The following is a 72089-nucleotide window of genomic DNA, read 5'->3' on the forward strand; positions in this document are numbered from 1 at the left end:
AGGTGTATCCAGAGCGGAAACCACTCAATTATAAGTAGAGGAGTCCTCCGGAAGCTCAAGAAACAGTCCCTTGGGTGTGCGTATCATATTACAATTCCATTTTCAAAATAGGTATCTCCCTATTAAATTTGCAGGGGTGGTATCACAGAGCAGGAAGAAATGTTTTTCAGGCAAGGGCCAAACATTTGCCAATAAAATCTGGGAGACAGGGAAAACCTGTGAATTATTTGAAATACCTACTGTCTGTGTGGTATGTTTAATTCATGGGAGAGTTGCAGCAAAGGTGGCAGGGTTTAATGGAGAAAGAGCAACAAACATACCTACCGGGAATTGATGAGGCTGACCACCTGGATTAATAGTTAATTCACCTCGCATATTTAAGGATAAGGCAGGAGATTGGGTGCTTTTTCCTTCCTTGGAGCATCCTCACAGATCTGAATTAAAGGATTTTTCTTTGTCTTGTTTTTACTTTGCAAGGTGAGACAATCTTTTCTCCAGTGTGCCTTCTATTTACAATATCTGTAAGTGTCCTTGTCAGAAGGTGATCAGTTGGGAAGTGGGCCACCTAAGCTATTTGATCTGCTGGGCATACATTTATTTTAGGTCCTATTTCATTTTTATTTCTAAAGGCCTTTCAAATTGTTCTCCCAGGTGATATAGTTCAAATAAAAGAGCTATTTTCCATTCTAATTTCTGGTTTTGAATTAGGTCTCCAATTTCAGATTTAATTTCATTGACAAAATGAAATTAAATGGCTGCTGTTACATTGGTGCTTTCTCTAACTTTTGGATGTTGTTGGAAGTGTTTTCTTGTCTAGCCTGTAAGTTTTGTAACTTTGCATGTTTCCTCTGTTTTTCATGGTTAAATTACACTAGAAATGTTTTAGATATGATTTTTAGGAGACTTAACTTTTCTAGACATTTTTTTTAACCTTCAAGTTTATTGTAGAAAGAGGTGTCCTGTAGATCCATTTCCAAGTCAGTCTAACTGACTTTGCCAGCCGGGATTTAGCATCTGAGGTCTGTCCAACATGTGTACAAGTTGATATAAGTCAGGTAACCTGGGTGATACGCACCCAAAATAATTCTGAGTTCTTCTATGAATAGTTGCGGGTCTTGACCGTGTTTAGGGAATTCCTTCATTCATCTCAGGTTCAAGGTTTAAAGTCTACAGTTGCCTGAATAGCTGGTTCATGGGAAGGGTAGGTGTTTGGGGCAACTGGCATTTCGAAGTCCTAGGAGAGTTATTGACCAAAATGTAGGGGTCTGGACAAGGGGAAGAGTTGACAGGGTGAGAAAGGAGAGAGATCAAGAGGATGAGGGGAAAGAGGGAGGATTGGATATAAGGAAGCAACCGAGGCCAAGATGGAGGAGGGTTACCAGGGAACTGAGTCGTGTCTTTTTGCCTAAGTTAGTCAAATTGCTCATTAGCTTTGGCCAAACACTCTTTTAGTGAAGCAATTTTTGAATCAGAATTTCATTTGGGGGCTCTGCACACCAATCAAAAAGTGCTGCCCACTGAGCCTAAGAAATAGTATTCCCTTTCTTTTCTAAGGTATCTCCCAAATGAATAATTTTGTTACAGTCGAATATTCTCCAGAGTAGCCACTGAAAGCCCGAATCACCCTGGGTGAAGTTACGCCATTTAGAGACGGGCACTAGAATTAGGACTGTAATGAGAGCACATATAGGAAGCAGGAGACTTTCCTGGAGAAGGGGAAGATTTAGACTTAGAAAACTCCATCAAGCTGGCAATGGTCAGTGGAAATGTGATGTTTATGCCATTGAGGTCTCGGGGCCCCAATCTGATGGTTGAACTCTTCCAAATGCACACCCAACAACTTGTCTGCCAGCAGGCTAAAAAACAGAAAGAACATTCTCTCTGGTTCAAAGCCCAAGCACTCAGGAAAAAAAATTGAGATGGAAGGAGAACCTCATCCAGTTTTGTTACTCTCAGTAAAGTTTGTCCAAGTGGCTGCTGATCCAGTGAGAACTGCAAATTCACCTATCTGGGAGGAGGGCTCAAACCTACAGGGCTCATAGCATCCTCCCCTGTGAGTCTCCTTCTTAGGACAAACACGGCAGAGAGCACAACACAACAGAAACACAGACAAGAGCAAAGAGGGTTAAAAAGGCACCGCCTGATTCCCCCAAGGACGCCATCAAATGGGAACCAATGATAAAACCCAGCTATCTGGGAAGAAGGCTGAGACGTTCACTGCAGAGGTCAGAGTTCAGACCCGTGCTGACTCACCATCTCAGCATCAACCCAACGAACCAGGAGCAGAAGGCACAAGCAGTCTCACAGGTGCCACGTTTGGTGGAGGACCTGAGCCCTTGCCACCCTCTGAACTGACTTTGGGGTCCTCTTTCCCTTTTCTTGAAGGACAACAGTGTTCCCAGATGAATAGCACTATCAGCCCAATCTCTGCCTGTAGAATCGAAGAGGCCCAGCTTTCTTCCTTCATTTTGTCCCATCTCTGGCCCCTTCAGTCCAAGCTGGCAGCATTTCTGCTAAGATAGTTCCTTGAATCCACAAGCCATACACCTAATTCTTGAGGAAGCAGTTGTCCAGCCACCTCCTTGGCCCCGTTTCCAGAGCACTATCTGGACAGGCTGGCAATGCTCTAAATCATCATGCAGCAAGGTGAAACCAGGCCGCACCTCCAACACTTTGCTTAGGAATCTCCGTAGCTAAATATACAAGTCCATCGCTTACAATGACTACTCTCCTAAAGCCGGAAGAACACAACGCAGCCAAGTCCTCCGCACTTTGTAACAAGGATCTCCTTTCCTCCAGTTTCCAATAGCATGTTCCCCATTTCCATCTGAGATCTTGCCAGAAGCGCCTTTAACAATCATATCTCTACCAACAATGTCCTAAAGGCAATCTAGGCCTTTGCTATCAGGCACCTCAAAGCTTCGTGACCAAGTTCCAAAGCCACTTTCACATTTTCATTACAGCTCTTAATATTTAATACTTAATACAGTTATTAATTACAAGAATGGTATTTGGTATTTATTATTTTTCCTGGTACCAAAATCTGTATTAGTTTGCTAGTGTTGCCATAACTAACTCTCACAGACTGAAAACCACAGAAATCTACTGTCTAACGGTTCTGGAGGCTGGAAGTCCAAGACCAAAGTGTCGGTAGGGTTGGTTGCCTCTGAGGGCTGTGAGGGACAGCCTGCGCCATGCCTCTCTCCTGGCTTCTGTTTGTTTGCTGGCAATCTCTGATGTCCCTTGGCTTGCAGAAGCAGCACCCAGATCTCTGTATGCATTTTCACATGGTGTTCTCCCTGTGTGTGTCTGTGTCCTAATTTCCCCTTTTGATAAAGACACCAGTCATATTGGGTTAGGAACCCACCCTATTCCCGGACGACTTCATTTTAATTAGCTCTGTTTGCAATGACCCTATTTCCAAGTAAGGTCACATTCTGAGGTACTATGTGTTAGGAGTTCCACATATGAATTTGGGGGACACAACTCAAACTATAACAAACTGTTTTTTCATATGTTTTGTACTTTTTTTTTTTTTTGCTGAGGAAGATTCACCCTGAGCTAACATCTGTGCCAATCTTCCTCTATTTTGTGTGGGGGTCACTGCCACAGCATGGCCGCTGACAAGTGGTATAGGTCCGTGCCTGGGAACCAAACCCCAGCCTCCGAAGCGGAGTGCATTGAACTTAACCACTAGGCCACAGGGCCAGCACCCTGTTTTGTGCTTTTTAAATATATTTCTCTTTCCTTAGAAATGAATAATTTCTTAAGTCCTTAATGGAATCTAAGTACATGAAAGAAAATGTCTACTTTAATAAGTATCATTATTTTCTAATTAAAGTTTAGTATTAAATTAATATGCAAAGAAAAACCCAGCGATCTCATAATCCTTGAGATCTGAACCAAAATTTATCTCTGTGATTCTAAGGAAGTGCTAGAAATCAATACAGCTAGCTAGAAAGATCATGTTTATAATTATAACATGGTTATATTTGAGTCTGATGAAATTCGGAATACAAGTGGGTAGACGTCAGGACAATTCAGACATGCAATACATTTCAGAGGAAATCAGCAAGAGGACAGAAGAGCAAGGTGGCAGGGAGAGCTTCATCGATTTGCCTGAAATTACTCAGGAGAACCAAAGGCAAACGCAGTTCTCATTTTTAACCCACTGCTTCTACCATATAACACTCTTTGTCTTGACTGATTCGAAATGGAATTCACCCAAAGTACAACCTCATCAGCATACAGCGAGGGAAAGTCTGTGACCTTGGTCTTCTCACCTGCTCACAGGGTGATCTTTGAAAAGTAAAGGCACCTCTGAAAAAAAGGACATTATATTATACAGACATCTGAATGGGGTCCCTCTATCATGTGAATAAAACTTACACCTGAATAGACTTTTCCTCATTCACAGAGACTGCCATTCCTAATTTGAACTGAAAGATAGGCTTCTTGAAAGTATGAATTAAAACAATCTCTTGTCCTTTATCTTCTTTCAAAGAAAATGCATAGTTTCAACACGATATTTGCATAATATTTTATAGTTAATTTACATATGCATCTATAGTTATATTTACATTTCAAAGTACTTTACCTCCCCATGAAGTTCAGCAGGATTTCTTTCTCTCCATTTGATGAGTGAAAAACTGAGATGCAGAAAAGAAATTCAATTTACCAACCTTCATAATGGCCTAATTCGGACTAGCGAGCAAAATAGCTAGCTATAGGGGTACTAGTTAATAGTAAATTAGTTGAGGGTCAATTTCAGAAAGTCAGCCAGGTTGGTTTCAGGACCATGCAGTCTTGATGATTCCACACAGCTCCTTACAGGACTTCCTGAGTTCTTAGCTGCCTCCTAGTTTTCATATACCTGTGAAGGAATAAAATCGCTTGTTGTCAAACAAAGCATATTCCACAAAGCACTCATCAACTAAATTTTCAAAAAGCAACAGCTGCCTTCTTAGGGAACGCTATTGTTACTTCTGCAATTAATGCAAGGTGGCCAGCCGGCCTCCACATGAACCACTCTATTTTACTCTACCTGGAAAGCCACTTAAATCAAGGAGAGAGAATTTCCAAGGGATTCTCCATAAACTGCGAAGAACGAGAAGAATTAAGGGCATGCATTCCACAACTTGTGCAGACATCCGGGCAGCCTGGGGAGCTGGATGGCAATCTCTAACGTAGACATTTGCAAAAATAAGAATGACGATGAGAAAAGAATAATAGACGCCATTTACTGAGGGCTTACTCTGTGCCAGGCGCTGATCTGAAGTCTTCACATAATAAACGTTTGATCCTCGCAACCGTCCTACTACATGGGGGCTAGTATTATCAGAGCCTCCTGGAGATGAGAACAGAGGGGCGAGGAGTAACTCACCTAAAAGTCATGGGGCTGCCGTGCAGTCCACACTCAGACCCAGCAGTCTTACCTAAAGCCATAGGCTAAAAGCTGCTTTGTGTGCAGATGCATTTACAGATGTCAGAGGGAAAACAAAAGTTTTGATGGTTGCAGATGCAGCTAGAATGATAGATTACTGTATGGGCGTAGAGTTCCATTTAGGAAACCTCTGGAGAAACATTGAAATGTATTTAGTGAGCTAAAAAGAAGACAAAACAATTTGGACATCTTATGTTTAAAAAATACATCTATAGATAAATGGAAATAAAGACAGCAATACACCATTAAACAAGAGTAGATTATCATTTAAAATTGTGGTGGGACATCATGTTCTTTAACCATAAAACTACAGAGAGAATATCTTGTTGGCCAAGAAAAAAACAGAAGCAACTGCAAGTGTTTGATTCTAGGTCTCAGGAAGAGAGTTGAGGATGCAAATTTGCTGTTATTATTACTACTGCTACTACTGTGCAGGTTAAGCATTTGATTAAAAGGTTTTTCCAGGAGAAATTCGTATGAAGAACCATGTCCGGGCTTCTGAAAAGCTGAATCTTTGGAAAGAACATTGTCCAGAAAGCAGTATGACCTCTGGAATAAGAGATGTGTGTGAAATGTATTTATTCCTCAGTGTTCGTGCCAGGATTGCATTCAGTGGTAGTTAAAAATAGCTGGAAAGTCGAACTAAGCCAAGTACCAATTGCAATTTAGTGTGTATTATTTATTTAAGGCATATTACGGATCTTGTTTACAATATGAATACAGTGAATACTTAACAATAGGAATGCAATTATTTTATTAAAAAAAGAAGTTTGAGGAATAGGAAGAAAAGCCAATGTGCTTTTTGTGGAAACTTGAATGTGGAAATAAGTGGTTTAATTCTCATTTTTCTCTGTAACCCATGTTCGGATTATGTCTGTTAAGCCAAATACTGCTAAATAATCATCACTCGCCTCCTTCTTATAAACTCAAACCTGTTCCATGCTGGAAGTGTTGCCTGCAGCTGCGTCTGGAATAATACTGTGACTGCTTCAAAGTCCAACTTAAAAATAATGATTACCTAAGGGAAGAGAGAAACTGTGTTCGTCGTAACTGGGAGATTGAGACTAAGGAAAGCTGACTGGCCTATAGCAGCTATTCCTTACCGACAACAAACAAAAAACCCAGAAGTGGCAGAATATCAGCTTGGTTTGAGTAAAATTTTGGAGGAAAGCTGTGAATGAGCAGAGATTTGCATCCAGGTCGGCAAAGAGGCGGATGTGGGGAACCTGAGAACTCACGTTTAGAATTCACAGGAATTGTGTGGAGAGCTCTAAGCTCACATAGTCCATGAAATTGAAGATTAGAGTTATATTTACCTAAATATTCAGGAGGCAAAGCAGCCCCAAGTGACATCTCAGCAACAGTGGGGCACCGGCCTAGGATCCTAAAGCTGAGAAACTGGACCCCAGTGCAATGCAAGGGAGGTGAAATTATTACCCTGGAACTGAGCCCAAGGGCACTCTCATCGTCACTGCCAAACAGGCGGACCTACAGCTCAGGGAGGAAAGATGAGCGTGTTGATGCTTGGGTCAGAGGACAGTGGTGACATAACCCTGAGATCAACATGAAAACGTGGGGGAGTGATGTCCAGGTCAAGGCAGGTAGAGAGAGCAACATAGTAATTCCCCGCCTTGTCCGCAGCTTCAGTTACCCGAGGTGAACCGCAGTCTGAAAATAATAAACGGAAAATTCGCTACGTCACGATGCCTAGTCATTCACTTCACTTCACTCATCACACAGGCACTGCATCATCTCACCTCACCACAAGAAGAAGCCTGAGTGCAGTACAATAAGATATTGTGAGAGAGTGAGAGAGAGACCACATTCACATAACTTTTAATACAGCGTATTGTTATAGTTCTATTTTATTATTAGTTGTTGTTAATATCTTACTATGCCCAATTTGTAAATTAAACTTTATCATGGGTATGTACATATAGGAAAAAACAGTAGATACAGGGTTCAGTACTATCTATGGTTTCAGGCACCCACTGGGGGTCCCATCCTGCACGTAGGAGGGGACTATTGTAAACGCAGAGCATCCACTGATATCCTGCCAGGGCAATGCAGAACTAGAAATAAACTTACAACTAGTCAACCAGAGGAAACCCTGGAAATCGGTGATTAACACAGCTTCTAATGCCATTCAATCCTGAAAGAGGAAAGGAGGGCCTTGACCACCCAGCTTGAGATAATGGAGAAGGGCCTTTCTCTTGCTTCGCCTGCCGGGACAGACTTCTCCAGAGCCTGGTCTCCTGCTAAGGGGTAACTATCAAGGAAGCCTGGAATCCGCTGGTCACAGACGCATGGATGCGAGCCTAGATAAGACATCTGTGGGAGGTAGTGCCAGACTGAAGAGGAGGATTTTGAGCTGTAGTTAGAATGTGTCACTGAAATGTTCCAAGGGAGGCAGGGCTCAGATGTGAGAAGCAATGGTGATTAATAGAAAAATTACATGGTCCAGAATTAGAAATTATACAAAGTCAAGAGTCATAAATCTCTGTCTCCAGGGCAGAATATCCAACAGCACTCACACAGGCATGCAGGAATGCGGATGATGGTGTGATCCGCATGGCGGGGTTCTGAACTTGCACCAACAGGAAAAGAAGAGGCCTCAAAGTGTAACATCTCCCCAGACTTTTGCAGTAGGCTGTATACCAACCCCTTCGTGACTGCAATTTGGAAGATCAGCTCCAACTGGACCAAGGTGGCAAGGAAGTGATTGACAGTGAGACACAGTGAGAGAAACCTAGCCTACGCACAAAAGGGTAAGACTTTCTGCCCCCAGTTCTTGCTAGTTTATGAAAATAGAAGATGGCTACCTTCAGGAGACATGCTACATGCTACCTTTAGGAAACAAACCTCACAGAGATCTGGAAGCTTAAAGTCAGATTCCCAGTCAAATCTTATTCAGGAGGCTGAACTCCCAACCAGGCAGGGTCCACAGTGAGGTCATTGTGAGGTTCCTCAATTCTGGTCAGAGGGATCTTCAGAATGACCCAGAGGCTTTGGAGGCATACTATCCCCGGTCCCTTCCAGGCGCATGTGTGGTCTCCCAGGCAACCGCCCCGTGACACCCGTCAGAGCCTGAGTACTTGTAAAACAGATTCAAGAAAATACAAGATGGTGCCTAAGACATCATGGAGCGGAACTGCACTCTATTTGTTTCACCTTCAACATCTCATGGACATCAAGGGGAAAATTGCATTAAAAAGAAGATTTCTATGTGGGGCCTCCAGAAACTGAGGTAAGAGAACGCAGAAGAGCCAGTTAGTGTAGATGCCCCCTCACACTCCTAGTTCCCAAAGGAAAGGATCAAAGACATGTGGGTAAACCCTGGCTCTGACAGCAGACGTAATTATGGAAGATCCAGCCTGGGAATTTTGGCTGCCCACACCCCGCCACCATCAAATCCTCATGCACTTCTGTCTGCAGCCATGACTGTCTAACAACTTCCACTGACACGAGTGTCCCATCATGGCTCAGAAGCCTCACGCAGAAGCAAAAAGATATGTCCCATAGCCAGCCTGTGCCATGAAACAGACCCTCAAGGAGAGTCTCAGAAGAGAGCACTGCCCGTCACCTAAGGCGGAAGCAGTGTTGGGGGGATGACAGGCAGCCACAGTTGGACACTGTCTACGGTCTTCCCCTCATCCATCCCCTGGAGAGACAATCTGTATTGCAGCAATTGCCTGAGATTGAAATACTTTTCTAGAAGATGTAATAAGATGGAAAAAAGTTATTTCCTAGAATTTCAGGAAATCGTATGAAAGGCAAAATAACCTAGTTATTGATCCCTGAAAAGAAAATTCAGAATTTCAGAAAATTCAGGGGAAAGGGACACTGGGAGAATAGTGAAGGAATAGACTCTAATTCCCAAGTGGTTGCTTGGGGTAAGTAAGGTCACCTACTGAGACCCAAGTTAAGGCAATCAGTGGACCATGAGCAGGCAGGCAGGGAGCACAGGGGACTGGCCATATTCAGTAGTGACCCTCCCCCATGACACCCCAACATCCGTCATAAAGTCACTCAGCACACGATGCTTGGCTGGAGTAGATTTTCTCCTTTTATAGAAAACACCCGAACAGCAACCTCTGAGCCCAGGTTATCGTGGGGGATGTTATTAAAGAGCCATGAACAGCAACAGGAGTAGAGATGGGAACCTCTACTGAAAAACAAAATCACCAAGAGTGGAAGGGTCCAGCACTTTCACAAGCCCATGACCTTGCGGGAGCGAGCCAGGCTTATCCAAATCTCCAGGGGCCAAGGAGACTTCTGAGATTCAATTTAAAAAATGAAAATAGGTTCTCCCAGTAGCTAACCCACTACCTAGCTCAGAATAAGAATCCACTTAGTATTTACTAAATGAGGGCTAACTTTTGGTTTTAAATTTTAAGTGCCTATTCTGTGCATGGGATTGCCAGGGACCACGTGCCTGTTTCTAAGCATCTTGTTCTCCCTTTGAAAAGGCATTGCCTGTGCTCAGTGACACTGAGCATACAGCGGTTAACACAGTATGTGGTAGTGCCCTGCAGAGACAGTGCAGGGCAGGAAGAAAGGGTGCTGCACCCATAGGTGCCGCCCAGGTTAAAGGGTCATGAAGACAGTGGCGTACAGGGGTTTGATGTGTGTGCTGATGTCTGTGTTGAGGAAGAAGGAAGATGTTTTTCGTTCCATACCACAAACTTTTTGTTAAATATATTTTAACATATTCTGTTAAATATATTTCAATATAAGAGTTTCTTTTGTAATCTTATATATTTATTTTTATTGGGATATAATTTACACACAATAAAATGTATGTATGACTTCAATGAGTTTTGACAATTGTATACATTCACGTAACCATCGCCCCGATCATGATACAGAACATTTCCAAAACCTCAGGGAGCTCCCTCCTGCCAAGCGCCAACCCCAAACCAAACCACCACAGCTCTGACTTCTCTCAGCACAGATTAGTTTTGTCTGTTCTTGAACTTCACATGCACTCTTTCTCGTGGGGTTTCTTTTGCTCAACACGATGTTTCTGACATTTGATCCACAAGGCCTTTATGGAATGTCTTAGTCAGTGTCTTGGAAGGAATACTCCACTTGGGAAATGTTAGGAGAGTTGAATAAAGTAGCTACAGAGCTGTGGGTAAGGAATAGGGAATGCACCAACACCCTGGGGCGAGGAATAACCAGGAGCCAGCACCCGAAGGGGAGGGGGTGGGAGTGGTCACCTGACCCAGAAGAGAGAAGATGGCCACTTCAAGTGGGGTGACCTTCAGTCAGAGATGCAGCCAGCCTGGACAACCACGCAGGAAAGAAGCCGGGAATAAATACCCCATCTCTCCCTCTCTCCTGGTGCACGCCATTGACTCAGCACTCTAAGTCAGAGAGTGGGAGAGCCTGTGGATTTCCTCCAAGGAAGCCAGTCCAATGGGACGGAAAGGTATGGGAGGGTTCTGGAGGGAAAGACAGAAGGCATTTAGCACACGGCAGTACTTTTAGGAAAAATCCACAGTATAGACAAAGACCTAGAGATACGATAGAGCACAGTATGTAGGAGGAGTGGGAAGAATATGGTCTCACTGCAGAGGGAACACAGTTAAGGAAGTTCTGGAAAATTCACTTCTTTACCTCTTCCTTCCTCCCTTCTCTTCCTTTCCTTCCTTTGTTTCTTTCTTCTTCCTCCCTCCCTTCCTCCAGGCTTCCTTCCCTCCCTGCCTTTCTTCCTTTCTTTGAAAATGACCGCACCAACGATGGACAGTGATTGTGTGTTTACTACAATATGCGAGACACTCTGTTAGGAGCTTTATATACTTGATGTCATTAATGTTCCCCAAACACCTATTTTAGAAGAATAATTATCCCCATTCTACAAGTAAAAAAGTTTTAAAAAGTTTACCTGTGAGGCTACAAAGTAAATAAGTCACAGTCCAACAGGATTAATAACCCATGGACAAAAACAGCCGTAATACCCAGGGGCTTGCAAGAAATGACAGTCAAGGAACGCACGCTAGAGCGAGCAGGGAGGGCAGCGGGACGATGCGGCGCTCCTGGTGAACTCGAAGGAGGGGAGATTCGCCTGAGCAGAGGGCAGAGGGCATTCCAGCTGTGTGAACAGCAGCAGCAGAGACAGAGGGAGAGCGGCGAGCTGCGAGTTTGGAGACTAGAGACCGTCTACTTCAAGGTGATCAACTTATGCAAGATTAATAAGTTCTAGAGATCTACGGTGCCACATAGGGCCTAGAGTTAAGAATGCTGCGTCCGACATTTAAAAACTTGTTAAGAAGGTAGATCTCTTAAATGTTCTTACAATTTAAGAAAGGGGGAGAGTAAGAGACTAAGACAAAAGTAGTGAATAGTGAAATTCTGAGTTTCATTCCACAGACAATAAGAACGCAGTGAAAATTTTGATCAAGGGATGTACAGAATCACTACGGATCTTCAGGAAAATTTGTCTTGTGTCAGTGGGCAAAACAGATGACTCACAACAAAGACGGTTGGGAAGTTATTGTGATAATCTAGGAGTGAGGTTCTGACTAGAGTGGTGGCCACAGCAATGGAAAGAGACAGTCCTGAGATGGATTGCAAGGAAAAAATCAATGGGACTTGGCTAACCGGGTAGGCAGGGTCCTAGAAGAACAATGAGTAGTGAAAAACTAACCGGAGAAAGTAAGCTGTGTGGGTGAGCACTGGGCAGAGGGGAGAGCTTAGCAGAGGGGCGGAGTCTAGGGCACAGCTAGCACCAAGGGAAGGAGAGATGCCAGTCTGGTTTGGACAAACTGCTCTGAGGCATCCAGGGAGAGCTCTTCAGCAAACCACGTGGAGGGAGCAAGAGGGAGACAGGTGGAGAACTTGTCCTCAGAGAGGCGACTGGTCCAGCACTGGGAGTGCAGGAGATGGCTAAGGGAGAGAAATACTGACAAGAGAAGAGGGCCCACGGTGAAATCTGGAGGTCCCTCTACACTCAGCTATTCAGGCACCACAGTGCAGATCCAAGGATTTAGCGGTGGTCAAATTACTGGCTGGCTGGGATTTGTTGGCCAGAGGACATTTCAGAAGTACAATAATAGTCCTTAAAACACAGACAGCATGGGCACTTTCCTTAAGTCTGAAGTTGCCATCAGCACTTTATTTCTAGAACATTCTTTCTCTGTTTAAATCAAATCATCAAGAATTGTGCTTCTGGGAAATGCTATACCAAACACTTATTAAATATGCAGCCATGCCGTTTGTTTTTGCATTTTTCTTAAGGGTAACAATTAACCTTTAAAAAGTCTGACCTTTCCGAAAAGGTAGGCCTGTTGGTGGGAGTTCTCTGAGGTGTTGGGTAAATGTTTCAGACAAGCGTTTGCTTCACAGGAAACACGGACTTTAAGCTGCAGTGGTTTCCTTACACAGTAACTCTTTGAAATGACTCATTTAGCTCATATTTTTAATTTGTAAAACGAAGCCATGAAGTGGAGTCATGGGGGTCAGCCTGTGGCATAATGAGACTACCGTCTCCCAGAGGACTGAAGCTAAACCTTCAGCCAAGCATTCACATCTTACCAACAGGCCAGGGGCACATGTGCCATGGCAGATGCTGACGTGGGATTATCCTGAAGCTTATTCTCAACCAGTGCCTCAAGTCCAGCCCTGCCCCAACGCGGATCAGCAGGAAACCAGCCCAGCAGCCTGTTAGGGACCCTCCTTTCCCACCACCAGCCTCTCCTCTGTTCCATTCACGCAATTCACCATTGAAGGGCTCTTTCTACTTGGAAATCTCACCACATTCTTCCCTGATTAAAACCCCCAGTGTTCCCATGTTTACCCAGGACGCTATGAAGGCCCTGTGATCTGGCCGCCACTCACTTCTCTAGCTGCATCTCCTTCTCTCGAACCCTGCCCCTCCCTCAGACACACGCTGTTCTTATGCCAAACCAAGGTCCCCGTGGCTTCCTAGGTACCGCCACCCATGGGCGATTTGCATTCCTCATTCCCAAGGCCCCTCCACTTCCTCATGGGCTAATGCCCACTTTTCCTTTGAACACACCTCAGATGTCGCCTCCTCTGGAGAGACTATTCTGACCCACTTCCAAGGAGTTAGGTGACTTTACACACCCATAGCCTGGTACAGAGGCAGGCTTCATAACAGGGACTCTGCTCTGTCCTCTCCATCACCTAAACTGGTCCCAGCTTCCGCAGAACCACACACAGAGGAGACCCTTAAGGAATGTTGATGCAGTCCATACAAGAATAATTGAGTGAAGAAACAGTGTCCTCCAAAGGTTATACCTGAAAAGCACACATGCACACTTGTCCTGGACATTTCTGGAAAATGAAAATACTTATGGTATCTGTAATATTCCAACAAACAAAAGTGGTACACACAAAGGATTTAACTGAAGCAAGCCAGAGGAAAGGATGATTTACAGAGATTTAGGCCGCATGAGGGAAGCAACAACGGATGCAGAAGCACCAGGCCTGCAGGGCCAAAGGGAGAGAAGACAGTCCTTGAGCCCAAGGGAATTCTAGGCAGCTGCTGTCTCTCCACCGATGGTTATCAAACTGTGGCACCCAGACCAATAGCATCTTCAGCACCTGGAAACTAGTTAGACAGGTCACTCCTCAGTCCCCATCGCAGATCTACAGAATCAGGAAGTCTGGGGTGGAGGCTGTGATCCATGTTTGAACAGTCCCCCAGAGGATTCTGATACACATCGAGGCTTGACAACCACAGCTCTAGACTCCAGAATGGCAGTTGGCAAACTGTCCAGTGGGCCAAACCTGGCCCGCTGCCTGTTTTGTTATAGCTCACGAGCTAAGAATGATTTCACATTTTCAAATGGTTACATTTAAAATGGTTCTATAAGAACCTAAGTAATATCATTAATTTTGTCTCTTGGGTCACAAAGCTTAAAATATTTACCATCTGGTCCTTTACAGAAAGAGTTTGCCAACCCTGCTCTAGAGCAACACAATTAGGGAGAAAGACTGAGAGCCAGCCTGCCCTCCACCCCCTGGCCCAGGGCCTCCATGGGCCAAACGCACGGGAAGCCAGAGAGTGAGCAAGAGTCCACAGCTGAGCTCCTGGGACACAGAGCGGGGCAGAGAGAGATGGGACCACGTGGGGAAGGTCTGGGAGGGGTGGCAATGGGAGAACAGCCAGCACACAGTACACCTACCAGTTTTAGGCTCCATAAAGACCATCATCTTCTCTTACAACAGTATGAGTCCTCTGAGAGAGGAAGGAAAGCCTGGGAGGGACAAAGTCTCATCACACTGCAGGGGCAGGAGAAGCAGAGAGGAGGGAAAGGGCCACGTATGAAAGTGGTTAAGACTACAGGCTTCGAAGCACAAGAGGCCAGAGTTTTGTTCCATCTCTCCCACTTACAAGCTGAGCAAACTTAGATAAGTTACTTAACCTTTCTGTGCCTCAAATGACTCATCTGTGAAACAGAGGAAAAGAAGAGTATCTACCTGATAGAGGGGTGTGTTGCAGACGGAGTGAAACACGGCCTTTGAAGTATTTACCATCACAGCTGTATGACCATAGTACACCTGAAAAGATGTTGCTCAGCTGGCCTTATCCAAGCTCATCTCTAGACCAGGCTACGTGCTAGGTGGTAGCAAAAGAGAGGTGGGTAAGACAGAGGCCTCACCCTCAGGGAACTCAGAGTCCAGTTGGGAAGAGAAAAGAACAGAGCACAAGGACCTCGAAGTGAGAAAATGGCCAACTTCCCCGGAGCGGATGGAGCTTCTCAGGAGAAGGGCCATTGGAACTCAGCCTCAAGGGTACCTAGTGGGGTGGGACACTCAAGAGATGCAACAGCGTGCAAAGGCACATTTGCAAGGTGTTTTCAGGAAGTCGCGAGCAGCTCTGCAAGACTACAGCTTGAGTTCCCATCCTAGGGGGCTGGGAGTGAGGCCAAGGAGACAGCAGGCACAGATTACAGGGGATCATCCATGCCATGCTAAGGAGTTCACACCTAAGAAATTGGGAGCCACTCCCAGAGGGAGTAATAAAACTACTGAGCAACACCCAATACGGAGTGTGAGGAAGGGAACAAGAGTCGGTGTTGGCACCAGCACCAATTGTACACCCAGATTACAGCACAACAGTGCCCCAACACAGTGGGGAAGGCACACGGTGGGACATCCTGAGGACACAGATGAGCACACACCTTGGTTAACTGATGAACACCTGGTGCTCAGAGAGAAGGGTGGAAGCACAGGTCTGTGGTCAGCAGTGGGGCTGCGTGGGCAGCAGAGGGATGCTGCCAGCCATCAGTAAATCTCTCCCAAGATGTATGTTGGCCAAAACTCCCCTCCTCTCACCAGCCCAGCCATGCAAGAGAACAGATGAAGAGGATTCATTACCTCAGAGGGCCAGCGAAGATAATATTCCCTTATCAGATAATGAGAGTGCTCTTCAGGAGCTGGGCCTAAACGCGAATCTATTACAAACACCCATCCCAGACGTGAGGTTCCAGAAATGCAGCATCATCACAAACTCCCTGTGTTTTTACAAAAAAAAAACCCGATACTCCATACATTCTAGACACAATTAGAAACGCAAAGGTAACAAAGTCATAGAGGGAGAAGGAAGGAAAAACAATATTGGTTCTAGAAAGATGGTTAACATGAGGAAATATTAATATTGATTTCCCCTTTAACAGCAGCAAGGGTAATCAAGCTGGATTGGGGACTCAATTAACACCCTGAATTTCAACCCAAGCACCAGACGCAAAGCTGGCCGTCCTGAACATGTTAAAATTCTGTTCGAATCAATTTAAAATAATTTCCCCTCTTCTTGTGATGTATTTATTAACAGACTCAATGAAAGAATTATTCGATCCCCACCCGTGAGTGAGTGGGCTGCAAGTCCCATGCCCCAGGTCCACTAACGGAAGAACCGGAGTGTGGAGGGGGCCCGGCAAGCGAGGCAGAGATGAGGAAGCATGTGCCTGGATGCCCAATCCCTGAACACGTTCCGAGATGCACCTGGGGCCATGTCGAGCCAGCATATGTTGGTTCCCATGATGGCAAAGTAGTGTCTGCTCGGGCATCGGGCAGCTCAGCGCAGTCCATGATGAGCAAGAAGACGTCCAGAAAACAAGAGATAAGTCTCACACTTTGTGACAGCCAGTGTGTCACCACATTCACGCTGGAAAGAAATTATGAAAGAAGGAGGGTGGATACAAGGATATGAAAGGAAGAGCAAACATCAGCGATCTTCTTTCCCCAACCCCAACCCAACTCAAAACAATTGCCAAGTCCTGTGAATTCTCCTCTTAAGTAGCTACTTGGTCATCTCTGCCGCCTGACTCTCCTGCCACTTTCCTAGTCCAGGCCTCCATGCCATCTCCCCTGGATCATCTGGAAAGCCTCCTTATCCATCAGCCTGGGACAAGTCCTTTGCCACCCTCATCCTTCCTCTCTTGGAGGATTGTCACCGAATGGTGTGTCTAAAGCAAAATTACAGTCATAGCTCTTGCTTAGCATTCTCCGAGGGGCCCCACCACCGGCTGTGTAATCCTAAATGGAAACACAGCCTCTAGCCTCTTCTGCTGCCGTCCTAGTCTGCCCCCAGCCTGCCTGCCGGGGCCTCGTGTAATCCTGGTGGACTTTATTTCCCACAGCACACAGCCGGGGCTTCTCATCTCTCCACACCTGGGCCTTCAGGGCCCTCCTCCGGCTCACGCACCTGGCAAAGTCCTGTCCGTCAGCATCAGGGAAGCCCGGCTGCTGTAACAAACAACCCAACCCTCAGGGCCACAGCATGTGCGCCCCTTCACCATACAATGCAGGTTAGCTGGGGGTCATTCAGGGATAAGGGGCTTGACATCCCAGGGCCCCAAGCACTCTGCTGCATCTTCTGCAGCCAGCTGGCAGGTAAAGGAAGAGACACCTGGTGGACTGGAGGGAGGGTTTATGGGCCATTCTGAGGGGAGAGTGGAGGCTGAGTACATCATTCCTGCCCACATTCCATTAGCTGGGAGATGGAGCGTATCTGTGTGCCTCATGAGAAAAAGTAACTATTGAGAACAATTAGCCCGTGTCTGTGGCCACATCTTCTTAGGGCTGGGCACCACGCAATCTCCTTCTGAGCCTTTGCTGCTCGCCCGCCCCCTCCTGGCTGCACTCAGGGATCTTTCTCCTCTCTTACAGCCACCAGACAGTAGGAGCACGGAAGCAGTCATGATCTTTACCTCCCTTCGCCCACACCCCTACCACCAAAAGGAGCCATAGTGTGTGTCGGGAAAAGGCTTATTTGTCTCTAAAATACTGGAACAAAGTGAGAGGAAACAGGACAGGGTTACGCATATGAGGATGGGGGAAGGAGAGGAAGAAGCGAATTTTTTCAAGTAGCCCCCGCCAGCACGACTGGGTGCTTGATAAATAGGCATCCAAATGAGTGAAAGAATAGAAGGAACACACAAGCAAAGTGAAGGAAAAAGAGCATTTGCATCATTGAAGAATCATCTGCATCAAGAATAACATTTTATCCAGTTCATTGGCGTGCCAGGCACTGAGCTCAGCTCCTTGTTTTTTGTTATTTTTTCTAGTGCTCAGCCATAACCCCGTGAGGTGGGCACTGTCATTATTGCTGAGAGGGAGCTGAGATTCAGAGATGGTGCCCCAGATCACTCCCTCAGACACGCCTGCGATTAGGACCTGAACACAAGCCCCCCACACCTGAGGGCGGACAGGACGACAGAGGATGCGAGTTAGAAAGAGGCTATTTCTCTAAAACAGGGTGCACTTCAGGGCAGGCAGCCGGGGTTCAATCAGAACGTCCCAAAGCCTGGCGGCAGAGCAGACAGGTTCCGCTGAGTTCTCTGTGATTCCGGAAGAAGGCCCCTCTCCGGGTACCCGTGACCAGGCCCCAGTCTCTCACTGGAACCAAGCAGGACTGTGGGAAACAGATCTATGGCAGCACTTGTCTCCTTCCCGTAAAGAGCAAACCTCCTCTGCAACTCTGCCCAAATCCCGCAGGCTGGGCCCCGTCCCTGAGCAATGCTCGTGCATCCCCGGAAAGTGCATGAAAAATGTTAGTATTCAGAGTTGTGTGTTTCATGTTTAAATTAGAAACACTTACATATTAATTCGTATTCTCACCATTTTTGTTATTACTTTTGAGCACTCAAATTATTTGTGCCCTGCTTTTATGAGGGCCCTAATCTTAAGCTCCGAGGGCCTAAAATTGTCATTCAGACTAAATTAATAGCAGTTTTATTGGCTCATTATTTTTGACATCTGGTTGGAAGTGCAAAGCAGTAACTATTAAGTAATAATCGCAGTAGGCTCTGATTAGACACTAATAACATTAGCAATAAACTTTAAACGTGGTTGCCATGAAGCCTGATCCAAGGAAGAGGACACTGGGCCACTCCACACCGAGGGAAGCTGGGCGAAGGGGGAACACACCTCCTGACGCCTGCCCCACCGGACCACCGCATATCTGTAACCGAGTTCAACAAAAACAGGATCTGATTCCGTAACAGGAAAGAAAAATGATGGTAGACAAAAATTGCATTGCTTAAATGGAAATATAGCAAAAGAAATACCCTGTCTCTCCCACGTTTCCAAATAATTCGCAAAGATTTTTAATATTTTTCTCTCAATACTTCCCTTCCTTCTTCAACAAATGCACAGAAAGCCTGCTCTGGCCTGGTAATTACTGATATTTATTGGCACTGACTGTGGCTCGGGCCCTCTCCTGAGCACTTGGCACGCATCGTTGTGTGAGGTCCTCACAAAAAGCTTGCCGGGCTGATGTTGTCACTATTCCCGTTTACTGATCGGGAACCTGAAGCACGGAGAGGGAAAGTCACCCATCCCAGGTCACACTCAGTAGGGCGCCTCCCAGCAGCAAAGCCCAACTTGGACCCCCACAGTACTGCCCACGCTCCTTAACCCCTACCCTCACTGCCAGGCTGGCGGTAAGTTTTCATCGTGTGTTTATTGAGCATCTATGATTCACCAGGTGCTCTTCCATGAGCCGTGGGGGAGGGAGAGAGCAATGCAAAGAACCGCAGGCAGATGCTGGCCCACTGGCTAGATGATTGCAATGGTTTCCCGACTTTGGACTCTCCTCCTTCTGGCTTTTCCCTACAAAGCAGCAGGGGGGTCCCATTAAAATGTAACTCAAGTCATCTCATTCCTGGACATGGAACCCTCCTCTGACTTCCAATCTCATCCATAATAAAAGGCAACTCAGCAGAAGGACTCTCGTCCTCCTGAAGCTCCCCCCACCTGCCCCACCCTGTCACCTCCTCTACCACTGCCCCGTCAGTCCATACCAGCCCCATAGGCAGACCTGTACCTCGTACCTCAGGGCCTTTGCACTTACCATTCCCTCTACCTGGAACATTCTTCCTAGAGTGCTCTTCCCATTATCTCTGTTTCCTGTCCCTTATTTCCTTCAGATTTTACTCAAATGTCACCCCACAGTGAGGCTGTCTCTGAACATCCCTTTTAAAATTGTAAACTCCTTCCCCAAAGTACTTCCATCCTCTTTCTTGTTTTTTTTTTTTCTTTTCCCCATGGCACCTTCCACCCATCTAGCAAATGAGATGTGTTAGTTAGCAGGCTGGTTGGTAAGTTTTTGGTTAGTTAAATTGTCTATCTTCTTCCCACTAAAATATGTTTGATGAAAACAGCAGAGTGTGTCTATTTTGTCCACAGCTACATTCCCAGTGCCTGGGATGGCGTTTTGAACATAGTGGGCACACAGTTCATGTCTTTTGAATGAATAATTGTCCCTACCCTCAGGGATCTTACCTGTTTAGAAAAGCAAGCTGTGCTCTCCCCAGCCTCTGCCCAGAAAACAGCCGACCTTACAAACACCACACGTAAGGCGGCCTACAGGGCACATCCCAAGCAGTCTAGGGGCAGTTCCTGGAGATGGGACAAGCTGGAAGTCGTGTGGGTCAACAGCCATGTCAGGTCTCTCAAGGGGCAGGGTGGAGGAAGTCTTCTGGGAGGAAACACCGAGCTGAGCACAGAAGCAAGAGCACATAGCTGGTTCAGATCCCAGCATTGCTGCTTGCTCCCTCTGTGCCGGGTCCTTGAGCCCTTGAGCAGGTTATTCAGCCCCTCTGAGCCTCAGTTTCCTTGCCTGCAAAGTGACGACATTGTCCACCAGGTGAGGTTATGTGAAGATGAGATGGAATAATGTCTGCCAACAGCCTGACCTCGTCCACACCGAGTGCTCAGCAATGTGACTTCTCCTTCCCTCCCTCCTGACATACCAAGAGGAGGAGGAGAGGTGAGAAGGGGTGGGCGGGCTCCTCCCACTGATCTCCACTGCACAGAAATCTCCTCCCAGGACAGCCAAGACTTCAGGAGACCGGCAGGCCCTGAGAGACAACCGAAATGCAAACACCGGAATCAAATTTGTTTCCTGAAAGGAAACGTCTTCTCAAGAGCTGAGCTGGTCTCCTCCAGCCGCAAGGAGAACTCAGCAAATCTAGATGAGCCGAAGGCCAGTGGGAGGTGCTAAGCCATCATCTGTAGCATTGTTTTGGCCTCATGTGGTTCCACATTTTCCCAAGAGTTTCATAGTGAGTTTGCTATGTCACCAGCCACAGCCAAAGTTCCTCTGGGGTGGAAACAGGGTCCTGTCCCTCTTTTGCATAATTCTAACAACTTCCACGTGTACAGCATTTACACAGACATCAGCTCACTGATCCTCAGAACAACCCCATGAGGTGGGCCTGAGGCACAGGCATCAGGATTAAGCTCCCACTTTACCGATAAAGAAAGTGAGACTTAGATCAATTCAGTGTCTCATCCATTCCCCAGGTCTAGCGGGTGGCTGATTCAGGATGAGTATCCAGTTACTCTGACTTAGATCTAATGCCTGTTTCACTACATAATGTAACATCCATATATCTCAGCACTCAGATGTCCTGGATACGAATCAGACTGAACTGATGTGCAGAGAAATTGCCTGACAGCTCCATCGCCATTCATCGGCATGTACTAGATGCTAGCAACAGTCCTGGTTCCATTGTGTACACTATTTGCTCCAAACCTCAACACAACCCTATGGGTTTTACTGCCCACCCCCATAAACCCCTTTAAAGATAGGAAAATTCAGACCAAGAGAGGATAAATAATTATATCAGGGTCACACAGCTAGAAATTGATAGAAGGGGGACAGAAAGTAACTCCAAAACCAGACTCTGTCCACTGTGCAAGGACACCTCTTGATGCTGTGCAGTAAAGGACCACTTGGAGAAATGAGGGACCCCCTCCTCTGCAGACTCTGAAGGAGGGAAGGAGCTCAGTGCCGTGACTACCAGATCTCTTTGCTTGATCCAAGGCGATGGTGTAAACAGATTGAACTGGATTTGAATGCCAGCTCCACAAGGTAAAAGATCTTGGTCAACTTACCCAAGCTTTCTAAACTTTGGTTTCCCAATCTATTAAATAGGGCTACTGGTATGTACCACATAGGATTATCAGGAAAATTCAGTGAAACAATCAATGCAAATCATTAAGCACTGGTGTGTGGAAGGCACTCCATCCATCCCTTCTCTCTCTTCCAACATGAAAGAAAGGATAACACCGGATGTCATGCAAGAAGAATGTGGTATAAGAGGAGGTTCTATTGAGCAACAGTCACTGGAGATGGCCTGAGAAGTGGACTGGGACCTCTGAGAGAAAACCAAGGAGGATGGCACGCCAGGTGAAGGCAGCGGGCAGAGCAGGCCTGGAGGTGTGTCTTGTCTCCATCGTCTCTTGTCTCCGTCGTCCCCCAGCAGCAGGGCCTGAGACTCTCGAGTTTCCAAACAGCCCTATTGCTGGCTTTTGTTACAGTCCATCCATGCTCAGACAGGAGGCACACACAGGGCCCAGCCCATCCTGACCTGTCTCCCCTCACAGAAACCCAGTCAGGCCTCCCCACCCCGTCGCAGTCTGGAGGCTGTGGCCTTGGGCCCACGGTCTCCACCAGAGTTTGTTGAGATGCACTACCGCAAACTGCCCTCCTCCTGACGGCTCTGCCTCCAGCCTCTTACCAAGGCTAGGTTTCTCCCCTTCCTCCCCAAAACTGCACCTCTCTTCCTGTTTGAGGCAGCTTTCTTCAACAGCTGGCGACGGTAAACTGAGGCAGGTGGGGTGGTGAGGCGGCCATTGTTATATTCTGCAAGGTGGCATCGTCACCTGTGGGTTTGAAGGACAGGAGCCTGTAGGGGCTTGAGTTGTCCCACTGGCTTCCAAGGCTGCTTTGCTCTGTGTCACCACAACCCACCCCCACCCCCACCATCATCCAGCAGACAGCTGCCAGCCTGTCCGTGTGTGGGAAGGCACATCCCTCCCCGGAAACCTGGCATCAGCCCAACTCATTAGTCCCCGGGCTAATATACGTGGCTGATATACACAGCTAATTATGAGCTTTTCTGGTCCTGTTTCCCTCCCTCAAAGCTGCCACATTTAGCGTGGCTTATTAAGTCCCAGCTATGTTGACAGTCCCCAGGTCCCTTTAGGGCCAAAGTGGAGCCTCCAACGGGCCATTACTGCAGACGTGAGATGAACATCACTGGCTCTGCCAGGATCGCGGATCCGCTTTTCAGCCGGACTCTGAGGCCTTTGAATTACGGTTTGTGAAAGCACCAGCTCCTTGAAAAACCTTGACAGTGAAGACAGATGGACTGAAAACGAATCCTCTGGGAGGGTTTATAGTCTATAGATGATCCTACCAAAGTGGCATTGCTCCCTCCCCTCCGGCACCCCACCCGGCCACCCAACCCTTCCCCAGCACCACAGCACAGGTCGCCTGGGTCACACGACAGAATCGGGGATGGAAGTGGAAATTGACCAAGGCCGCCACAGTCAGAAAGCCCTGGGCTGGAATTCTGACTTCATTTATGACAAATGCTTTATCCATCTCTCTCTGAGTCTTAGTGTTCCAGCTGTAAAATGGGGTACAATATCGTCCCAGACTGTAGTTGTGAAGATCAAAGCCAAGAATTCAGGCAAAAAGGCCTAGCACAGAGCCTGGCACTAAGTAAACACATAATGAGTTACCTTCTTCCATAGTCACTAAAAGGGCTATTGAGAAAAACGTTGAAGGAGATGACACAGTAGTTGTCTACTCAGCTGTACATCAATGGATGTCGCGAATCCTGTTAGCAACGGGCCCAGGCTCTGAGGCAATGCTTGCTGGTCAGTTGGTTTCAGGCAGTGAAGTCTTAGCTACAAGCAGTTTGTTAATTCATGTTGGTGGGAATCCTGGGAAGCCCCCACTCCTCCATCAATACCTATCTCCCCACCTAAACTATCACAGTCCTTTGATTCCTCCAGAAGAGTTCCATTGTAGAGTCCTAGCAGTGCTCCCTGCGGGAAGAGATCAAAGAACTATGATTCCAAGGCACAGACGCAGTAGCATCACCCCCATTTCCCAGCCTATCATGACTCCCCATTGCCTGCAGGAGAGAGTGAAACTCCCAGGCAGAGCTTTGGATGCTCTTTAAAATCTGGCTGCAACATGTATTTCCAGACTCAGCTCTCCCAACCTCTCATGACACTATCACATCCATTACACCACTTGTCTCGCAATCGTTCCCCAAACCCACCGTGCCCTCCCACAGCTCCTGGCTTATACGCTTGCAGGCCCTCTTCCTGAAACACCCTTTTTCTGTTTGTTGAACCCATGAACTCAAGGACAGGTCCCAGGCCAAACCCTCGGAATCCCGGCAGGCTGGGCGCACCTTTGGCTAAGACCAAGGAAAAGAGGGAAGGCAGAAGGAGACAGTCATTTCCCGAACACCGTGTTCCAAGCACTGTGCTGGATGACTCACATGGATATGCTTATCTCATTTTAATCTTCAGAACAATGCTCTGAACTCTGTATTCTCTCAATTATGTAGGAGAGAGAACAGAGCTGTCAGAAGTTAAAGTAACTTCTTGCCCAAAGTCACACTGTTAGGAAGCGTAACGGAGATCTGACCCCAAAGCCAGGGCACTTAGCTGCCCATTTCCTCACACGGCCTCCCTTCACTGGGTTGAGCATTTCAAATGCCTGGAATGGATAGTCACAGTTTATGGTCTCGTGGCCACCTCTGGCTCTGAGCTCTGGCTTCTGAACTCGCTTCCTCGTGTCTGCCCAGCAGCCACCCAGGTGAGTAACTCAGCTCGTTCCTGCTTCTCCATCTCTTGACAACTAGCGTCAACCAGTTCAAGGGCATTAAAATTTACAGAAGTCACCGAGCTCATGGGAGGGGTTAGCTAGGACCCTCCCTTGCCAAGAGTGCCTGCCTGTGGTTCTTAGGTTAGAGCAAAAAGGAGGGAAAGTAGTTTCTTTTGAGAACAGACATCATCAAGCTCAATTACACTGGATTGCATGACAAGGAAGTGGGAAAACAGCACGGGTGCATTTCAGGGTCCCTGAATGCCCCTCTCTGGCCAGCCATCCTAAGCCTCCTTCACGAGCGCTCCTTCTCTGCTTGCCCACTGGTTCTGTCCTGCCCCTTCTGGCCTCTTCACTCCAAGTCTGCTCCGTGCTTCTTACTGTCTCTTCACAGGGCTCCAGGCTCCTGCTGATGGCTCCCACACTTACCTCTCCTTCACTCCAAACCTTTGATTCTGACTGCTTCTAGATATTTTCTCCCAAATGCACCAGAGAAACCTAAAACTCAACAACTGCAAAAACAAGCTTGACAATCTTTCCTTCTCTTCAACAAACACTTCTTTTTCCTGATTCCTTTCTCTTATATGGCAACACCTACTGAGCTGACCAAATCATAAATCTAGGAGTCGTCCTTGACCCCTCCACCTCTTTCCTCACCCCTATCCAATCAGTCATTCAGTTTTGCAGATTAATATGCCTGTTTTCAGTCATCTCCCCTCTATTCTAGGACCACCGCTGTAACTCAGGACTTAACTCTTAATTGGTCTCTCTGTCTCCTGTTTCATCACCTCCATTTATGAGTCACAGTGATGTTAGGGTCATCTTCCTGAAATGCAAATCTGATTTTGGACTCTCCTATCCAAATCCATCAACATCTCTCCGCAGCTTTCAGAGTATGGCTCGAACTCCTTAGATCCACACATGATACCCTCAAGAATCTGACCACTCCTGCCTGTCTAGCCTTGTTTGCCACCACTCCCCCAGTTATACAACGTGGTTCACAGTTCCCCAGTCCCCAAGCTGCTTCACACTCTGTGTCTTTGCACACATCACTCTCTCTGCCTCAGATGCCTTTCTCATCCTACCCCTGCTCCACATTTGGCCAACTCCCGCTCATTCTTCATCACCAGTTTACGGGTGGCCTCCTCTGGAAAGCCCTGAATGGTGCCAGTCTGATTTAAAAGGCTCACCCCTGTTTCCCATAACAGTAGTTCACTTTTGTCATAGAACACATGGCACCTTCCTGTCATCTGCCTTCACACTTAAAAAGAACAGGGGTTCCACTTGCTTTATCTTCGTACTCTTTCAGAATATCACAGGTCCTGGCTCAGGGCCAATTAATAGATGTTTGTTACATGCATGAAAGAATGAGTGAATGAATCCTGGGAACATCTATAAACTCCACTCAGGTACTTTTGTCTCAGAAATGTCGACCTTAGTGGAGTTTATAGATGTTCCCAGGATTCATTCACTTATTTATTATTATTCATATTATTCATATGATATTTATTTTATTTATTGCTATCTATTATTATTTCTTATTATTCATATTATTCATATGATATTATTAATATCACTTACAGACAGCAAAATCGCTAATCTTTTCTACGTACTCACAGTTGCAAAACTCCCAGGCACTTCCCCCTTCTCCATTAAGCAAGTCCAATTGGGCCTCTGGCCACGCCGGCCCTGGCAGGATGGAGGAGAGGAGTCTTCCTAAATGCATTTCCTCTCTTGGTTTTCTTAGCTACAAAAACTTAGCTCAGACATTCAGATGCACCTGAGGAGGACCAACTGAAAGCACCTCGTGCAGGAAGGGGGGCTCCCTCACCCAGAGTCGTGAGAAAAGACACTTCTCAGATTTGGTGGCATAGAATCCCCTCACGACTTTCCTCAAAGCCTTGTTGGAGTCACCCCCGGACTTTCTGATCAGCAGAGAGGGGCCCAGAACACTCGTCTGTAATGAGCAAGCGGTTCTCACACAGGTGCTCTGCGCTCTTTCTAAATACTGCTTTAGGTATTTAGAAAACAGTCCTACTCATTCCTAAGCCAAACGTAATTTGCTGTGCTTTCGAGGCCCCCTCTGGGACGCAGTGCTCGGAAGACCAACCGCATTTGATATTCTGTTCAGAACTAATGGGAGCAATCACTTCTCCTCCGCTTGGAGAGCCCATTAGGAGAGCGGGTGAGATAAGCATTTAGAAGATCAAGATGCGTTTGGAATATCATTTATGATGCACCCTGCAGGGCTTCTCAAAACAATTCCTGCAGAGAGAGAGCGTGTGTGTGTCTGCCACGCTGACTCACTACGTCCATCTCACCCTCCACAAACACACATATCCTTGTGTCACCTAGTTTACCATTTAGGGTAAAAGTTAACCCAATCTGGAATAAAATGAAATCCAGAAATCTCTGGAGCTTAGCCTCCCTCCGACTTCTGCGGGTTTTTCTGTTTGCTTGCTTCTTTGTCTGTCTGGGTTATTTGTTTGTTTTCAGTGATGGTAGGTGATCACTGTACCCAGACATGGACCTGAGCGCTCAGCCCCTGCCCCAGCTCAGAATCCAGGGGGCTCTTCCTCGGGCAGTCCAATTCTGCTGAGGCCAGTTCTTTTCCTTGCAAGCATTCACATTCCTTCAGAATCCCCAGTTCAAAAACAGACATGCATCAAAAAATTAAATTAATAGTGTAAATTATTTGCCACAACAATAATACAGAATATATACTTACCACTGTGCTTTCCTAAAGATTTCTGACCAGGTCAGCCTGGTGGACACTGGTCCTTCACTCTGAGCTCAAAAGAAATGAAAGGCGGGGAACTCGGAGCCGGGAGGAAAGAGCTAACACAAAGCGCGTGTATTTTCTGTTTTATTCTACAGTGAGAGGAATCTTTACTCATCTGCCTTTTAAATCATGGCGAAAGTTTCCTGTCGGATTTTAAGCCTCCTTGTCTACTTCCAACAAGAAAATAGGTTTGGTTTCGGTTTGCCGTTTTTTTTTTTTTTTTTTTTTTTTAAGGGTTTATAGGTTTACTAGCACAAGCAAATTAGCATAAATGAGATTTTTAAACCATCGTATAGTCAGAGATCCCAAAGGCAATATTCAAAATCTTTGTATTTCTCCTTTAGGCTCTAACACGAGTCTCTCTCCAGATCTCTGAATGACTGTTTCTCTGGCAAAGCAACTACGCTGGCAATCACGATAAGTAATAGTACCAATACTGTGTGCGAGACCTCCCTTTGTGCCAGGCTCTATTTAAGGAAGTCACTTATATGAGCACTCAGTCTTTACCACCATCCTAAAAATGTTACAGATGCAGAATCTGAGGCCAGAGCAGCCACCATATTTTCCCCAGTTCACAGAGTTAGTAAGTAGCAGGGTCGGGAGGCCAACCCAGGCAGGTGGCACCTCAGCGCTGCTCGTAGCCCCAACTCCCCACTGCCTCTGGGGGACTGAAGGTCACGCCTGTGCTGGGGGCTCATAATATCATCAGCCCTAGACTGTCATAGCCTCTCACAGAGTGCAGCAAGTTTAAGGTACGGGTCCTGGTGCAGCTTTTTACAAATCACACAGTGGACAGCCGAGTCCCACTTCCTCCAGAATGTTGAAATGGAATCACAGAGCAGAAAAGCGTGATCCACAAATTGACAGCAGCTCTTAACAAGTCATTATCTTCACCACCTCAAATCCTTCCTGAAAGTATGCCTTTTTTCCCCATTGAAGGTTAACTGGTTAATTAACTGGTTAATTTAATGGAAAGAAGGAGGGAGAAAAAGTGGAAGGAAGGAGGAAAGAAGAAGAAATTAAGATAAAAACAAAATCCTGCAGTGAAGAAATGGCAGAACGGAGAGTAGAACCCATCCCTCATACTCCAAAACCCAATTTGAGAAGAAATTATTTTCTACGCCTTTTAATTTAGCTTTGTGGTAGTTTTTGAAAACTCTTTTCTTTGAGCATTTCAGAGGAAATCTCCCCCTTGGAATGTATTGTTCATGTCACAGGCATATTGGAAGAACATGGGGGATCATAATAATCATCTCACAAAAGACACACTCAATATAGCAGAAAGATTGTGGTTGGTCAAATAACCTGCTCCATGAAGGCTTGTATGATAAAGATCCAAGGTGGAAAGAGGTGGTGTTCTCTAGTCCAGAGCAAAGCCACGTGCCTTCCTCATGGCCCCGCCTATCGCAGCTTTGCCATTTCTGCAAAGAGAGCAATGCCACCCCTCCAGAGAAAAAGGCGACTGGGAGGCCACCCATGGCACTCATGAGCCCTTGCATTATTATTATTGGTGTCCCTCTTATCCTCATCATTTTCATTATTTATCAGTGGCCCTGATCTCAGAGTGAGTAAAGCGCTCTCCACAAGTAATCTGTTCCCCCAGATGTCCGAGTGAATAATAGCTTCCCTCTCTCAGAATAATTGTGGGGTTTTTGGCCAACATGCATACCACTCTGTTATGGTTGCCATTTCACGAAATGATTAAACCTAGTTGTTTCACCTGCGGAAGGAGGAGGGTCACCAAGATGGTGGCCACCTCTTCTCTTATCCTTCAACAAAGCTTCCAACATGGGAAAGAGACAATCAAAGCAAACTAGGAGAAATGCCCAGCAAGTAAACTACAGCCCTGCCCAGGAGGAAACAATCATTCGTTCCCTGGGGAACAGCCCTCACCACCATGATCAAGCTCAGAAACTGCAGACTCGAATGTCCACTGGGGCCGGGCAGATGACAAAAGCTAGTGAGACTCAGACCAGTGAAGACCTGGGGACGTTGCAGCAGCAGGGACCGTGGTATGCCCCCTCTAAATGTAGTCTCAGTGTTGCCAAACTCTCAGATTTTTCCAAAAAAGCAGGAAATTGAGATTTTGATATGAAATATCCCATTTTTCAAATTTGGTAACTATTTTAAATTAATAAACTGTGTGGGCCAGGAAAACCCATTTCCTGGTCAAATATGTGGTAGGACCTCTCATGAGCATCTGCTGAACTGAAGGGGCCTTCGGTCCAGCAGGTGACTCATGGTGACCTGTGGGCATGGCCCAGAATCAAGAGCACAACAGTACTTGAGGGCTCTTGATCTTTAAAACCCTCGACTTAATGAAATGATCTTAGAGCTCTTAAATGCATGCAGCTACTGGAAAAAGAAGAATGCCATCCTCCTTCTCTGCAGAGTGGTGGTGGGGATGAGTGGGCACTTGACAGCTAACGTCTCTGAGCTTCAATTTCTTCAACTGTAGAACAACGGAAAGACAATACTTACAGGAATGTTGCAGGGATTAAAATGTGCTAACACAGAAAACTTGGCCAGAGTGGACGCCTCTTGATAGATACTCCATAAATCTTAGTTCCCAGCTGCAGCCAAACGGCTTTGTGACTTTGGGCACATCCTTCACTTTTCTGGACTTCGAAGGCACATGCTGGGTTTGGACCACGTTATTTCCATGGCTCCTCAGAACATGGCCATTCTGGGAGCCCCTGGTGACAGCTTTCTCCGCCCTGGCGGCACTGCCCTACTGACATCTTGCTGTCTCTATAATGACTAGGATGGCCTTACTAACACAGTTACCTCCGAACTGAGATCTGGCAAAGGAGTCATTAGCGATTTAACTAAGTTTAAAAAGAAGATGTAAAAGACCTCCAGATCTCCCACAGTGCTATCTAAAGGACAAAAGGTTGTCATTTAAGTTTTGACCTAATTGTAACATTTAAGGTTAAAATGCGCACCGCTCTATAATCCTTCCTGAATAATTGCAATGTTCCCAGACGATAACTGACACGCCTGGAGGTTGCTAGGGAAGCACTAACTGCACAAGATGAGCGTGAAGAAGTAAAGTACAAGACATGGAAGAGACAGTCACGTCTCCCATCGAATAACCCAGGGCACCATGGCAGAGAGGCCAAGGAGCGGAGCCCAGCTCCCCGCCGTGGTGGGGCTTGGGGTGTAGGGACCAACACTGCTGCAGCTGCGCCCAGGTAAGGACTCTCCATTCGTCGAGCCTCCTCGGGCCTCCTCCCGTACATTATGCTATCGTTATACTCGATCATCATCATGTCTCCCCAGGTACCAGTCAGTTTTTGCTGCAAAACACCACACAATCTCGGCCGTGTAACGGCGAGTACTATTTCTCACTCACGTGCACGTGGGGCCGTACCAGGCCACAGGTTCAGTCTAGGTGCGCTTCATATGTCTCTCAACCTCCTGGGACCAGCAGGCTTCCTGGGGTGCAGTACTTTCATGGTGATGGCAGAAACGTACAGTTTCTTTTAAGGCCTTGCCTCAGAGTTGGTGACCATGAACACTTCTACCCACATTCTACATGCCAAAGCAAGTCACATGGCCAAACCCAACGTCCGTGGGGAGGGGAGGGATAGACTCCTCCCATGGTGGGCAGGGGAGTGAATATTTGCTGAGCAATAACCTAATCTATCACACCCCTTAACACTGTGAGCCTTTCCCAAAAGGGACCATTCTTACTCCCTCCCCAACACGTTGCACAGCTTAGCTATAGAAAACTTGACTCTCATTCATCCATTAAAATCCAGTTCAATGGCACCCAGTGGCGATGCAGTAAGGAAGAAAGCAGTGATGAATCAGAAGTCCAGGTAGGCAAATTGACATCAAATTGGGAAGTCTGTTAGAAATGAATAGAGCTCCAGTTACATTACTCTTTCCTGCAAGGTGGGGTGTAAAAGGAGGGCAGTGCTGAGTCTAAACGTCCTGGAACAACAAGCCAGTGATTAAACTGGGCAAAGAAAAATGACAATTGCCAGGGCCAAGGTGGTGACAGGGCTTTGAGAAGAGGCAGATGCTCAGCCATCACAGTCATGACAGCAGGCAGGAACAGCACCCCAACGACGGGGGCCAGGATTCCAGAACAGTAATGTGCGCCCCCTTCAGCTCAGATCTGCTCCTGGCCTGGGGGCTTGATGACATGGCGGGGTGGGAAGGCTCAGGGCTTTGGCAGTCGAGACTTCTGGATCCTTTCATCACTTCTACTGACAGTGTGGCCTCGGGCAGAATTTCTAATCTCTGAACCTTGACTTCTTCATGTATAAAATGGGAATAATAGTTTTACAGCCTAAAAATAATCTGAAAGAAATGTCCATTGTCCAAAATCTTGAGGAAGGATATTAATGGACCCAAATTTAAGCAAAATACTGTGCAAAAGTGAAAAGCAGGGTATTTTCCAGAAAACTAGGAATGGAGGAAGGTGAAAACCACAGCGGATGTGATGCTTCAGGAAAGAAAGAGTTGAGGACGGGAATATTTATTTAGTGCACATCATGTTCTTATCACTGTGATAAAACACTATATCATATGATTTAAATTTGGAAGGAAAGGGTCAACAGCTGATTATGGTCTTTCCTCCAGCCTCGGGGGCGCCCAAGATTTGATCTTTGCTTAAATCTTTCCCATAGCACTAACTTGAGGAATGTGTAGAGGCATAGCAGCTCCAAGATGCATGCTATGTACACGTCAAGTGCGCATACCTCATTATTGAGGTTATTTATTGAGTAAACTGCAATTGATGAGTGATTGGTAACGGATGAGTTACAGGTGCACTGAGAATGAGCGTTGACCAGTTATCCCTCAGGAAGGTGTGGCAAGACGTAGAAGCCACAATCCCCAGAACAGATCACTGTCTGTGTCCACTCAGCCTTGTCTTGTGACCATAGGGTGTCAACTATACAGCAATTTGGAAAGAAGTGGAAGCTTGAGGACCCCCAAGACCTCTGTTGTGCTATTGACATACATGCAGTGCTGTTGCCCATCTCATATCCTTTCTTAAAGTTAAACTGGACACTGGGTGAAGGCTATTTTGCCCCATGAGTTCCAAACACATTATGAGTCTCAGAGTATTGCTGCTACTCAGGCAGAGTGCACAGTGCAATCCTAAACTGGCTCTCAAACAGGGAAGATAACTTGCCAGAGACTGCATAGTCAGTGGCAGATACTCTTGATTGCCCTCACCCTCAACCTCCTCTCCAGCAGGCTGGGTGCCACAGGGGAAGGTGGATCCAGCCCGGCTCAATGATGTGCCAGTCATGGTGGTCTCCTCCCCTTACTGGTGGCTGATAGGTAGGCAGTGGATCAGTTGGCCAGTGGACATGAGGGGAGGTCTCTAGGGCTCGCGGGAATCTGCAGTCCTTTCTCTTTTATGAAGACCTTGGAGAGACGGTGTCTTTCTGCCCCCAGGAATCACTATGTCTGACTGTGATACCTGGAAAACAGTGACCCTCTTATGAGCAAGAGGGAGCCATCCTGAGGCAAAGGTGGCATACCGAGGATGGCAGAATGGGGAGACACGTTGATCTCAGCATTGAGCTTCTAATTGCAGGAGGCCTGGAGCTGCCTTACTGCTAAGCCTCTCATTATACGCAGCAATGGATTTCCTTATCATTCCAACAAATTTTGGTCACTGTCTTCTTTTACTTACAGTCAAGGGGATCCTAACACATGGGGTCAGTAAGTTCTGGAGCTGAGGAAATAATGGCTTCCCCAAGCCCCAGGAGGGTACCTGGTGAAACACTGACCACACAGGATCAGCAATGTTAATCTATCACTATGCAACAATCTGGTCTGGGAGAAAGAGTCGAGCCAGGCACCAGAGACAGAAAGCTCCCGAGGGTCAGCACCGAGTTCTCCCAGTGGAGGAACAGAGACCCGAGGAGAGGCAGCCATCAACACAGGTAAGAATCCTCAGTCAGGCATCCCTGGTGCCACTAGTTGGCACTACCCTCCAGCCTAAGGGCACTTGACAGCACCAGTTTTGAAAACTCTTAGGTGAATATGTGCAGTTTATTTGGGGGAAAATGCTGGCATGATATTAGGACCTATGTGTAGGCAGATGTTGGACAGGGAAATTCAAAATGTACAGATGAAAAATTCTATCCACTGGGGACTTTGGAGCCCCTCAAATAACACCCAGGAGATAACTGCCAGGTCACTCCACACTGCAGACCAGCTCCGCACAGGGAAGCATATTTCCATGTCTTAGATGAGGTCCTGGCCATATAACTGACTTACACTCTGAATGTAATGATGCAGCACGTGCTAGACTGGAAAAGTCTCTACTGGAAGTGGAGGTGCTTGTCCACAGGAACATTAGCTGGTGTCATGGAGAATAATGGCCGAGTCACAGGTCCATGAGTGAGTCACTTGTTTCTGACACTCACATATTTGGTTTCTATGCCTCCTTTATTCTTAGATGCATAATCCACGTTACCAAACACCGAGCAGGACTACTGAGTCTCCTCCTTTTGGAGGTGATGCTAATTCGAGACATTCTTCCCAGGCCCTCCGCACTGACACGGGTTACAGAGAATGCTGATCATCTATTCCTCAGGAAAGCTCTGCAAAGAAGGATAGTCGCGCATATGTCTGAGACTTTTGCAGGGCAACAGGCCTGTCAGCAACCTCGAGGATGGATGGGCTGACCTGTAAAGGTCCCCACTGCCAGCAGTCGCTGATTGATGAGAAAGGGGTGAGCTCGGAGAGAGGAGTTTGAAAAGCTTCATTTCAAATGTGACTCTGAGGCAGGGAACTGCTCTATAACCACAAGTTGCTGGAGGGACTTTTTTTTGGTCTTTCTTTTATATCTTGGTTTTTTATGCACATCAACAGACATGCAGATAAGGTCAAGGAACTTCCTCAGACACTCTTCTACCTGTCTCTGTTACACTTTGCTCAGCCGAGGCATCTTTCCAGGCCGGCAATCGAATTAAATAACCTGAGTATCCATGAGTCACTTCTATAAATTGCATTGCTTGTAACTGTCCGCAGGTCTCCTTGTAACGGCTACAGAATAAATCCTTCTCGTTAAGATGGAAAAGCTGGGATCTCCACTTTACCAAAGTGACGCCTGACTCCTGAGGTTTACATTTCTTGAAAGGCTTCCTCCCTCCTTGGGTCCAGGCAGAGTGTTGAGGATTTGCCTGGGGATCACTCTGTCACCTTGAAAAGGCAAAGGAAAGTTCTGCGTGCAAAGCTTGCAAATCTCAAATGATGGCCTCTCCATACCCTTTAACCACAGAATCTTGGCTTCCCTAAAAGTCAGACCTGCAGTCTGGTGTATTCAGGGGAAAGAAGCAGGGAACCAGAATTTATTGCACACCTGCAATGAACCAGGCACATTTGGTATACTCTTTTGCAGGTAATTTTCAAGAGAGAGTTAAATTCCCAGAGAAGTTAAATAACTTGCACAAGATAACTAATACATAGAATTCTCAGGCACCAACCAATCAAGAACTTTCCATAAATTATCTCATTTAATTCATATGTAAACGCTAATCAAGAATTACTCCATTCATTCCCATTCTCATCTCACAAACAAAGACTTTGAGACTTAGAGAGATTAAGTAACCTGCCCAGAAGGGTGGAAGGACTGGACTCAAACGTAGACGTCTGATGGCCACAGGTGCCTGCTGAGTCCCTATACAATCTACTAAGAGAAGAGCCCAGTTCCCAGCTGTGTGTGCCTGACCCTGCAGTCACATTCTTTCCACTGCACCACGTTCATCTCTGAACAAAGATCATGCAGTTGTCTGGAAGTTGAGATATGTCAAACTCAGGCATGCAAATGCCAGATACCAGATCTCAAGGAATCAAATGGACGTGCAAAGCACATGGAGCTTTCCACACCCACCACTCCACACCTCTATCCTAGCGCTTCTCTTCACACACCATTGGCAGCCCCACTGCCCACTCAGAAAGGGAGAGTGCTGGAGTTAGAAGGGACCAGAGAGAGGGCATGACTCAGCTGGACTCACACAGCAGGCCAGTAGCCGAACCATTATTGGAAGCCTTAGTCTTAGTCTAGAGGAGGCCGTGGCTCTTTAGCTCTGGCTGGAAATCAGAATCATCTGTACAGACTGTTCAAAATATGGACCCCAAGGCCTCATCCCACACCCCCAAGCAGACTCTCCAATGTGGGCCACAGGTACTTGTACTTTTTAAAAATATCCCCAAGGCTTGGAGTGATTGTATTTCTGTATACTTTTGCATTATCTGAATCTTGCATGATGAAAATGAATCAATTACTTTTTCTGTAATAAAATAAACAAATAAAAGTGTCGTGTGTGTGTGTGTGTGTGTCTTTGGTCTCCAAGCTTCCCAGGCTCTCTGGATGTGTGACGGGATTCAAGACCTCCTGGTGCTGTCCCATCTATTCCAGGATGTTACTGCTCAAAATTCTTACCAATTTCTTCCATTAAACCTCTTATTGAAAATCAAAGAAATAGTATCTACCTTGACAAAGGAGACCAAAGAAAGAGAAAATACCTACAATAAAAGTGAATTAAGCTAGGGTTTAAAGTGCAGGAAAGGCTATACAGACTTTGAAGTCAGAAAGCTCTAGTTTGAGTCCTCACGTTGATTGCTAGCTCAGTTTTCTTGGACAAGTACTTCAACTGCTCTGAGCTCCACTTTCCCCATCGATCTGATGAAGATCATCGTCTCCGTCCTGCAGGACCGTGGTGAGTATTAAACACAATAGTGTGTGTAGCACATCTAATGCATACTTGATGCCAACAAATGGTAGCTATTATTATCATTAATATCGTTATTATCAAAACTAATATTTTATTAGCATTGATGACCTTTCACTTCCAAGAAATGAATGGGAAGAAAGAAAAGAAATTCAGGAGCATTTACATAATGAAAAGGGAGCAATTCACAAAGTATTCAGGCACAGAAAGCATCTGCAGGTCCCTGCAGGTCCCTGCAGACGCTTTCTGCAAGCTCTCCTCCAGCTATTTGATCCTTCTCCTTTTATGCTGAGAGTTCACAAGGCGAGACTCCCTGCTCCTTCTGTAGCTGGTGTAAGGCCAAGTACATGGGCAGCACTCAAGAACACAATTTTATCTCCTCTCTCTTTTCAGAGCTGCCTCAGGAGAGTAAAATCAACCACTGTCCAGGTAATCTTTGTGGAAGAAAAGCAGCATCAAAAATTGGAAGGTGCTTGTTTAACTTTCCAAAGAAAGAGGCATTGTGATCTCTTCACATTTTGTGGCATGTGTAGAATCAGATCCCATCAAATGGAGAGTGTAACGGCATCAGAGAAAGGAAAAGGGAATCAATCAGAGGGTTCCATCTCCTCCAAGAAGATTAACAGTGGGAATTTGGCTGTTAAAGTCATCTCGTCATATCATGACAAAAGGAGGACACCCAGGGAGCTCCTGTTGGAGACAGATTCAGAGGAAATCACCCTGATGGATGACAGTGGACTCCAGGAGCACCTGCGGAAATCCAGCGCTAAATAACAGGAGGAGGAAATAATAAGGAAGGAATCACAAGACAAATTGCAGCATGAAAAAGCATCCTTTAAAAAAAAAAAAGTAGAGCTTCTGTAAAAATGACATCAAATAAGTGGTTACAAAATGGAAAGCCACAGTCTTGGAGCAGACTTGCCATGGAGCAGTGCCAACGGCCCCACAGATCTGCCCTTCGTCTGTAGCTCATCCTCAAAGACAGAGTGGTCCACCCGGCAGCCTCATCACTCCTCCAGGTTTTGCTGCGGGGCATGGAGATGCGGTAAAGTTAGGTGCCTTGCTCAGTGTCCCCCATTTGGAAGGAGAGAAGCCAAGTATCTCTCCCATCCTCTTTTCTGTTTGCCCGGACTAGGTTGTGACCCAGGAGGGGGTTTGTCTGAACACAGAAATCCTCAACTTTCAGTGCAGGTCACCAGCACAGGTGGACTCTTTGAATAAGGGGCTGAGGAGAGAATGTTCAGTGAGGTGAATGCTAACAGCCCCCAGGAAGAAAGCTTGGATATCAGGGACAAGGTTAGGGAGTGGGGAGAAGGATCCCAACTAGAGGAGAGGGAAAGCCCAGGGCCCAGCTCTACTGATCTCATAGAGAGAGGGGCCTGGGGTGGGGCATGCTGCCATGTCATTTTTAATGATCTCATGCCACCTGTTACTGCCCAGGTCCAAGGTGGCCCAGGTCCTGAAAAAGCTGTGAGAGACTCACAGAAACCCAGGACCCAGGTGGGAGGAAGGAGAGAGACATTGGGAAGCCAAAGGTCCAGCACTTTCACACTTTCAAAGGAAAGTATTTTTATGCTTAATTGTCTTTCCAGGCTGCTGAGACCCCAACACAGTGAAGCAAGTATTGATGTGCAGGTGGGGGTCAACAGCGGCCATGAGCAATCAGATTCTTTCCATTGACATCCTTGTTTTGTTTCCCAGAGGAAAGGAGAGTAGGGAACTGCTTGTTCTCTTTTGATCTTGAACTTGGTTTAATAACAAGGATAATTTTTGAGAAATCTCTGGTATTTTGGAGATTCTGGTCTTTCAATTTTTGTGGTTTTTGTTTTCTCTTGTCTTGGTGCTAGGAGGAGGAGAAGGTAAATGTCACCTCAGGAAAAGAAGGTTATGACAGGGGAAGTCCCTGTCAGACAAGAAGGAAGAATAGGACATGGTCCTTTAGGACCTGCAAGAAGGGGACAGAAAGAGAAAGAGAGGAACTCTCTCGTCTACTGCTTTCCTCTCTCTCCTCTACTCATATGACCAAATCTGAAGCAGAATCTCAGACAAATTTTGAGAGAATTCCAGAAAAACGAAGCTTGTTTTGAGCTTTCCCGGACACAAATGGAAAACTTTCAAGAATCACCATATCCAACACGGCACCACTCTGACCTTAGGTAGGAAATGTCACAGTGACAAAGCAAGTCAGAAGAGAGTGAAAGTTATCCTCGGTTCTCCCGAGAGCCATAGGTCGGGTAACAGAGATTCCTCAGGGTCCTGCAGGCCTAGAGAAGGTAACCAACGGTATTTGGGACACGGATAGACCATGACTGCCAGAGTCAGGAGGGAACCCACTGAGACACAAATCCCACCTGGAAGCTCTGGAGTGGACCACCGATGGGGCAAGGGAGGAGGGCAGGCCCCCAGCTCGAGGAGGCTACGAAGTGGTGGCCAACTCCATGCCTGCAGCCCGTGGCAGTGCTGCCTGACAGTCAGAAGATAGACTGCCAGCCCCAAAGGCCCGACGTGGCAGGACACCAGCAACTGGAGCCAATGCAGAACCAACAGAGCTTTGCCTGCTGTGGGTCATCAGGGGACGAAAGCACAGTCCCCAAAACCAGACATGGCCATCCTCACCCCATGGGCAGCAGCACCAGAACCCAGTTTTAGACAAGAGCAGTCACCCTGGAGACCACTGAAGGACACAGTGACAAGAAGCAGATCTGAGCCCATGTACCTAGTTGACACTTAATGAATACTACCTGATTTCAACCAGCTTTATATCAGTTACAGAGCTTAACAGACGCCTTGTGTGTAAAGAGTAGACGCTTACTTAAATGCACGCAAAGGCCGTGCTCAGCACTAATTATGTGCATGTTAAAAACGTTAGGAAGATGTATTCTTGCAAATCTAAATAATTATTGGTTAGGGAAAGGTTGCTCCGAAATCTCCATGACCTTTTGAAGAACTAGGGTGAACGCTGGTCTTTGCTGTCTGAGGACAGATATTAGCTGCCTCATGTGTGTTTCTCTCATAAGGGAAGAAACAGCAGGCCAGGCACAGGGGCAGCCCTCACGGAGTGAGTCCAGGGCTCCTCGCACAGAGACCTTGCGAGGAAAGTGATATTATTCCCAGGACAACAAGGAGGCTTTTAAAAACTACTCGAGGACACACAACTGCTAAGTGTGAAAGCTGAAGTTTGAACCCAGGTTCTTTCTTTTACACACTGTCCACAACTGTGTATGAGAGGCTGCTAGTGTTCAAAGCTGTCACTCACAGACAGATGGGTTCTCAGTTATTTACTCTGACACGTGGCCCTTCACTGCAGAGGATTCTGGAAATCAAGAGGAGGTTCCTAAGATGAGAGAGCATGATAAGAAGGTGACTATTCAACCACAAACATGGAGTCCAGAAGACAGCAATTTCATGTCTAAAATTGGATTATACTATATATTACTCAAAAACTATAGAATAAAATTAACTGACCCCTCCCTATATTTTGTCAAGGTAGTAGTGGGTCAAGTGGAGGGGTTTAAGAATACTTTTTTAAAAATCTAAATGGACTTGGCATAACTGACCCTAAGTATTCCGAAACAGTGTGCCTGGAGGAGAAAGCAAAGGTCCTGTGGCCTTGTGGGAAGGGTTCTTCGCTTTCCCTGAGTCCCAAGGTAGATTTATCAGGGACAGAAGGACACAGTAGAATAGTGGAGTTCCCCACCCCATTCCAACTCTACCCAGCCTGATGCGTTATTGTTCTGCCCCTCAAAGTCCCTCCAAACCCCCCAGGGGAGAGAGAAGTGCCTGAAAAGGGCAAAGCAAAGTGCTGGAGCGTGGAAGGTCCCCCGCTTCAGCCACGTCCAGGACAGGACGGTCCCGCCCTCCTCCGACTGGTCGTTTGTTGCTTATAGGATCACGGGCTGTCCAGAGAGCCTTCTGTGGGTCCCGCCAGATGGTCTTCTCAGTGCTGTGAGATGGGGATCTCTGTTCTGTTCCGTAGACCTGGCAGAATTCATCCAAAGGGTGCTCAGGTCACCTCACTCTCTCCCGTCTCTAGTTAGGACAGCCTAACTTTGGAGGGACAAAATAAGAATATTCTCTATAGCAGCTTAAAAATATCCTTGTAAACAACTTTTCAGGAAAGTGGTAAAAACGAGTCTGAACGAATCATTGGCATAACCACTGTACTAGGTGATTTCAGGAAAACAATTTTAATATCATTTCTAACAGCCTTGCCCAAGTTGGGAGAAGAGTCTAGAAGCATCTCCCCTATGTTCCTTCCAGGGCAGAGAGACAGCAGGGCCCAGGGCTTCCTGGGTCCCCTGGCGTGCAGCTCAGGGCTCCTGTGGAGCATCCTTGGCCAGCATCCCTGGGGTTCCTGCAGCGCCTGCAGAGCCCAGAGATTTCTGCCTCAAGGTCTTCTTGGAAACAAAATAGATGGCTTTGTCAACATAACTCCACAGCACAACGTTTGGGGTTCGTAGAACTTTCTGTAAAAATTCTTCAAGGATATGCCAACAGCCATTTGAATAGAGAAAATTTTAGGGAGCAACTTTTTGTTCACAGGACTCATCCCATCTGTAGGTTCGATCTGCATTTGTACAGCAGGGGCTCCTCCGCCATCGGAGGCAAAGCCACAGCGATCTCTTAGAGAAACATCTCACAGCAAAACAACCTGTGCTGTTTTCAGGAGCAGATCATTTTAGGAATGACAAATCTTCGAGGTGGCAGCACAGTGACATACTCAGTCCAGAGTCTTCAGGGGAGAGAGCTTGATATAGAGGGCGAATGCTCCGCCTCCCAGACCCATTTACTGCGTGGTGTCTCTTGAGGGGCAAATGTGAGCATCTCGATCAGCAACGGCAGCGAGAGCTGACTCATCTCTGTATCCCCAGTGCTTAGCAAGGTGGCTGACCCACAGTAGGTACAAGAAAAAGGCAATGACTTAATGAATGGATATGCAACCTAAACTTTGGTTTCCCCATCTATAAAATGGGGGTCCATAATTCCAAAAATACAGGTCCTGTCAACCTCATAGGATGACCGTGAGCATCAGGAAATAGGAGAAGCCTACATTCATGATCACGTCTTTTGGGCAGACTCTTCATCTCTGCTCCTTCCTGCTTTTGAACCCAGTGGTCTGTACTATGCCTTACTCACTGAGGGGTCTGTCTTTGCTTACCAACTCGATGTTGGAGGGCAGGACTGGCGATGTTTATTTCTGTGTCCTCACTCTTGGTACAGATGCTCAGGGGTGGTGCTGAATGGGTCCTGGAGAGTGCACCCCGAGAAAATCTCTCTGAGCCCCAGTCCTGGTGGCCGCGTGCTGCTGGCCCCCTCGGACACTCGGGCATCAGTGGAAACTGACTTGCGCCTGAGCGACAGTGCTAAGAAATGAAGTTAAATGTCTTCATTAGGAAATGTCAGATGCGTGAAGGAGGAAATGTGGGGCAGGGCCTGGCTGGCCCAAGGAGCTTGGTTAACGAGGCCTGGGAGTTGCAGGAGGCAGTCGCTATGCTCCGAAGATTAAGCTGGCTGTGCTGGGCAGAGGGCGGAGGGGCTCGGCTGTTAGCATCCCAACTCCTCATCGCTAACGCCTATTTCCTCAACTGCTAAAGAGATCTGTGCAACCTGGCAGTTAGCAGAGGCGTTTGTCAAGATGAGAAATCCACTCGGAAGCATTTTGCATCTTCTACACAATTGGCTCCTTCACGATGTAATTGCGCTGGAAGCAGAGGCTTTCAAGCACTCCCCAGGCACCACGCGCCAGTTGGTACCCAGATCTTGACAATACTTGCCAAGCTCTTTGTGTTTCCTTGATTTTCATGAAAGGAAGATGGGAGCAGGATACCCTGGGACCTTCATCAAAGCAAGAGATGCTTGAATTTATTGCTCATCTTCAGCAGGGAAAGACACTTCCAATCTCATGTTAAAAGCTTTCTCCTTTTAAAGGCATTAGTGATCTGCATGAACAAATAAAGCTATTTTCCACATGAGAGTTGGCTAACACATGGCACTTATAACACCACCCCTTCCTTCTGCACCGATGATAGACTTTGCTTACTAATGACTGCATACGGAGACTCAGCCTCAGAATCCTTCTCAACACCATGCTTTAGGCATTCATTCCAATCAAATGATATTCATCATTGAGACTTGCTACTGCTAATCTACATGCTTCATGAGCTAACCTCCTTGGCCTAATCTCCTGCTGTTCCCCACATGCATTTGATATTTTTTCCTGCCCCTTCTTCTGGTAACAGAACCCTAAAAACTACCTCCAGGACCCAGCCGCCTTCCACATTTCCAGTTTAAGTAGTTTAGGTGCAATCATTGCCTCCTGTCTCTGGAAGTGGACACACGAGCTAGGCCCGGCCAATCAGAACACTGATTCTCCCCGATCACAGAGATTAGTCTGGAGATGTTTACAGGTTCTACCCTGGCCCAACAAGACTCAATCTCAGGACTTGAACCAGAGCTGCCAGAAGAAGGGAACTTATTTTACGTCTGGACCTGAGCTCATGTAATTGTAATCCCACAGCCACAGGGAGGAAACCTGCCTAAGGGTGATACCGCGTCGGAGATCGGCAGATGTGTGCGAGAGGGCACTGGAGTTCCCATGAGTCATGACATCTTTTGATTCTCCGTCCTCTGATGTTTTTAAACCTAGATCTACCTCTGTACTTTTCAGTTATATGAGGCAACAAAATCCATTTTTAAAAAGCAAGTCAAGCAAGCTCGAGTTGAGCTTCTGTCACTTGTAACTGAAGCAGCCCCAGGTGACACAATCATGTACTTCAACAGGATGCTTTCCTTATTTGGCGATGGACTCCAGAAGGAGCAAGAGAATATAAAATGGCAGGACCTCCCCTAGATGAGGTGAGTCAAGGCACATTTGTGAGCAGCCAGGACCGTGTCCTCTCCACATCCAGAAAGTGGGAGCCCAGCTCACACACGTTGCCCTCAGAGGAAACAGTCATAGAAGGACAGTTACAAAGAGAGACTTGGCAGATGGAGGCCAGTCACCACTGGGGCCTCAGAGTGAGCCAGTGGGGCAGTTCCTGTGCACAACCAAGTCTTCAGGGACTACAGACCTCGCACTGTGGCTTTGATTTGCCACTTCGACTGCCACAGACACAAGTTTGAAAAGCAAGCCAAGGACCTGAGGAGTCTCTGCAGCATAGATCTGAACCACTCGCCCCAACCCATTGCTTGAACCACACTTCACTCTCCTCCGGAAGTCCCTGGCTCGGCCCTTCCTTGCATCTTTCACTTTCTGCCCTACTTCAACCCTCAGTGTCTTCTTCCTTCCCACCCTCAAGGCTCCCCAATATCCAAAACTCAGACTCTCCCTCTGACTATGGGGTCTGACCCAGCTATGGGATCCCCTTCTGTGGTGAAAAGCTCCTACTGAGCTTACCTAGTTCCTTAAAAGGATCTTGACACAAGTCCACTGGGTTCGAATTCATTCTGAAGTCTTTGGTTTCAACATATGAAGGCAGATTGGAGTTTCCTTGGGCATGAGGGGTCCTTACACATATAGCTGAGTTTGCTTCTGACAGCTGAATCAGAATCTTTGTTCCCTATTGTTACAGAAGCCATAAAAATGCCAGCATGCTCCCTGTTGGTGCAATATCGAGGGTTAAAATATTAATCAGAAATAATCATGTATGCATTATTCATAATTCAGACTTTCTGGGTATGGGTGCCAAGAAGTAGACATATTTCAAATGTTAATTCCCTGTTCTTTTCCAGAGAGCTCACATTTCAGCCATCATACCCAAGGGGACATTTGGGTTCATTTTCCGTCATGTGCCAAAAGAAACAAAAGAGTGCAATTTAGCTCCCACTGTTAATACCAGATGCCCCTTCCGGATACTTTGTCAAAACCTCTTAACAAACACGTGTCCCACTCTCTCCCCGGCTCTATCACTCTTCTGGCTTCCACTGGAACACATGTCATGCCCAAGAGAAGACACTTCAGAGAGAGAAAAACCTCAGCGTTTCTATAAACAGAAACAGCTTTAGCAAATCCCATAGAGAACTGTCTCCCTTAACAGTTTCCAAGGAATCTTTGAAATTTATTAGTTTTTAGGAACTGGTTTCCACCAGGGTATAAGCCATTTATAAGGGACCAACTATATCATTCTTCTGTCCTTGGAAACTGTCTTTTCAAGCAAGAACAATTATGAAACTATTTCCAGCAATGATAAGATTTTAGCCAATTCAAGGCATTTTCTTTTTAAATTTTTTTTAAAGGTTGGCACCTGAGCTAACATCTGTCACCAATCTTATTTTTTTTTCCTTTTTCTCCCCAAAGCCCCCCAGTACAGAGTTATACATTCTGTATAGTTGCGAGTGCCTCTGGTTGTGGCATGTGGGATGCCACTTCAGCGTGGCCTGATTAGCGGTGCCATGTCTGCACCCAGGATCCGAACCAGCAAAACTCTGGGCCACTGAAGCGGAGCTCGCAAACTTAACCACTTGGCCGTGGGGCCAGCCCCCTCAAGGTATTTTCTTTATCTCCTTTCTAAACTCCCCAATAGCTAGTTCACAGAAACCCTCCTTCTTTCCTCTGTCACTACTTCTCCTTCTTCTCACAAGCCTGCAAGTACGCCGCTCGCCGGGTCCTCGAGTCGGACGCTGTCTGTTGGTGCCTGTCACTCTCTCTACTGTCCTATGTTGTCCCATAAGGCACAGAGGCAGAAGGTGAGAAACCACACTTCCCAGACTCCTCTGCCAGCTTTGCTTCTTTTTCAAATCTTCCAACAAGAAGGATTTCTGAAAGACTTAGAAGGCAGAAAGAAGCCGAAGCTGTCATTGCTTCAGCAGCAGGCAGCCACGAGGCCTCAGCAGACAGCAAGCACCAGGCTCAGCAACAGTTTCTAGAACCTTTCCTACCAATCATGCCCTTCGGTGATGAACAGCTGAGACTATGAGCAGCTCTTTCTTGTGCCGATCTACCTGGAGTCTGCTGAGTTCTGCCCATGGTCAGTCTGGAGGCAATGCAGGGCTGTGGCGATGGAACTTGAGGATACCTGCTTTCCCTTATAAGTGAAATGCCTAGGTGAGGACATTGCCGAATGTCCACACAAGGGAAGACTGGCCTCTCTAGAGGGGAGAGGAGAGGCGTCTTCTGCTGATAAGGGAGGCTCAGCACAGAGCGGAGGTTTGAAATATTAGCTTCATCAGAATTCATACAAACGTCCCCATTCCACCTCCCAGCTCCTGCTCCTTCTCAATCAGTGCTCTCACTTTTACAGAAGAAGAGTGGTTAGGCTCTAATGCCAACGTGAGTTACAATCCTACAACCTGCAGGATCAAACCATGCCTGGAAGGAGAGATGGTCAGAGATAGAGATCTACATGGATTCACAAGCAGTGATCAATGGTTTGGCTACCTGGGTGAAGGCTTGACAAGAGTTGGATCAGAGAAATGGTGGAAGGAGTTCTGAGTAAGAAGTAGGGAGCAGAACCTGTCAGAACGAGCATAGAGCGTGGAGATGTCTGTATTCCATACAACTCTTTACCAAAGGGCACCCTCTGCACAGGTTGGTCTCAGAAATCAAGCAGAAATGGTAATCCATTCTGGACAAGTCAGCCTCTTTCCCCAGCTACCTCAGTGCTTGCTCAATGGGCTCCTGAGCAGTGTGGCCAGGACAGAGATTGAAGTTACGCATCAGTTCAACAGTACAGATCTCTGCTGGCTGCGATGATTGCCAAACGCCCTACCTGCCAAAATCAGAGATAAAAACCATGTTCACAATATGGCATCAATTCCAAGAGAAGCAGCCAGGCACCTGGTGGCATTTAGATTATATTGGGCCCCTTCTACAGAAGGGTCAGCAATTTGTCCTCATTAGAATAGACTTACTCTGGATTTGGATTTGCCTTCTTTGCCCCTGATGCTCCTGCAGGATTATCATCCCTGAACCTACAGTATGCCTTTGCCGTTACCATAATGTTGCTTCCATGTACCATCGCATCTTGCAAAGAAATTTATTTCAGCAGAATGAGTAAGGCAACGGACTTGTGCCCTTGGCACTCACTGTTCTTACCATTTTCCTAATTATGCAGATACAGCTGACCTTCTATAAAATTGCAGTGATCTGTTAAAAACTCAGCTATGGCACTAGCTCAGAGGCACCACCGTGCAGAGTTGGAAAGCAATCCTATAAAATGCAGCATATGCTGTGAACCAGCAACCAACGAAGGACTCTCTCTGACAGCCAAAATGTAAAACTGGGAGCTTCAAGCAATGAAAACAGGAGTGGCCACCCTCACTGTCACTTCTATAATCAATTGGAAAATTTTTCTTCACATCTCCATAACTTTGGAGTCCGCTGGCTTAGCGGTCTTTGTTCTCAAGGCAGAAGTGCTTTCCCCAGAGGGACACGGCAATCGTTCCTTGAACTTTAACTTGAGATGGCTACCTGGTCATTCTGAGCTCTTCCTTCCACTAAACCAACAGGCATAAAAGAGAGATACTAGGCCAACTTGGTGATATCTCCTGATTATAGAAGAGAAATAGAGCTGCTGTGAAACACTGGGGGCAGAGAAGACTATCTCAAGAAGCCAGAGTATCCCCTGGGGAACTATCTGGTGATTCTCTGCCTAGGGGCAAAAGTTGTTGAAAAATCATCATAACCCAATGCAGTCAGCACCACCAAGGGTACAAACCCTTCAAGAGACTGAAAGATTCAAGTCATCCCACCAGGTGAAGAACTACGACCAGCTAAAGTGTGGGATATAGGCAGGGCAAAGGGAACTTGGAACAGACAGTGGAAAAAATAAATTACTAATGAATGCCATTAGTAATGTGAGAAGGATGGTCTCACAACCAGCTGCATAAATAGGGGCTGCAACAGATATGTATATCCCTTGATTATTATTTACCTGTCAGTATACAGTAACCAATTTCTTTTTCCACCCAGTATTCCCTTATTATTTTATATAATATGTGTTGTGATGTTTATTTAACCTTATAATTCAGTCTTTAAGGGATAAGGTATTAAAGGAGAATTGTGACTGATAGAGAATGGCTATGAGCATCCCTCACAGCCAGGTCCTGTGACTGCTATGACTTTGTTTCTCCTATTTCATGGAGAGAATGAGAGCACCTCTGTTGTAAGAGAGATAGCTGGGTTGTTACTAGGCAGAAGCACGATGCGTCTGTTATTATTGTTCTTTGGGAGTTTAAACAGGAGTTGAGGTGTGTTTATGGAGGAGGAGGCAGAGAGGTTCTGTTCTAGATGGCAGCAATAGCACTCAGCACCATCCCTGTCCTCTTAACTCTACGCCGCAATGCAAGAGCTGGATGTCTGAGAGCCACATTTCCAACTCTCTTCAAATATGGTTCCCATTAAGACTGCCAAGGAGAGACACTCTCATGAGACTGGAAAGGCAAAATAGTCCATTAGGAGGGCAGGCAAGTGGGCTTTGATTATTGGCAGACATGAGGATTTGTTATCAGCTCCCAAGTGACCCTGAGCACAGAATGTGACTTCCTTATCTCTGACATTTAGTGAAACCTTAGAAAATACTTTTTTGCCTAGATGGACAAATAGATAAATAACTAGATGGACATATAAAAGGATGGATGGATGATGGATGGGTGAGTAGGTGGATGGATGGATGAATGGATGGAAGGATGGATGGGTGAGAGGAAGCTGAGGCAGAGAACATATATCATATATTCAAGGAATTTGATGTCCAAAGAAAAAATTGAATAAAAATAACCATAGAAGGATCAATCAATGGTTTTGGTTTTGTTTTAAAGATAAATGAGAGAGCATCTAAAGTTAAAAGAACATTTAAAGTTAAAATAGAAATCTCCAGAGAGGAAAAATTCAAATTTTCTAGAGAGGATTGTGATCATTATTAGTGTAAATTCTCAGACCAGGTGGGCAAATGTGGGCTGCAAAGTGAAAGGCACCATTAGAAAGGAAAGCTCTGAGCCGTCCTCCGAGGAGAATGGAGAAGATTGGGATTCCGGGAGATCTGCCTCTACATATATATATAGGAATCTTGGGAGATTTTTATATCATCACTATTTTAGATATGTTTTCTGTGTTGACATGAAACCTAGAGAAACAGATTTGGGCTTTATAGAAGAAAGAACATCCTAGCCAGTAGAGACAATTAACCATGAAAGTGGGAGTCTCTGTCCACTGGAAGCATTTGCATGGTAGGTAGATAACCAGATCTGGAAAATACTGTTAAAAGGACTCTTGACCTGGCAGGGAACTGGACAAGAAGAATTCTAAGATCCTTTCCAAGTCCAGCTTCCAGGGTCACTTTCTACCCTCTTGGGATCAACTTGACATTTACAAGTAGCTGGGACACAGGCTGACCTGCAGCAAGACTGTAGGTGTGACAACAGCTAGTAAGGGAGCTATTTTGGGTGAAGGGTCCGTCCCAGCACTCCTCATTCACAACACGTGAGTGGTGGCCTATGCCACATATGCAGGAGGCAGGATGATATGAAGGGTGTCTGCTAAATGAAGCAGTCTAATTAATAAGGCAACTGTCAAGTACCTGCAATGCTAATTCATCTAGCCGCATTCTCACACACCACCCAAATAGGCAACCACCTGGCCAAAGGAAAGCAGTTTCTAAATTACCCTTCAAGAGGAAGACAAGTGCCCAAACTGCAGTGAAATGAAGGGAATGCTGGAGGTTGAAACAATATCTGAAATTCAGAGCCTCTGCCTCTGATCTTTCTTTTTGAAAGATACTCTCAGCCGTGCACTACCCCCTAAGGCTGGAGCGCAGCGGTGGACATGACTGCTCCCTGCCCCGTGCTGGAAACCCTTCTACAAAGTGTGTTCAGATTCGAATTCAAAGATGTCCTGCTGAATGAACTCTCAGGCAGAGTCAGAGTTTAAAAGCCTAACAGCGTTCTTACTGTCTTTGAGCTAACTGGGTCTCTGGATTCCCAGCCACTAATTCTAAAACCCAAAAGGTAATCCTAGCATACGTTCCAGTTTCAGACCACCTCAGGGTTTCAATCCCAATTGTACTGGTTTCCAGCTGTGTGAACATCTGTGAGCTTCAATTTTTCATCCATAAAGCAAGGGACAATAGTGCATTTTTGCAGAATTTATGCAAAGATTAAGTGAGATAGTATGTGGAAAGCTGTGAAAACAGAGTCCAGACCCTCACAAAAATATTATTTTACCCACCCACTAACCTTAAAATCATTGATAGTTTGAAAATCCAAAGGTCTATTATTTTTTCCCAAGTGTTGTCATTTCTTTATTCTTAAGTGGGAATTTGTATCTACAAAGTGTTATGGTTAATATCTACAGGCTCATTTATTCATTCAACAAACATTAATTGAGCACCAAAGAAGTGCCAAACCATATGACTCATGCTATCATTCTAGAGATAAATAAGACCTACATCCTATGTTCAAAGAGTCCATGTCATTTCTTCATCTAGGCCAAGCAGAAAAGTTAAATCTCTGTTATCGTTGTAAGAGCCACTTGGGACCCTACCATCCCTGGACTTGTGACTATTGGTCATGTTAGGGGCCTGGCAACTGGCCCTTGAGACAGGGACACATTCAAGGAGTCAAATGCAGTCATTGAACATAGCCTAGTAGCCTGACAAATGCTTTTCAACCAAACTGACGACTAAATAGAAGGAGCTTCTGGAAAACTCGTGTTACATAGGCTTTTAACATGTCATGTCCACAGTCGCTGAGCAGCGTCACTGTGGGGGTCGGCAAAGACCTGAAAATGCTTCGTTTTAATATACTGCTGGGTGACTTATTCATTTATTGCCCATTCAACAAGCATTTCTTGAGCAGCTACTATGTGCGAGACACTATGGCAGGTGCTATGAAGACAGAAAATAAATCGATGGTCCCTGTGCACGGGGCGCTCACGGTCTAATGAAACAGACAGGTAGGATGCAGAGATCAACGGAGCAATGCCCTTGCTGCTGTGATGGGCGTTGCAGAATACAGAGGAGGACTCTCCACGCATGACAGAGACAGTGGGGCGAGCTGAGTTTGGGATGCAGACAAGAGTGAAAGGAGCCTCAAGTGTATAAGCCAAGAGGCATCAAACAGGGCAAGACTTTGGGATGATTCTCTGTGGCTGCTCCAGAGTCTGAATGCAGGGTGAGGCAAACAGTAGTACAGAGAAGTAGATAGAAGCCAGACCACTCACTTCCTCCAGACAGCCCGAATGTGCGCTACTGTGTAAATGAAAATTAAAACAAGAGAAATCTGTGTCACTCCTTTCCTCCGATGGCCCAAGAATGAAAGGCCTGGATGACTATTGGTAGGTGAGCCATATATTCTTGGTTTAATCCTCACCTACACACTTGGAGCTCACCTATGGTGGGGGATGGGGATCTATTGCCTACCTGCAAGCACTCAGCTTAAATCCAAGAAACGTTTAAAGCCTACAGCATCTGTGGCCTCACTGAGAACAGTGCACTTGTATACGTCTTACTAGGACCACAACAGTCACTGCCACTCCCTCCAACCCACAACTACATCTGGTCCTTGGGTGGCTCTCCTGGTGGTACTGCCCTGGGCTCAGAGGCATCCGCCACCTTGTTCGTTGGTCTGGTTTTCACCTCTATTGTCATCACCAGCTTTTTGACTCACAGTTTGGGGGAGGGGGCAGAATGCAGAGGAAAGCGAGGGGCTTTGGGGCCAGGGTCTGGTTCTCCCACACGCTGTCCAGGTGGCGTTGATGTGAGGCTAGATGGGACCCCTTGCAAATCCAAGCTTCATTTTCCTGATAGGTAAAATGGAGATATTAATACCCTCCTGGAGGGCTTTCTGGGAGTTGCCACCACCCTGCAAGCTCCTCGGACGGGACCTTGTCCTCCTCGCTGCCATAGCTCTAATCTCCAATGATTATCTGGGACATGGAGAGAAATCATGAGATATTTATGGACGACTGAATAATGTATGCAGAGTGCCTGACTCCTACTTAGCACTGAGTAAGTGTCTCTGTCTGTTCCCAGCAGTAACTCCACCCTGAGGACTGCAGGTGGGGGAAGAGCAGAGGGGACTTCTGACTCAGATCCCCCCCAGGGCCACCTCATTCTCCTCCATGCCAGGAGAATGTGGGACACCCCTTCCCAAAAGGCCCATCCAGCCTTCCTAATAGAAAACCTTTAACTAGGCCTTGGTGTGCCATGGAAATTAAGCACACACATCAGAAATAACAAACCAGAAACTACCGGCAGGGGCTTATCCTGTGCCGGCATCTGGCTGCATCCTTTAGACACATCTCTAAGTCGTGTATTGAATGAGTGAGCGAGTGATTAAATTTAATCAAGGAAGCACGTCAGTTAATTTCACTTCCAAGAAAAAAAAAATCACGCACTGCACTTGTACCAAGCCTTTGCACACATGATCTCATGAGGCAGACTGAGGAGGACCCTTCAATGCCGTCTCTGACTGAAGAGGAGACAGAGGCTCAGGGAGGGCCCATGACTAGTAAGCAGCAGAACCAGGCACAGAACCTGTGCCTCCTGACTCCCCAAGTCGCTCTTGCCTCTGCGTGCACTGAGCTGCCTCCACCAGCAGCACTGGGATTATCTAAGTCTTGCTTAATTTGAGCCCATCAAGAAAGAAAATATCATTATTCCAGGGCCAATAGTTCTGCACATGATGTGGATATCGCTTTTCCCCTTTCCACTTCCAAAGCAACGCCAAGGTGGTTTTCCGCCAGCTAAAAGGACTAGCTCCCTGTTCAATAGGGAATCTTTCGTAGACAAGAACAGATATTTAAGATGCGGAATTTTTTTTCCTTAGAGGAGAGCTAAGCAGATGGTAAAACGTGCTGTTATCTTCTTCAAGCGTATGCAAAGACAAGAGTCTGGATCTACATTCTTGTACACTTGGAAGAGTCAGATTAATGATATTTCATAATCCAGGGGCTCAAATTTCAACCAAATGTAACTTTTCTATCTTGCAAGACAGATGTGGCCATCCAGAAATATTATTATGAGGATACAGAGAACAGGAAAAGTACAGTTTGTACTTACATGGCAATGAAGAGCTATCCAACAGTGCACCAGAATACCATGAATTATGAATCCAGTGGGACAAGAATTTTCTTTTTCCTGGAAGGAAGGATGAGTGACACTAAATACCACTGTGACTCAGGAAAGACAGTGTGCGCCCTGACATTCCAGAAGGAAACACAGACGTAAAAATCAAGTATAAACATTTGGGGCCAACACTGAAGTGAAGGCAGAAAGGTTACCATTGACAATGTGGATATAAAAATATCAATCTGCAATATAATTATAAATAAAACGGTTGTTAACTTTTACAGTGCCCATATATATTTATGTAATGTCAAAGCTTACACATCGCCAATCTTTATATCAACTTTTATATTGGCATTCTGAGAAAAACATCATATTTCCTGGAGCTTTTTGTAAAATAATAGAGAGGCTGCAGTCATAACCATCCTTCAAATGCATAGATCGCATCTCAGCGTGTGTAAATGGTGTGCCGTGTACACAGGCATAAATAACTCACCGGAGACGCCAGAAATGGCCAGAGCGGCATTGCCAGTTTGACCTTTAGCAGAAACAGCGGGAAATTATGACCACTGCATCCAAATGCTTCACCCTGCCCCCAATTTGGGAACGTGGGAAAGGAAAAATAGGTGCCCTGACCACTTCCCATAGCTCGGTTGGGCACAAAGAGTGCCTGGCACTGGGCTGGAGAGGCTGAAGTTGAGTTCAGACCCACCTCTCGCTGGCTCAGTGATTTTTAAGCAAATCAAACATTCACTTTATACCTTCATCCATAACAGAGATTTGAGTGTATGGCTAAGATGAGACTCAAAATCACGTGAAAGACTTTGCGTTCTCTGAGTGCGTTTATACTCAAGCTACTCTTCTAGGTTCAGGTGAATGCATTATGTGGACATGATAATATCATGTGATCATGGGTGGAGGGGTGAATTTTATCTGCCCTCCTCATCTTTCAACCGTGGTCCATAAAGAAGGCAATTTATACTCCGTCTTCCTAGGTAGGGAAATTCTGAAAAAGACATTCCACCGGCTCTCTCCTCCCTCTGATTTGCTCTTCTCCAGTAAAAGACTAAGAGTAAAAACATGGCCTTTCGAGAACTTACTTTGTGTTGGACACTCATTTCAAGGCTTCACACACATTCACTGATTTAATTCTCACAATACCCATGGCACTATTATATCCCCATATTACAGCTGAGGAAATCAAGGCAGAGATCCGTACCTCACTTGCCAGCTGGAATTCACTCAGCCGGTAGGTGGCCCAGCCAAGAGAGCCGTGGCGGGAGAAGTGCAGCCACGCTTATTTGGGAGATCCAGAGAACACTTATGCAACCAGTCCATGGCAAGGAAATGGGGCCGAGAGGAAAGGGCAGGCCCAGCAGGCGAGCTGAGTAGCCACCAGGTGCACATCTACAAGGCAAGCCCAAGTGTGCACACACATGGCAGCAAGAAGCACAAGAAGACAAGAAGGGCCTCTCGGATGTGAATGAGGATGCTGAGCCCAGAACCCGCTTTTCCTGTTCTGCAATTCTGTCTCGGTACATGGGCCTGGCTCATGGGGAGCCTGGCCTCTGGTGCTCATTGTTAGACAACGTCACCTAGCCGTCCGACTCACAGTCTCTGCCTGCATTGAGATCCCAGCTCCACCACTCGCTGGTCACCCAAGGGCCGGATTCAGGTTGCAGTCTGGAAACTATACTTTTGCCTCAAGGCGGGACTCTGTTCTCCAGTCTGCAGTTGACCTGAGCTTTGCTTTGGGGTTCCTGGAACTGGCCCAGGTTAATAAAGCTGCATGTCATTTTCCTTTTGACTGTGTAACCCTCTAAACCCCTAAGAGTAAACAATGAGTTTGTTTAGGTGCCTAAAAAGATGACATCGAGTTTTATTATAATTGTTCACAGGCCCAGTGGTTCTAAAACCGTGGTCCCCAGGCCAGCAGCATAAGCATCACCTGGGAAATTATCTGGCCCCATCCTGGGCCTACTGAATCAGCCGCTCTGGGGTGGGGCCCAGGAATCTGTGTTTGCACAAGCCCACCAGGGGACTCCACTGTGTGCTCAAGTTTGAGACATCGGGTTGAGACAGAGACCACTGATTGATCAATCAAGTTGAGACAGAGACCATTGATCGATCACTGAATTTTACCAGGCCCACTAGGTACTAAAAACCAAGCCCTGACACACTTTTCAGGGTAAAAGCTGCCATAAGATGAGCCCCCAACCACACCTCTGCACGTGAAGAAATAAATTTCTCTATACAGGAACTAGCATGGATTTTGCTAATACAAACATGGCAGCCACCTCAGCAAGTTTCCACTGGGAAGATCCCCCAACAGTGTTTTCCCAGTTATGTCCTTAGGATTGCTCTATGACTTATTTCTAACAAAAACACCAGTTTAGAAGAGAAATTACAAGCAGGAAGACCTGAAGCTAAAATACTTAATTGTCACATTTTATGCTACTTCACCTCTTCCCACCTGCCTGTTGTTTCATCCTAAGGGCACACACGTGGGCACAGGCACACGCACACCTACACACACTCTGCTGGGGCAAGACCCCAATCCTGTCAGTCATGGTTAACCTAGCAGCAACAAGACTCCAGGGATGGAATGAAAAAGGCACTTCATATTCTGCAAAATCATCACTCAAGTCGGGATGAACAAGAATGATAGTGTGATTAAACACATGATATATTCTATCTCTTATAAAGACTTTATTTTTTAAAGCGGTTTTAATTTCACAGCAAAATTGAGAGGGAGGTACAGAGATTTCCCATACACGCCCTGCTCCCACACATGCACAGTCTCCCCCATCATTAACATCCACCACCAGAGAGGGACATTTGTTACAGCTGATGAACCTGCATTGACACATCATTATCACCCAAAGTCCACGGTTTACATTAGGGTCACTCACAGTGTTGTACAGACGTATAATGACACGTATCCATCATTATGGCCTCATATCGAGTACTTTCTCTGCCCTAAAAATCCTCTGTGCTCTGCCCATTCAGCTCCCCACCCACCGCCAAAAAAACCCTGAAAATCACCGATCCTTTTATTGTCTCCATAGTTTTGCTGTCTTCTATTTTAAAGTACACGTAACATTATAAGGCCCGAAGACAACACAAGACAGCACCTACAGAAGGATTTCCTGTGTTTGCAGGCAGTCGCCTACCTCACCCTCGCAATCTCATTAAATTGAGAGTCAACTCAAGCAAAGACAGTGGTGGGCTGAGTGCCCTGGTGTGTCTTGACTGGCCCTTGCGTCTTTGCTGTGGGTTCCCCGGGACTAGAAGCTCATCTTCTGTGCCCTGGAGTTCCACAGGGGACCATGGGCAGTGCCACCTTATACATGGGCCTTCTGACTGCTCGGCCTTTGGGGCTCCCTCTTCTCAGGGCCAGCACCCTGAGCACTCCTGTCTTCTCTTCATTAGGACTGAGAAACGCGGCCTACTTTCTCCCCTTGGTCATTGTCACTGCCTCCACTCTGCCCACTGGAGGGAGCCTCCCCCAGTCACACTGAGATGGGCTGAAAGTCTCTCCAGGCCCGGCTCCTTTGCTGCTTCCAAAAACTACTAGAATGCCGAAGACCCAGAAGAAACAACTAGAAAGTCACTGAGGGAGATGAGAACTTGGGACCTCTGCTTTCATGAAGTTCCAGAGGAGGGTCTTCCTAATCCTCTCATTCTTCTGACCCCACCTTCCTTCCTGGAGCGCCAGGTAGACCTCTTCTTAATAACCATAACCTCAGCTTAAGGACGGTGTCTACTATTTACCACCCACCCTAGGCAGTGTGCTGGGATCTAACAGGAGTACCTCATTCGGTCCTGCGAGAACATTGTGAGGAAGATACTATCACTTCTATTTAGCAGATAAGGAAACTGAGGCTCAGAGAGGTGAAGGGACTTGCCTCAGGTCACAGGAGCCTAAGACAGTTCATTTGACTCTCTACTCCCCCTGCCTCTTCCTCTGAAGACACAGGTCAGAGCTCTGGGTGAGCTCTTATCTTACCTGATTTCTCAGTCAGCCCCAGCCTAGGTGATGCCCATGCTGCTGAGGCCCTGTCCCATCCAGGAAGGCTCACCTTAGACACTGCTTTACGGGGTCATTGCTATGGCCCTGCCCAGAGGGAGCCGAGGCTGCCCAGCCCGGGCCTCCTGACTCAGTCAGTTCCACAGGCCCTTAGCTGGTTCATTCAGACTAACCATGCTCCGCCACTTAATCTCCTTGTTCCTCCAGCTCCTCCTCTGAAGTATAGACACAAGAATGCCTCCCCACCCATTCACAGTACAGCATAGGCTCAAACAGGAAGGCTTGTGGAAAAGACTGAAAGTACAACGCAACAGAATATTAAATTGGAGGTTTCAAAGGAGATCTCAACACATAATAAACGTCAAATGCCAAATCAAGGTATAATACAGACTTCAATTTGACATTTCGAACTAGGCAATGAGAACCAGCTAAATGATCAATTGTCAGTGAAGACACAGAAGAACCAAGATAAATAGTAAGGAATTTAGTTTTTGAAGAAAGATACCTTCAGATATGGTCACTGGGAGCTGGGAGCATCATCCTCCCACACAGGAGGGATGGAGAGGGGCCCCCCACTAACCCCAACGGCTGAGAGGCCACGGTGGGGAGCGCAGCAAATCTAGCCTGACTCATGCTGAGGAAGCCAGAGCTGAGATGCAGCAGGATTTAGTCCCTGTCTGGGAAGTAAGTGCAGATCAAAAGGCAGATCAAAGCAAGGGAACCCCACAGGCTGGAGGGGAACCCGGGGCAGAACACTGACCCAGGGCCATCCTAAAATGGATCCTGCCAGGTGGGCCTCAGCGTGGAGATGCAGAAGGACCTACAGGCAGAAGCGGAAGCTGAGGTGCGAGTGAGTGCATCCTCTTGAAAGAGAAGCATTCCCCACAAAAGAGGGGCCCAATAGGGAGTCGCCAAAGAATCCATAAAAGTGCCCCTGAGGGGTTGGCCCTGTGGCCGTGGCCGAGTGGTTAAGTTCCCGCGCTCCACTGCAGGTGGCCCAGTGTTTCGTTGGTTTGAATCCTGGGTACAGACATGGCACTGCTCATCAAACCACGCTAAGGCAGCGTCCCACATGCCACAACTAGAAGGACGCACAACGAAGAATATACAACTGTGTACTGGAGGGCTTTGGGGAGAAAAAGGAAAAAAATAAAATCTTAAAAAAAAAATAAAAAAAAAAAGTGCCCCTGAGAACACCTGCCAGGCCGAGAGGCAGAGCCATGTCACAGCAGCATGAGTCGAGTAAGGACATCCCCAGGCATGTCCCTCTCCTCCGCACCCCCTTCTACACTGAAGGCTCAGAGACAGTCGTGAGTCAAGTAAGGCCATCCCCAGGCCTGTCGCTCTCTTCTGCGCCCCCTTCTATGCTGAGGGCTCACACACAGCGCCTGGAAAGTGGGTGAGGAAGAGCTGGGAGCAGAGAGGCCGACCACACTCCCCTCCCTAAGGGGGAATGTGCCACCTGCAGGGGTCCTTGCTGGGCAGAGGTGGGGACCCTACACATAAATGAGGATTGGGGTGCTCGTTAACAGATTGCACTGGACCCCCTATTTGTTTACTGAAGCTGCATTTGTGACTTAAAGTGACTAAGGACCCGGCACCACCAAAGAGACCACAAAAGTCATGAGACCTGCCCAAGCTTTCACCCCATGCAGCAGATTTAAAGGAATAGTAAGAGATAAAATATAAAATTGCTTTCATGATCATGCCACATTATTTCTGCCAACTTAAAAGGCCAGTTACACTGTGCTCTTTCCTACCCTAATAGCTGCCACCACCATCTATCCAGCAACCCAAGCCAGAGACTGGGCATGACCCTCTACTCCTCGCCCCTCTCCTCCTACAGTCAGTCCACCACCAGGTCCTGCGTGCGGTGTTCCCTTAATACCCCCCATAGTCCATTTCTCTCCGTCTCCACTACAGCTGCCCTCGCCCAGACCCCCGGCCCCTTCATCCACCCAGGCATGGAGCCGCCACCCGGTTTGCTCTCCCTGACTCTCAGCTTTCCCTGCTCAATTCACTTTCCTTACTGCAGCCAAAGTAAGGTTCTAAAATGGAAAGCCATGTCGAAAACCCTTCCGTGGACCCCTACGGCCTTCAGAATAAAGTCCAAACCCTTTATCTGGGCTTATAAGAACTGGGGGGACCTGGCCTCATCTTTCTTCACTCCACTCCCTCTCACCACCCTCATACTGAACCACGTGACCTGTCCATTAGGCAAAGAACTGTGCTGGTTTCTCCTCATGGGCTTTGCTCCTACTGTACTTAGAAGCCAAATTCTAGGGCGATTCATTCATGCACCAGGAGTGGGCCCACAACACAGTCCAGGTTTTCGTTTTCTAATCTAGAAAGCCTTAACCTCCACTTTGTCACTACTGCACACTGAAAGAAGCCAGAAGAGCCTGGTTAAAACCTCACCCTGCAAGGGCGGTAGGATAGGGCTGCCCCACCCCATCTTTTACCTGGTTGGCTACTCAGGTCTCAACCCAAACATCACCTCCTCCAGGAAGCCTGCATTGACATCCTAATGCTGCACTAAGGTGGCTTCCATGCAGTTCCCTAACACAGTCTCACATGCTTGTCACCTGCATTCGGTTGTCCTGTGTGTCCTCTCTGGACTGTAAGGTCCTAGAAGGCAGGGCTGTGTCCTATTCACAGCTCTTTGGTGCCAGTTATTCAACTTTCCCAAAGCACGTCTATAACAGGATAGCAATAGCCTATCCCTCAGCGAATTGTTAACATAAAATGAGAAAAGCAGTGCAAAGCACTTAGCATGGTTTCTGGCCTATAGGTAAATACTTAATAAATGCCAGCAGTTTATTTTTATCATTACTCAATACATTGCTGAATAGATGAATCAATGGAAATATTGGCATCACCATTGAAACACGGCGTATACGTGGCACAGGGGTCAGCCTGTGGGCAGAGGCCAGGTGCTGACTAAATGAGTTATCAAGATCCTTTCTATTCCAGTCCCTTTCTATTTTGGGGGCCCATAAATTACCTAAACACCATCAAAACTGGAAAATTTACCTCCATCAAGCAGTTGTCTGCCACAAAGATTGATAGGAGATGGGAAAGGCTGGCAATAAAATGACATTTCTAATTAGCTAGAGAAAGTGGTCCTGTGTGCACGTGTAAACGGTCTTCAGAGGAACACCTGTGCTGTCGCGCTCTCACAGAACCTGGTCACCTCAAGGCACGGCTTTGCTTCTGCATTTCAACGGGTCTCCGTTTTTTAAATTAGCTAACATTGTTCCAGAAGAAAACTATTTACTGATGGAGACATTCGCTGCCCCCTTTCCTGCCTCTTTGCTGGTTTTCCTCCTCCAGTGTGACTTGCTCCGTGGGCAGTGACTGTCTTCTTCCAAATGTTCTCTCCAGCCTGGAAAGAGGGCTCACCAATGCCCTCACAGATGGCGTGGGTGAAGACAGACAGCTTGAGTGGTCCTGATGACAGTGGTAGGAAAAACATCAAGCTTCCTTTGGGGACAAGAAGTGAGGTACTATATGAGAACCAGTGCAGGATATTGGGTCTCTCAGGTGCAGAAAGAAGCCCGAGTGAGGGGGATACGAGTGGGAAGAGAATTATTCTGTGATCCAAATCCCACCATCCCAGGCAGGTTGCTGAAGGTGTGCAGGATCATACAGGAGCCCCAGCTAACCAGGAGTGAATTTAAACGTGGGAAACACAAAATAATACCTGGCATTTAACTAGCTCTGACTGAGTGGGTGTAGCACCAGGCCCTTCACTGTCTTATTTCCTGTGATGGTCATGACAATCCTGCAAGATCAGGGTTATCGTTGTTCCCATGGACTGATGAGGAGACTAAGGCTGAGAGCAGGTAAGCACAAAGCCTAGCAGCTGGAAGTGAGAGCTCAGGGGTCCCATGTCCATCTCCTTCCATCAGAACACCACACGTCTGGGTCAGAGGAGGAACAGCTCAAAACAAAATTGCTTCCTCCAAGAGCTTCAAAATTACTATGCACGATATAGTTATGATGAGTTTGGGATATTCTTTACTTTTGAAGTCGCTGTTGACGATGATGTTCATGTCTCCAAACCCTGTCAGAGGCCAAACCCACGCAAGCACGAACACTGTCCCCTGAGACAATCCAGAGGTTGCTAGTCCCGGAAACTTTAAAGCCCCAAGCTCCAATTTGCCGTTATTGTACACACCGTCATTCTTGTCTTGGAACAAGCCGGACAAGCCGGGCAAAAGCCGCAATCTATGAGGGGGCAGGGGGCTTCTCCCTTGACTCAATCCTCTCTCAACAGCTGAATCCAGAGCTGCCCCAACCAAACAACTTCCTTTTCTGGTTTGAGTCAAGTGCTCTGCATCCTACACTTATTTTGGGCTCCATGCCTGTATATAATGAAAAAGGAAGTTTTCAATGTCTTTTAGCAGAAAGGCATCCTTTTCTGATTGGGATCTGAGCTGCAAAGAAATAGCCAGTTGAACAGAAATAAGATCTTACGTGAAGAGGTTCTCAGACTGATTATCCGCATCCATTTCTCCTCTCCTTCCAAGCTTGAGGGAGGTGTTCCCTGCCCCATGGAGTTAGGAGGGGTCGTGACAGACCTGCGGGCTGTGAGGGAAATGACGTGTGCCGCTTCTGACCTGAAGCACTGAACTCCCGGGGCAGACCCTCCAGCCTCCTCTTCTTCTGCTGCAGCCCCCAGGAAGCTCATGTGTCTCAGATGGTGCAGCTCAGTGATGGCGGAGCCTCCATCAGCCTGGACCCACGGGAGACTGTGGGGAGCAGGGCGTTATATCTGACACAGTACACAAGTAGAGTGAGAGAGAAATAAAAGTTTATCGTGTTAAGCTTAAGCCTTGAGATTTGAGGCTTGTTTGTTACTGCAGCATAGCCCAGCCCATCACTTTCCTGGTGTGAGGGACATTCCCGCAGATCCAGCAGAGTTCAAGGATGCTCTCATGTCGCCAATCCATGTTTGCTGTCATGGGAGCCACACGGACTCCCGCAGCCTCAGTCAGCAGACAGTGGGTGACCCATGTTGTGATGCTTTGGTAGATGTAGCTGATAGCAAGTTATACTCAGTGTAAATGGTGAGAGCAGAAAGTAAGCTGTATACTCTTTTTTCTCAAGGCAGAGTTAACATTTATCAAGAATTTACTCTGTGCTAGATATGTTGAGAATATTTTTTCTAATTCCACAACATCCCTGCAATAAAAAATAGTTATTCTAATCCCCATTTCACATGTTAGGAAACTATGGTTCATGGAGACTGGTTTATTCTAGGTCACACATAGAAATTGGGCTGTAAATTCAGGCATCTCTGATTCAAAGTAGAAAAGGTTTTCCATGACCTGACATAAGCCCACCCACTCAGTAGTCTCTGAATAAATGATGGGTAAATGATAGAAAGTTGAATTAACCACAGTCCCTCCCATCAGGAGTGGAGCCCAATTCCAAAAGAAAAAAAAAAATGCTGGTAAATGTGCAGGAAAAAGAGACATTTCTCAAAACACAAGAGATTAAAATGCAAGCATATTGAGAGGCAGCACAGTGCTGTGGTTCTGAGGGCAGGCTCCGCATTGAAAACCCAGATTTACTCCCGCTCGTCATCTCTGTGACTGTGGATGAGCTACTTTCTTAAGCCTGATTCCTTAAGTGCAAAATGGTGAAGCCACAGTGTCTGCTGCATTGGGCTTTTGTGAGGATGGAGTGAGCTAATACAGGTCCGCGGCACAGAACAAAGGGCTGGAGCACAGCAAGCCCTCCAAGACTTTCCTTTCTGTACCCTTAAGTGGGCTGTGAAGGGCAGAGTGGACAGGGCCACCAGTGCAAAGAGTGCTGTCCTCTGTCCACTGTTCTGTGGGCAGGTAGTCCATCTGCTCCCCTCGGAACTCACCAAAGCCCCCGATCCTTGGAAGGAAGATGGCTGGAGGGGACACCATCTCACGTGTGAAGGATGGCCCTACACCCCTCCTGAACTGAAGCCTGTTTTGTACACGAGATGATTCTGTGCCTAAACCACCAAGCAACATTGAAATCAAGCCCCGACTCCGGGGCCCTTCTGCTGCTCCAGGTGAGGGCGGAGACACGGTGGTGCCGGGAGGCACACAGCAGCAGGAGGTGCCTGCCGGGCGGAGGGGTGCCAGGCTCACAGTACCCCCCTGCTTCAGCCTTCCCTCTCAGAAGCACCTCTTAACCTTGATTTTATGAGCTTCACAGCTGAGAAAAAAACCTCATTATAATGGTATAATGATTATAATAATAACACTTTGAAGTTATTAATTTATTATTTATATGATCAGCTTAACCCAGTAGAACACGTTGCAGAAGACGAAGCCTTGCATATGTATTAGCAAATCCCACAGCCACGCTGAGCAGCAGGCAGAATGAGGAGAGAGAGATGGGCGGTGTCCATATTCTACAGGTGAGGAAACATGCAACACACATTCAGACTCTTCAAAGTTGCGCAGCTTGCCCAAGGCCCATCAGTGTACCAGCTGAGCAGGACAAGAATCCGAGTGCAACGGCACAAAGTCCAAGATATGCTTTCCAGTAAAGGCAGGAATGCTCCAGTCCCAGGCATCACCTCTACAGGATCTCAGCCTCAGGAGTGCAAGAAATTATTCCTCTCGAGTAGAGGGATTTCCACATGGCAGGGACTCAGTAAGTCGTTGTGGAGTGAATGAATGAATGCATGCCTGAATGAATGAGTGCATGGATGCCCTCAGATTGGAGAGTGATCTGTCTGAGATGAAACTGTGATGATGGAACAAACATGTCATTCCTCCACCTGTGTAGCTCCTGAAAGAGATTCCTTTAAAATGATGTCACTTTAAAATGATAAAAAGACCATTCCCGGCTTCTAACGTGGTTCTTTCAGAGTTTTATATGCACCTTAATTGCTTTTAAAAATTTATCATGAGTTACTCCTCAGCTTTTCCTTTCCATAGCCCCTTCAAAAAGAATATTGGGAAATTATCTCCAATTCACTGTCCCAGACAGTTTTTCATTCTCTGCTCCATAAATTCAGTTTCTCGTGAAAAAAACATGTCAAATTGGCCAAGAGTGAATCTCTGCGGGTTTGGAGATGTGTCGTGAAGCAGCCTGCCACAGGCACAAAATTTCTTTGTACTCTAGTGTTTTTTCTTTAAATAATTCATGCAGATTTCACATTTCAATGCTTGATGTATCTGTTTGTTTAATATAAAAACGATACAAAATACTTAGCAGTTAAATTACTTGACTTTCTCACCCCCCCCCAAATTAAATCAAATTGAATCTCCAAAAAGATATGTTGTGTTTATGCTATGCCTCACATCACATCACACTGGAAGGATGTGGCAGCCAAACTTAGGTAGCGCACTCCTAGGGAGTGTCGACGAAAATAATCCGTAACCAATCTATAAATGAAAATTTGGGTGAGTTTATTCTGAGCTAAAATGTGAGGACCATGGCCCGGGGCCTTTCTTACCAAAGGAAGAAAGGGCACCGAAGAAGTGGGGTGCACAGAGTGGTTATATACCCCCAGAGAGGATGTTTCACATGTGATTGAAATGTCCTTTTTACAATAGTCTCGACACTGCTCTGTCAGCACAGCGATTGATGGACACAGCAGGTAGGTCTGCTGTCTCAGTGGACACAGCAGGGTGGCAGGTCTGTTGTCTCGAGCTGGGTGGTCACAGGTGAGCACAGCAATCAGTCCCTAGCCTAAGGAAAGGTGCTTATCCTTAAGGAAATGCCAATGTGGGGGGATGTTGCACCTTTATCTTAAGGGCATTTGTTCTTGCCATAGTAAATGTTTAAAGCAGATGTACAATGCATGCTCAATGGCCGTGTCAGGCCCTTTTGGAAAAACAAAGTCAGGCCAAATTAGGTTTACACCGAATGGCTTTCTCACAGGCTCCAATATATCCTATTGCTCACCATTTCTATTTGTCAGGAGCGGAGCTCGGCCCCCCAGGCACGGCCCCAACAGCCATCTATGCTCTGAATGCTGTCCCCCGGCCTCATCTCTCACCCTTCCATGCTGTATGTACCACAGATGAACTAAATCAAGCTTCCTGCACTCCCCTGAACACACACTTACAGAGGTTGGCAACCAAGGATATGCAACAGTATTGGGGAGCAGGGCCCTGGGGCCACAGGCCTGACCTCAGAGGGGATTTACACCTCACCTCAGCCTGCAGTCCCCTCCCCATTTGAATAGTGCCATTGTGATGCTTAATCTGTTGTTTGTATATAAATAGCAGGCACCAGCAACTTGGTGCCTTCTCTGAGAGGAACTGGGGGCCTCTGGGAGCTTCTGATCTCCCACCATCACGGGTCCAGCCTATGGACACCACTGTCTCTGCCTCTGATACGAAACTTTGCTGCCAACAATTCAATCCATAAGTCTTCCTGACCCTTAGATTTAAGCCCTACCAATGCAAAAATGAACACTTCGTATTATCATTCATTTTTTCCATTATAACAGTAACACATGCTCATAACAGGACATTTGGAAACATAAAAGTAGGAGGATCACCCACCATCCCACTTCATAGAGGCAACTAGTGTTATCATTTTGATACTTTCCTTCCAGTCTTTTTTCTCCATATAACTTTTACTTAGTGTCATATTATGATTTATAATAAGGAATATGCATTTGGTCTTCAGTCTCATTCCTGGCTCAAAGCTCCCAAGACCCTTGGAATTTCTTGTGCTAAGAGTGATAAAGGTGTCTTTTGTTATGTTAATAAGGTGACGTTTAGAAAGCCTCTTAGGAAGGGGGCTGTTTGCCAGGGGAACCAACCAAGAATAGAGGCCAGACCTTCCAGCCCTAACCCCTGACTTCCAGGGAAGGGAGTGGGGCAGGGGCTGGAGGTAGAATCAATCACCAATGGCCAATGATTTAATCAATCATGCCAGTATAATGAAGCCTCCATAAAAACTCAAAAAGGAGGCATTTAGAGAGATTCTGGGCTGGTAAACACTTGGAGATGTTGAGAGGGTGGAACCGCTGGAGAGGGCACTGGAGCTCCACACCCCAGTTTCTCCATATCTTACCCTATGCATCTCTGCCATGGCTGTTCCTGAGTTATAGCCTTTCATAATAAACTGGTGATCTAGTAAGTAAAATGTTTCTCTGAGTTCTTTGAGCCACTCTAGCAAATTAAACCCAAGGAGGGAGTCATAGGAACCTCTGATTTATAGCACAGGCGACAACTCAGACTTGCAACCAGCATCTGAAGAGGGGAGTAGGGAGCAGTGTCCTGGGGCTGAGCCCTTAACCTGTGGGATCTGATACTATCTTCAGGTAGACAGCGTCAGAATTGAGTTGAACTGTAGGAAACCCAGCTGTTGTCAGAGAACTGCTTGATGGTGTGGGAACCAACCGCAACCCCCAAACACACACATTGGAATTGAGTGCAAAATCATTACATAGCTTTAATCAGAAGGCAGGGATATTTTATATTCCACCTTTTAATGCCACTTTAGCACATTAGTGTTTTTCCATGATAAAAACTCCTAATTATTCCTGAACATGAACAATAATTGCTTTCTCATTTCTAAGCCCAAAATGGGAGACAGCAAAAGTACCAAAGTACTAAGATGCCCAAACTATTTCTCATCACAGCCAAGCAAACCTAGAAAAGAATTTCCTCACAGTGCATCCCTTCCTCTGCCTCCAGGAGGAGTTTCCCGGTTGGTGTGGGCCATCTCTCCACTGAGGTGACTTCTCCCCATGAAGATCGCCCCAGGTCATTCCTGAAGGGAGACTGAGGATCGGATAAAACTCGAGCCCAGAAACTAATCCTGTAAGCAGCTGTGTCGATGTGTTCTGACCCTGAGCTTGCTTGGGTTCCCTCGCTGCAGAGACCCACAAAGAACCGTAATATTCCCAGAATATACTTCCAGTCTGCCCAGGATATTCTTAGCAGCAGCTGACATGAATAATAACTGCTCAACCTGGGAAATAAGAATCCTTTCATTCTACTTGTGCAAAAGTATTATTTCCCATGATGCAGTTGAAAGCTCTCAGGGATAAGATTCAAGAAGTCATAGGTCGAATTCTATCTTTGCTATTGTTTGATCTCAGTTGAATCCAAAAGGAGAGGCAGAAGAAAGAGTTGATAATTATAATGATGAAGATGATGATAATCTGTCAATGCCTTGTAGCCAAAGCTACCAGGAGCACACCACAGTTCAACAGAGCTGGGCTTCATGACTCCACAAGGAGAACGCACGCCACGCGGAGCACTGGGAAATCTCCACAGAAGGATGGCAGGAAGGATTGATAACAGCCTTTGGGCTCACGTTTGGAAATTTTGGGGAGGGGCCAAGAACGGGGGACTTGGCCCCGGCTCGGATACTTTCAGGAAGGAGGGGTAATTCTATCATTGGTTAACTTGATAATTCTTATCTAGAAGGTGGAAAGAACAGATTAAGGCTGAAGGTGTAATTGGTAAACAAACCACAGTTACTTGCATAAACCAGTGTGGGGGATGTTTTCTTCTTTCTTTGGTTTGGACCCTGCTCTTCTTTTGTCTGTCTTTAGACATGATTATGAAGTGATCTTGTTCGTGTCTTGCTCAGTCACAGTCACAGGGTGGCTTTGTCTGACATGGGTGTCCTGCGACATTGGTTATGTTCACAGGGCACCAAGGCCTGGCTGTGAGTGCCAGGCCAGCTCCCAGCTCACAGGGGCTGCTTTTTCTCTTTCTAACCTTATTAAAGAGTTGCTGTTATCATATTTATACTAAAATAGAGAAACTAAGGCTTAAATGGGCTAAGAAGTTTGCTGATATTCACACAGCTAGACGTGATAGGAATCAAACACAGGTCTGACACAAAGCCCAACGTTCTTAACCCTCACTCTAACCTTCGACCTCATGGAGTGATTGCTCTTGTGATTTATTTTATTTTTTGTATTGGTAACACATGTAACATGTACAAAATTCAAACTGTAAAGAGGGCATCCCGGGGGCTGGCCCGTGGCCATGTGGTTAAGTTCAGGTACTCCACTTTGGCAGCCCAGGTCCGCTGCTTCAGATCCTGGATGCGGACCTACACACCACTCATTAAGCCATGCTGAAGTGGCATCCCACATAGAAGAACTAGAATGACTTACAACTTGGATATATAACTATGTACTGGGGCTTTGGGGAGGAAAAAAAAAGAAGAGGAAGATTGGTAACAGACGCTAGCTCAGGGCCAGTCTTTCTCACCAAAAAAAGAAAGAAAGAAAGAAAAGAGGGCACCCTATGAAGGGCAAGTCCCCCTTCCTCTCCCTCTCCCCGAGACACCCTAGTCCCCTCCCGGAGGCCACATTGTTCCCATTTTTCCCAGCATCTCTTATTCATAACACCGGGCTTTGCAATGCGTGGACACAGTGAATCCCCTTAAAAGGATCACACTGGGAGAAACAGCCAATGACTTACGACTTAACAAATTGCTCACTCTGGTTCTGCTCTTCCAAAAACTCTTTCACAAGGTTTCAGTAACTCAACAAACGTTGATTAAACACATATTATCTTCCAGACACTGTGCTCAGCATCAGACGAAAAAACGATGAAGCGAACCAGCTGCTTGCCCCTGAGGGGCTCACAGTCAAGTGGCAAGGACGGCATGAAGGAATCACAGCCAGGGAGGTGCAAGGGACGGTGCAGAAGGCCCAAGGATGGCAGGGATTTATGGGGTGGACAGAGGTAAAAGAGAACTCTAGAGAGAGAGAAGGGTAGGAGCATAATAGGGAGGTATGAAAGATTCCCAGAGGCTCCGAATGGCTGGAGCACAGGTGCTTGGGACAAGAGGCAGGAGAGGGGCTGGAGAAGTAGCCACGGGTCCATCGTGAGCAGCATTCTGCAGGAAGCTAAAGAGAATGTGATCAGAGTTAAATAATATAGATGACATGGAAAGGATTTGAAAAGGTTAAACACTCGGCAAATGTAATAAACTAATGGGTCACTAGTTTTTGTTCCTCCATTGTCACCGGTCATTTTCCTTCCCTGAAGATGCTGTTTCTAATCACGTTTACCACTTGTGTGTACAGCTATTGAGGACAAAGGTCACAGAGGTCACTGAAAAGAAAGACAGTCACCACCTGTGGGCTTGACCCTCAACCAGACACGCAGGTCGCGCGCCGCGAGGCGCCATGACCACACAGCACTTGGGGTTCTCCGGCGTCCAGTTTCCATCAAAAGTGCAGGTTGGGCAAATCATGTTTGAGAAAGAAGGTCTAAGGGTCATGTCATCCTCTCCCACCTCGAAGCGTCCTGAATACCGAGTTGGACTGTCAGAGCTGCATTCCTGCCCGCATTAGTGGTGGCGCCCGCGGCTCCTCCCACCCGACTATGCTTGCCACGGGGATTCTTAACCGCCTTTTGAAAACACATCAGTACTCAGACCCCCGAGATTCTCATTTGCTTGTCCTAGGCTCTGCCCAGGCATTTTTTTTTTTTAAAAAAGGTGGTTCTAAATGTGCAACCAGAGTTGATTTAAAAACAAAACTTAACATTAGGACATTAATCAAGAGTCTTTATAGAAACTACCCTGTCTAAATTGATTCTTCTCCAGCTTGTAGCAGTGTTATTGACGATGCTGTCTGTTATCCATCTGGCTTTTTATCCTAAAGACAGATCCTTCTAGGACAGATTCGTATGACAAAAACCCTGTAAGCCATCAAGTGTTTTGCCCTGATTTCCGGGAAGCTCCACGTCAAATGTGACCCATGACAGCACAGGCTGTGGAGTCAGACAGTGTCCCTCACTACCTAGGGGACCTCAACTTGCTCATCTATGAAACGGAGCTAAGACTATAGACTGCCCCATGTTACAGCAAGAATTAAACGTAAATGTACAGAATAACATGGTACCTGGCACATGCAATCAACGTATTTTATCAATAAAAAAGCAGTTGGTTTAGCCCATTGATTTCATTTGGTTATGCATTTGTAAAATAGAAATTATATGTGCCATTTTAAGAACTAAATGAGTACCAAGCCCCAGCACAGACTAAGTGTTTATAAATCCACCTAGTTCCCCAATAAATAACTCCCCCCGTTAAAAGCAGGCTTGCTTTCTGTAGGGTCTCCTCTAAGTCCTCCAAACAAATATCAAAAATTGCCACAAACCTTTCAATTCGACAAGCCTTTGCTGATCGCCCACCTTGTGCTGGATGCTATGTGATCTACGGGAGACGACGGGTAAACCCTACCTCATCTCTGCCCAAGGAGCTCAGATCCAGAGGGAGAGACACATATGCAGACGCATTGCTGCAGGCCAGCAGGACAGTGTCCCACGGACCCCTCTCGGAGCCACTATCTAAGACTGAATCCCAAACCAGACGAACTGTGGCCTGATAAGGAGGGTTCTCCCCATCTTTGCAGAGAGCCGACAGCTAGTGATAAACTGGGGTCCAAGGCCCCACAAGGCCCTCCTATAAAAATATAACTGTGGGTGAAGCTCTGACTCTTCCATAATCTTTTCCTACTAGGAAAAATGCTAACAATCCATCAAGATTCTACTTCCATAACTAGCTGCACACCACAGTCCTAGTATGCAAGAGCCACCATGAACCTGAATAGCCCTAAGGCCAGCTTCTTCAGAGAGACCCAGAAAGGAGAAGTGATTTGTTGAAGGTCCCATGACCAATTTGGCATCTGAATTTAGATCTCCTGACTCCTACAGCTCTTCTCCCACACCACCAGAACACAACAAACTCAAGAATGTGGGCAAGGGATGGCCAGGTCCAAGCCTTATGTATCATCGAATCCCTATTGCAGTGCTTAGAATGAAGGAGGGATGCAGTCAAAGGAGGTGTTTGGGTCATGGGAGAGAGGGTCTTCTGCAGGGAGATGGCAGGAGCAGCAGTCTGCAGGCGTGGGCACGGGGAAGGCAGCTGGGCTGCAGGAGAAGGGGGAGTAAGGGGGTGCTCCAAGGATAGTCAGGCAGTCCGGCTAATCGCATAGTCCTGCAGAGATCAGGGCCTGGTGGGAGCAGGGTGCCCACCACCCCAAGACAGCTTTCTCTCTGCTGAAGTCTTATGCGGGCACCACCAATTATCCTCTGAAGGCCGGCCACACATTTAAAGATCCGTGCCATGTGGCGTTTTAAGAAAGGGTGTCATAAAACATAAAACAGCAGCAACAATAGAGCTGTTGAATTTTAAAAATTCTATCTCAGGTCTACCTATTGGTGTGCTACTGGGGTCAGGAAGCTACAGCCCAGGGGCCAAATCGGGCCCACCACCTGTTTCTGTAAAGAAAGGCTTATTGGAACACAACCGTGTCCAGCCATGTCCACATTGTCCCCGACTCCTTTAGCACTACAACAGCAGAGCTGAGTAGTCCCAACAAAGACAGGAGGGTCGACAGCCTAAAATATTGACTATCTGCCATTTAAGGAAACCCCTGGTAAAGCACCCATGTGATCAGAGAGGAGCAAATTTTCTAACAGGAAAAGGGCACTTAGCACTTTGTTTCCTGTAAATTCTGATCAAACCTTCAAGTTCCCAAAAATCACAAAGCTTCAGCTTGAGGGGGTACTTAGGCATTTGCCAGGAGGTACTTAGCTGCCTGCTGTGGGCCCACCTCCCTTTCCCGGTGCTTCTTAACGCTTTCCCCAGGCCCACCTGTCTGGGAACACTCACCCACGTGTCCAGGCCGAGCCTAACAGCTGTCACTTCCCCGTGGACTTCCTCACGTCCCCACACCCACCCCTGCTCCATCCCGCACACAGAAAATTATGCTGAAGCCAATTTGAAAGGGAAGAAATCTTAGATATCATCCCATCAAATTCTCTCACTTTACAAATGAGAAAACTGAGGCCCAAGGTCAAAAGGAGGGCCAGCGGTGAAGCAGAGACACGGCTAAACCCTGCCTCTCAAGGGTCCCCCTCCGGGAAGTCCAGCACTCATTCTCGCAGACCACACAGGAAGGCAGGGAGATTCAAGCGCCTGAAACAGCAGGCGCTTGTGAACGGTGGTCATTATTTTAGAGGGAGCAGCAATGGGAATCTTCTCCTTCAGTGACACGTCCATCCCACTCCCAGAAACCAAGTGGCACCCCGGTCTCCTGACGGCACTGACGAGAGACAGCGTGATGAGGCCACGGAGTGCCTGGCGCACATCATGGACCAGTGGGCTGCAAAATTAAACTCCTCTTTTTAGAAGCCATTTGTGTGTTAGGGAAGAGAATAAATAAGCTAACACCATGGCCAGTTAAAAAATGCACCCAGACGGGGAAACTTTCTTTGACTCTTTCAGGCCAACAGGGAAAAATGAGCTTTGTAATTGAAATTGTAATGGAATGAGTCGGGCCTGGCAGGGGAGGGCAGGATGTTCTCAGAGGGGGTGTCAGGGGAGGTGATGAGCAGTCACCATCAGTTTTTCTCTGGCAGAACAGGAGGAAGCGTTCTGGATTCAGCCCCAGGGTCTCAGGGGCACAGAAGTGGTTGGGACACTGGAATGCAGTGTGGGGACTGGGCCACAATGGAATCGTTTCATAATTCAATTCCAGGCATAGCACCTTCCTTTGCCACGTATTTCCCTTTCTCTGTTCTCCACACCAGGAGCCAGGCCCTCATCTCTCCTGTCCCTCACAACCCACCCACACTAAGGGGGTACACATGCCTTGTCTTCTCGCTTCCTGAGCAAATGGATATGAGATGGGATGATGTTTACTCTCTGGTTAAACATTATTAAGAGCTTTCTCTGTGTCTGGACTGGGCGGAGAATTAAATGGTAAATACGACAGATGATTTCTGCCCTCGGAGTATTGGCAATGTGTAACCCCAACATGCCCCAGTCATTCTAATGAAAGAACTTCAGGATGAGCTGGAGACAGAGAGTATTTTGAAAGATACCTTCAATTTATTCTGTATGGGGGCCATCCATGTAGAGTGGAAAGAGAACTTGCCTTAAAAGCCTAAAGGCATGGAAATAAGCACCAGCCTTCCATATAAGAGACCTCGGACAATCTACTTACAGTGCAACTGTATCTCATTGGTCAATGGAGACAATTACAGCAACTTTGAGTGGGTGGAGAGGAGGAAAGAA

The 72089-nt window shown here is 46.7% G+C and overlaps 1 long non-coding RNA gene across 1 annotated transcript; it reads right to left on the reverse strand.

Annotated features, from left to right (window-relative positions):
* Positions 1–4005: 4005 nt before the first annotated feature.
* LOC138918746 (uncharacterized) lies at positions 4006–27419 on the reverse strand. The gene is made up of 3 exons (XR_011428459.1): positions 27283–27419; positions 20201–23761; positions 4006–4873 (listed from the first exon to the last, which is right to left on the reverse strand). It is a non-coding gene; the product is annotated as an uncharacterized lncRNA (long non-coding RNA).
* Positions 27420–72089: the final 44670 nt, after the last annotated feature.

The sequence above is a fragment of the Equus caballus genome, chromosome 18 (assembly GCF_041296265.1).
Source record: "Equus caballus isolate H_3958 breed thoroughbred chromosome 18, TB-T2T, whole genome shotgun sequence".
NCBI lineage: Eukaryota > Metazoa > Chordata > Mammalia > Perissodactyla > Equidae > Equus > Equus caballus.